This window comes from Mobula birostris, chromosome 14, assembly GCF_030028105.1.
Source record: "Mobula birostris isolate sMobBir1 chromosome 14, sMobBir1.hap1, whole genome shotgun sequence".
Lineage (NCBI taxonomy): Eukaryota > Metazoa > Chordata > Chondrichthyes > Myliobatiformes > Myliobatidae > Mobula > Mobula birostris.
The window spans coordinates 80,568,250-80,629,197 of record NC_092383.1 but is presented as its reverse complement, the minus strand read 5'-3'; the positions used below and the strand labels follow the sequence as shown (position 1 = coordinate 80,629,197).

General features: G+C 43.3%; 1 protein-coding gene across 2 annotated transcripts; it reads right to left on the bottom strand.

The window, feature by feature from the left end:
- Positions 1–241: 241 nt before the first annotated feature.
- elk4 (ETS transcription factor ELK4) lies at positions 242–40,681 on the bottom strand. Of its 2 annotated transcripts, none has more exons than XM_072278739.1 (5): positions 40,146–40,681; positions 9,216–9,440; positions 6,098–6,946; positions 1,326–1,442; positions 242–904 (listed from the first exon to the last, which is right to left on the bottom strand). In XM_072278739.1, the coding sequence occupies exons 2-5, from the start codon at positions 9,420–9,422 to the stop codon at positions 806–808; spliced, it is 1,272 nt and encodes a 423-aa protein (XP_072134840.1). In that variant the 5' UTR covers positions 9,423–9,440; positions 40,146–40,681; the 3' UTR covers positions 242–805. The 2 variants fall into 2 exon arrangements, with proteins under 2 accessions (XP_072134840.1, XP_072134839.1); XM_072278738.1 differs by having other exon boundaries at positions 9,216–9,437.
- Between the last annotated feature and the right edge of the window lie 20,267 nt (positions 40,682–60,948).

The window sequence follows — 60,948 nt, the reverse complement described above, 5'->3', positions numbered from 1 at the left end:
TACCATCAGCCACATACACCACGCAGACTCCAAGACAGGCACCAGTTTGTTAGCTCTAATTCTTAAAGGCATGGGGTCTAAATAATTTTAAAAAATCAAAGAGATCTGCAGAAGGGAGCTGCAGCAATGATGTGTCGCTGGGCGCCTGTCCAGTCCCCTGACTAACTGTGCCCGAGATTGAATTAACAGTGCTTGAGACTTGATCAATGAGAGAGCTGGGGGGGGGGGGGGGGGGGGCGGGGGTCTGATCTAAACTGCTCCTCTTCCAGTCATCCAAGATCCTCTTCCATAACACCAATTAAATCAGTGAATGAGTGGAAATTCAAAGCAGTAACACAGATCTAAACATATGTCACCGGCTCCTTGGACATAAATTCCTCAGACCTACATGCAAGGTCTATACAGGAGGAGCTTTGAAACAAAGTAAAGAAACTTGGCACAGGTATAAAGTCATTGAGGTTTTGATATGCACAAGTGGTCCACCTCTTATCACTTGATAAGCCATCAAACAATGTCACTGTTGTTCGGATAAGTGGAGTAAGTAAAAGAAGCCGATTCCAAATCAAATTCAGAAAGAAGTAACATGGATATTGTTGCTGCCTTAGTTACATCAGCATCCAGTGCTGTTCAGGGTTAAGGCCCGCCTCTCCTGATCACTGTTGCCTGTGAAGAACGCTCAAAGGATTAGGTTGCCAGAGACATCAGTTCACATTGGCAATTGTCACGGCGGGACCCCACAGTCTTTAACATAGCAGATCCTCCTGTAGTGTTGTCAGAGTGGACTGTTGAGTCATGAGTTTCCTGATTAGGCCTTCTGAAGATCTGGAGACAGGGAGGTTGGAGTTGAAGAGCCATCCACATTCGAGAATGGGATCTGCAGTTGGTTGTTGGCTATGTTCGGAAACTGAAAGTACATAAGAAACAATTATGATATGTGCAGTCCAGACATGTTTATCTTCAATTGTACATTTTCAACAGAAACATGCATTTATATGGAACCCTTAACGTGGCAAAACATCACAGGCACATTTCCAAACAAAATACGATATGTGCAAGTAGTGAGATCTGAGATCTATTTTGGATTAATTTTGTGAGGTGAAGGTCACAGGGAGAACATACAACCACTTTACAGACAGTAGTGGGGATTGAATGCCGATCACTGATCGCTGGTGCTGTAAAGCGCTGTGCTAACCAATACACTACCACACCAGGACCAGGCTGGTGTGGACTAGGTGAATCAAGGGGCCTGAGTCTGTGCTGTGGTACTCTATTACTCTAAATATTCACAGTTCAATCAATCAGGAGACTCTACCTCTAATACTTACTTGAAATAAAGTGCTGGTTCCTGTCAACCGGGCTGGACTGAGAGTGGCCACAGGACTTAGAGTACTCCAGAAGTGTATGCTAGAGAGCAGCGGACTGGGAGTCAGCAAGAAGGGAGTCTGAAACAAGTAGAAGGAAGTTAGAACCATCAAAATCTGCCAACCATAGGCCATGGGCTTTATATAGTGATGTCAATCTTCCTGCAACACTGGTCTAAAACTTACTCCCTGAAAAGTTGTGATTATTCTAAAATAAACGAACATTTTCAAGGCTAAATTCACCAACTGTAGTTGCATATGTAACAAAAGGTTGACAAGCCATTCAAAGAAGAAACTAGGGAAACCTCACTGTAAGCCAAGTCAAAGACTGAGGTCCAGCTCAGTAATGGAACATTGTGTTTGCAAGCAAAATGTAGGTAACATTAAAACCAGAATGAAATGGTTAATCTATTCAAAAGGCCCAACTTCAGTGAGTGGATCAAGATTTGGAAGAAATTTGGAACAGTGGAGGGAGTACAGCAAGGATTCACTCAATGTGAGGTATAGGAGGAATAGTGTTTGTTACTTCAGAGGTGAAGTGTAACAAATTAATGGATGTGCAACATTAGGATAGAACAGATAAAAACAGTGCCCATCTTTTTATATTTCCTTAAGACACAGAATGAGGTAATTTGGCTTTCTATTAATGATCAACTTTTATATAAAATACTTTTAATAATAACTTTTAAATAAAATACAGTTTTAAAAATACATGTAAATTGGGAATCATTATTCCCAATTAATATTAATTAGGAATAATTAATTTGTAATTTACATGTATTAGGAATTTGCATTGGTGTGTTAGTGCAACTTGCAACAAAATCAACATTCAACAATTATAAAGAATAATTATATAAAATATAGAGGTTAAGGTACAGATCTGGATTAAAGTATGTATAAATAAATACCAGCATCTATTTACAATGTAAATAGTATTATAAAAGGTGGTTTAAAGTGTTTACAGTGTAATGCAGTGACAGCAACAATCGATAGATGGTGCTGGGGGCGGGGGCTAACTAGAATGGTTGATCAGATTAACTACCTGGGGGGAGAAACTTCGAAGGTGCCATGAACATTTTCTTTTAAGAAACTCCATAATATATTGTTTTAGATTTTTTTTCAAATGCTTACACTTCAGGAGGAATTGGTGGCTTGCATATGCAAAGTATTTTATTATACTTTTGAACTGTTTGTATCTTGGAATGTTAGAGATACTGTGTAGCAATGAATATTTAAAGTTTCATCAGAACTCTTCCCCAGTGCCTGCCAAGGATCTCAAAGCTGAAACTTTTACTCTGTTTCCCTTTCCGCAGGGGCTGCCTGACCTGGAGGGTGTTCCCAAACATTTTCTGCTTTTTATTTCAGATATCCAGCATCTGCAGTTTTTCTTCTGATTTACACTGTTGTTTGAAAAGTTAGTCTTCAATTTCTACCCGTAGTGTGCTTCAAATCTCCTGTGTGGAGGAGAGGATTAGGTGACTCAAAGGCAAGCCTTCTGACCTTGACCAAGGTAAAACCAATGCCAATTTTTCATTGCCATTCAATGTGACTGCCTGCCCCTCTCCCACAGTCACCTCTGTACCACTGTGAACCTCGCATAAGAGCATGCTGACTTCTGCAATAGGTGTTGAGAACTCCCTCGACTGATAGGTCCTGAGGGAGCACATCCCAGGGTCTTAAAAGGACTGAGTAGTGATATGGCTGATGCACTAGTTTTTAATTTTTAATTTTTCTTTAAATTTGGGACGCGTTTCTTTAAATTGGAAATTTTAAAAGACAGGGAGTTAGAGAACTTCAAGACATTTAGCTTAACGTCTGTCCGAGGGAACATGTTAGGTGCAATTATTAAAGGCATTACAGCAGAACATTTACAAACTTTCATGGTGATTAGGCAAAATCAACATGGATTGTGATCAAACTTGATTCTGCCTCCAATTAATCGGAATTCTTTGATGAATAATGTCTGCTGCGAATAAAAGGAAATCGATGGATGTTTAGCGCATTTCAGGCGGCTTTTGAGAAGGTGCCACATGGATATAGAACGTGGAAAAGTACAGCATAGTACAGGCTCTTCAGCCCGCTATGCTGTGCCAACCTCTTACCCTACTCTAATATCGATCTAATCCTTCCCTCCCACATAGTCTCATCCATGTGCCTATCTAAGTGTCCCATAAATATCCTAATCTACCTGCCCCTACCGCAGGCCCCTGGCAGTGCATTCCACACACCTACCATTCTGTATAAAAACTTCTGACATCCTCCTACACTTTAGTCTAAACAAAGGTCACAGTGTGGGGCGGGATAACATGGGTTGGGGTGCAACGGTAGTGTAGCGGTTAGCGCAATGCTCCTGCAATTCAGGGTTTCGGAGTCTGGAGTTCAATTCCAATGACATCTGCAAGGAGTCTGTACGTCCTCCCTGTGGAATGCTTGGCTTTTCTCCAGGTGCTCCAGTTTCCTCCCACAGTCCAAAGGCATACTGGTTAGTAACCTCTCCTTCACGTGTTCTACCAGCCTGTTGCCGCCAGTTCAATCTCCTACGCGGTGGTGTGCTGGGGCAATGGCATCAACACGGGTGATGCCAACAGGCTCAGTAAACTGATTAGAAAGGCTGGTTCTGTTATAGGACTCAAAATGGACACACTGGAGGCTGTGGTAGAACAAAGGACACTACAGAAGATCCTGGCAATTCTGGACAATGTTTCCCACCCTCTGCATGCCACCTTGGCTGAACAGAGGAGCACTTTTAGTAATAGACTAAGACAACTGTGCTGCTCCAAAGAGTGCTATATGAGGTAATTTTTACCCTTGGCCATTAGGTTCTATAATATCAACTTGGAGCCGGGGAAGTGATGACTCCCTGTTAAGACTGTTTGCAGTAAATTCTTTTTTATTCTTTCTACTTCTGTTCTAATATTTATATCTGTGCACTTTAATGCTACTGTGATATATAATTTCCTTTGGGAGCAATAAAGTATCTATCTATCTATCTCTTAATTGGTCATTGTAAATAATCCTATGATTAGGCTAAGGTTGATTCAGGGGTTTCTGCGCAGCGCAGTTCAATAGGCTGGAAGGGCCTATTCTACACAGTATGTCAATCAACCAATAAACATATTGGCATAGACGGAATTTGGGCTGGCTAACAGGAAACACAAAGTGGAAATAAGTGACACTTCTTCTAGTTGTCAAAATGTAAAGTGTGGTGTTCTATCGGGATCAATATTGGATCTCCAAATTTAGAAGGCTGTGCTTCAGGACAATGCTGAAACATTATCTGGATAACCATAAACAGTACTGGTCTCTTTATTAAACAAGGATATTAATGCATTGGAAGCAGCTCAAAGGATTGGGTAGGTTATATAAAAAGAAAGACGGATAAGACTGGGCTTCTACCACCGGGATTCAGAACAGAGAGGACACTTGATTAGAGCATTTAACATTCTCAGGGCTCTTGACATGGTGGAGGTAGAGAGAATGTTTCCTCCCTTTTGGGATTATCTAGAACTAGGGATCATGAACTGAAAATAAAATCTCATTGAAGATATTAAGCATTTTCATTTTCTCTCAAGGGATTAATGGACTTTAGAACTTACTCCTTCTATGTGCAGTGGAACCAGGATCTTAGAATATCTTTAGAATATATCCTTAAGGCAGAGGTAGACAGATTAGCAATAAGCATGGGATGGTGGTGGGGGTAGGAAGGGTGCGAATGAAAGGTAATTGTGCAAAGGTGACGATGTGGAGTTGAAGCTCCAATCAGAGCAGCTAACATTTCATTAATTAAGATGTTCATATTTGATGCAGCAGGTCTGAGGGGCTGAGTGGACTACTTCTGTTCTAATTTGTATATTTGAATGAAGGGCTGGAATGCATCAGAGGCATTATGATTTGAAACTCAGCATGTATGAAAGAATAGCAGTTTTAGTAATTTGCTTTTCATTGTGATTTTTAACTCCAGTGCTCAGAGTAAAAATTCTGGAAGCAGGGTCATAGATTCAAAGGGCCAATTATTTGGGATTAAAATAAAGAGAAATTCCTTAACTCAGATTTTGGGAATTCTTTCCCCTAAAAGGTCATGGATGCTGGGTGTATCCAAACGTAAAAACAACGAATCTTGGAACTCAAAACGGACTCAATAAATGTATCAAAGAAGAAAATTAGCTTAACATCAGGAGATATTTACTGAATATCAAGAGACATTAAAAGGAGGACCAGAGATCTTATAGAAGTATACATTTAAGAGAAGTTTGGATAGTTAGATAAATGAGAGTGATATGGAGGGTTCAGTCCGGGAGTAGGTTGATGGGACTAGGCAGATTGGGTCGACACAGACTAGATGGACTGAAGGGCCTGTTTCGGTGCTGTAGTGCCCGATGACTCTATCACAGGATTATAAGGTTGGTATGAGAGAATGGTGCTGAGATAATAGATCAACCAGGATGTTTTGAATAATGGAGTGGGCTCAATGGACTGCTAGCCTACCATCAGTGGTGCAGTACTATCCGGAGCGTACCAGAGCGCGTCCGGCACATCTTTAAGAAAAAAGCTGAAATAAACATGTTAATTAATTAGGTGCCGCCCAGGGTGATTTGAGTACCTCAGAAACTGCTGGTCTTCTGGGATTTTTATGCACAACAGACTCTGAAGTTTACAAAGAATGATGCCAAAAACAAAAAAAAACATCCAGCGAGTGGATTTAACAAGATGTTTTCGCTCACAGACCAGCCACTGACCTGAGTTAAGTAGGCTGGTGTCAGGGATGCTGCTGGCAGGGGAGGACTCGGTAAGCCCAGTGGGCTCGGGTCACTGCCGGTGATGACCAGGGCAGGGGCGAGTTCCAGCTCCTTGGGCTTCTTTGACCTGCCCTTCTGGTGCTTTGCTTCTGCGTTGTCCTGTGACGGATCCTCCCCGTCGGAGGAGGGCTCCAGCGATTGTGCCAGGTGGTCCGAAGGGCTGGCGGCCAGCTCCGCCTCGATGGGCAAGTCAGCAGGGGGGTCGAAGGAGGAGGCTAAGAGGGGGGAGCCGGGGCTCAGGGGCAGAGGTGCGGAGGGCGAGACAGAGGAGATGGGTGGGGTGGTGGTGAAGGAGGTCACCGCACTTGGCGCAGATGAAGTTTCTTCCGACAGCTCAGGCTTCGGCGTGGCAGCAGATGGCGTGGGGATCACCACTGGTTCTACCGCAGGGAGGGGTGAGGGTCTTTTCGGCGGGTTGGTTACAAACTTAATCACGGTCACCGGTTCCTGGCAAGGTGGCTGCCTCTTCTCCTCTGGCACCTTCTCCGCCGGGTTCTCGATCTTGATGGATTTAAAGATGTTTGGGTTGGCTTGCAGTGAGTTCAAGGTGAAGGATGAGTAGAGGCCCGACCGAATGTAATCATTACGGTTGGAGTTCTTGGAGGAAGATGAAGCTCCCTTCTCCTGGGTATGGTTCTCCTTGTCCTTTTGTGGCCTACTCATATCTGGCAAGCTGGAATCAACACCATTCTCACCCTTACCCACCATGTTGACATCCATCTTTAATATCTCTGGATAGCACACAAACTTGTACACAAACTTCTGCCCATTCACCTTTTTAATAATGTTCTGTAGAACGAATGAGAAAATACAGAATACTTTAATATACGTTATGATCGTCACAGACATCATGGTCTGAAGGGCCTATTCCTGAACTGTACTGTTTGTCCCATGTTACTCAAATTCTATTTGCCTTGGGCAAAAACATGCTTTTAATAAATCTCAGAGTTAAACTGAATAATTTACATGAAAACAAGTATGACATTTACAAAAATGATTCCAAGAAATGTGTGACTTAGAATCTCATACTGTGCAATGCTGAATAGCATTAATTTCAAGAACTGCCTCGTTTTCACATCACTTAAACTCTTGTCCAGCAAAAGTCTACAAACTCAGCTATTAATTGAGTTTACCTGTAATACTTGTGAAGGAGAATTCTTCACCTCTACCACTGTTTATACGCCCACAGGAAAATGAATCTCATATATGTTCTCTGATAATAAACTTTACTCTGAACTTTGAATTTTTTAAGACCATAAGATATAGGAGCAGAATTGTGCCATTTGGCCCATTGGGTCTACTCCGCCATTTCATCATAGCTAATCCATTTCCCTCTCAGCCTCAATCTCCCATCTTCTTCCCGTATCCCTTTGTGCTTTAACAAGTCAAGAATCAAACAACTTCTGCCTTAGATATACCCAATGACTTGGCCTTGACAGCCGCCTGTGACAACAATTTCCACAGATTCACCACTCTCTGGATAAAGAAATTCCTTCTCATCTCCATTCTAAATGGATGTCCCTCTATTCTGAGGCTGTGTTCTTGGTCTTAGACTCCCCACCATAGAAACCATCCTTTCCAAAACTACCCTATCAAGGCCTTTCTAGATTCGAAGGGTTTCAATGAGATCATACTTATTCTTTTGAATTCCCATATGTACAAGCCCAGAGCCATCAAACACTCCTCTTATCACAAGCCTTTCAATCCAAGAATCATTTTTGTGAAGTTCCTTTATGCGAAGAAATGTTTCCCAATATCTCTTGGCATGATGCTGGCTTTAAACTTCCCTGTCTTAGTCTCCCTATTGCTGAAAACCACTAACCTCACCATTCACCTTTGATAATACATCACATAACATAACACTGCACCAATCATTTTGAATAATAGCAGCCAACATCTGTACAAGCCCATTATCCAGATGGAAACAACCAGAGGCCACATCCAGCACAACGGCTTTAAGGACCTTACTGGTGACCCCAAGGTTAGGGGTCTCTAGCTTTGAGCTTGCCCAAAACAGTGGGTGAACTTCACTGGAAAGTCCACAGGTCATGGACAGCATGGCCAGAAATGTAAGGTCCTGCATGACTCAAATTATGATTTGTCCACTAGTACCAATCAAAGAACAAATTGCATAAACCTGTCTATAAGGATCTTTTGTGGGAGGCATTTCTTTTCCCCGACTGGTACCTCAAGATGCTGCTGAATTGATCAAGATACTGGATTATTCAAGTGTGAAAACTTCCATGTGTTACAAAAGAAGCTAAGAAAGGTTTTTCCTTAACTATTGTCGGTTCCTATCAAAATCCTCAATTAAACCTCTCCATTCTTTTCTATATTCCCATTAATACAAACAGTTCTATAACGTTCCCCCTCATAATCTGGCCCTTGGAACTGTACTAACATTCACTAATGGACAGCAGGTAGGGTTGCTATCAAAGAAACTGTTTTATAGACAATCATGTTCAAAATTAGCAGAGCATAAATGAGCTAATTACTACCAAGGAGAGCAGATCTGGTTAGTGACCTTCCTGTTACCTACGGAGACATGACAGACAGCAGATTCTGGAAGCTGGAACAACAAACAAGCTGTTGGAGGAACTTGGTGGGTCAAGCAGCATCTATAGGGACGAGGCAATTGCCAATGTTTTGGTGCCAGTACATGCTTTTAACCCCAAACATTGACCATTCCTTCCCCCCCAAAGAGGTGCTGCTCGATGTGCTGAGTTCCTCTAGCAGATTGCTTCTTGATCCAGATATCCAGACAGCTCTGCTACTTAGCTGACTCAGACACTGATTATAGGTTCTGAGCTTTGGATTTCTGTATATCATAGGGCTGTGGGCATTGACTTTCTGAACACAAGGATATCAAAGCACTTGGGGATAAACCAAGGGGAATTAAGGTTCAAGATTGATTGTGACACTTAATGATACAGCAAGCTTAAGACCCAGCTGATCTGTTGCTGCTTCACTGCCCTCTATTTTCCTGCTTTGACAATAAGGACTACCTTGTCTACCTAGGACATAGGAACAAGTTTGCCAGGAAGAGAATAATCTGTACCTTGTCGTAATAGTAGCGTAGTGCACGGCTCAGCTTATCATAATTCATATTGGGCTTGTTCTTGCGAAAGCCCCAGAGTTTGGCTACGTCCTCGGCTTTGAGAAGCTTGAACTCCCCGTCGTTCGAGGTCCAGCAGATCAGGTGGTCGTTCTTGGGCTCCAGGAGCAGCTGCAGCAAGAACTGCCACAGGGTGATGGTGTTGTCCATGCCTGGAACTGCCTCCTGCTGAACAGGCACAGGAGACAGTTAACAAGTTATACGGATCAATGGCTCCATTTAATATCAGAGAACGTGTACAGTATACAACCTGAAACTCTTACTCTCCACAGACATCCATGAAACAGAAGAAAAACCCCAAAGAATGAATTACAGAAAAACAATAGAACCCCAAGGCTCCACTTGTTCCCATCACTCAAGTTCAAGTTTATTGTCATTCAACTATACTCATAAAACATTGTTCCTCTAGAGCCAAAGTGCAAAACATGGTAAATAGTGTCACATTCAGGACGAGATAAAGGGCCTCGGCCTGAAACATCAATTGCTTATTTCTCTCCATAGATGCTGCCTGATCTGCTGTTCATCCAGCACTTTCCGATTGTTGCACAAAATTGCGGACTGTGCTTTGTTATCAAATGAGAGATAAAGACTGGTATAACTCCCTTGCTCCTATGTAAGATCATGTAACAGGTTATTTTATTTGTACCTGAAGGAGGAGATGCGAACATGACTTTAAAGTCAAACATGAAATGCTGGAAATCCAAAGCAACACATGCACAAAATGCTGGAGGACCTCAGCAGGTCAAGCAGCATCTACGGAAATGAATAAACAGCTGACGTGTCGGGCCGGGACCCTTCATCAGGACTCCAGCATTGCGTGTGTGTTGTGTACAGATTTAATGTATCATTCAAACACAGCAGATCTGACTTCAATCTCAGCATGTCCTCAGTAGTGGCACTGGATTTGGGTTTATCAGGAGGAATGATGCAGTTGTGCCTTGAGATGGCGCCTTGAACCCTAACTAGCAAATTCAGAAGTGATGCCACTCACTAAGCCAAGTTACCTCAATAGCCCAGAAGTTCACCACAGATAAAACTTGCTACTGTCAAGACACTCTAGTTGAAACTGAAATAATTACAACAATACAGGTAAAAGTTCGGTGTCATGGGACAGATCCATAATATATACTAAGAGCAGTTAGCATTTCACATCAAACAGGTTGAGCAATGGTTCATCAGGACGGGAAAGGAAGGGGCAGAAACCAGAATAAGAAGATGAGCGGTGAGGAAGGAGTAAAAAAGGGCAGGTGATAGGGAGATCAGGTTGGGAAATGTAGGTGGGTGGGGAGAAAATGAGAAGCTAGGAGGTGATAGGTGGAAGAGATAAAGGGATGAAGAAGAAGGAATCTGATTGGAGAGGAGAGTGGACCACAGAAAAAGAGAAAGAGGAGAGTGAGGTGATGGGCAGGTGAGGAAAAGAGAGGGGGTAAAATGGGAGCCAGAATGGGGAATGGAAAATGAAAGACAGGGGAGAGGGGAGAATAAGAATAGAAGTGTCAGAAAAGGTGGGTCTGACATGGTGAGTCTGTCCGAAGAATAGAAGCAACTAAAAGATGGGGGTGAGCAAAATAATAGAAATCAGAACAATCAGTAGGGAGTAGGTGAAGTAGAGATATTGATAATGCTGAAAATCCAAAGCAAAATGATAAATCAGTGGGTAAAAAACAGATCAATCAGAATAATGCAGTGAAGGCCAGGTTTTAAGGATGAGACCTTTTTTCTGAATCAGAAAGGTTAACCATCTCTCTCTCTCTCTCCATCTCTCTGCCTCTTCCCCCCCACCCCTCCCTTCCTCCATTTTTCCCCTCTCTCTCTTTCTCCCTCCCTTCCTCTCGCACTCTAATTGATTTTATTTATTGAAGGTGGCAATGCTGCTGTTCAGTCACCAGATGGCACTTGGTAGATAATCAGAATCAGGTTTAATATCACCGGCCTATGTCATGAAAGCTGTTGTTTTGCAACACCAGTGCATTGCACAACATAGTAAGTATAAATTACAATAAGATATATAAATTAAATAAGCAGTGCAAAGAGAGAGGATGTTTTTAATACTGAGGTAGTGTTCATGGGTTCATTGTCCATTCAGAAATCTGGTGGCGGAGGGAAAGAAGCTGTTCCTCAAATGTTGAGTGTGTGTCTTCAGGCTTCTGTACCTCATTCCTGATGGTAGCAATGAGAAGAGGGCATGGCCTGGGCACTGAGGATCTTTGATGATGGACGCTGCTTTTCTAGGGCAATGTTTCATGTAAAAGTGCTCAATGGTTGGGTGGGCTTTACCCGTGATGTACTGGGCTGAATCCACTACATTTTGTAGGATTTTCTGCTCAAAGGCATTGGTGTTCCCATACCAGGCCGTAATGCAGCCCATCAGCATACTTTCCACTACACATGTATATAAGTTTCCCAAGGTTTTTGATGACATGCTGAATCTCCGCAGACTCCTGAGGAAGTAGAGGCACTGTTGTGCTTTCTTTGCAGTTATATTCATATGACAGATCTAAGACAAGTCCTCTGAGATCGTGACATCCAGGAATTTAAAGTTACTGACCCTCTCCACCTCTGATCCTCCGCTGAGTACTGGTTCATGGATCTCTGGTTTCCCTCTCATGAGGTCTACCATCAGTTCCGTGGTCTTATTGACACTGAGTGACAGGTTGTTGTTATTATACCACTCGGCCAAATTTCCAGTCTCCCTCCTGTATGCTGATTCATCATCACCTTTGATACAGCCCACGACAGTGGTGTCATCAGCAAACTTGCATATGGTGTTGGAGCTATACTTGGCCACACAGTCACACATGTAAAGCAAGTAGAACAGTGGCTAAACACGCATCCCTGTGATGCTCCTGTGCTGATGGAGATTGTGGAAGTGGTGGTTTTGCCAGTCCAAGCTAACTGGGGTCTGCAAGTGAGGATATCCAGGATCCAATTGCACAAGGTGGAATTTAGGCCCAGGTCTTAGAGTTTACTGATCAATTCTGAGGGGATGATGGTATTAAATTCTGAGCTGTGATCGATAAAGAGCATCCTGATGTATGCATCGTTGTTGTCCAGCTGTTGCAGGGTTGTGTGAAGAACCAGTGAGATGGCACCCACTGTCGACCTGCTGCTTTGGTAGGCAAACTGGAGCAGATCCAAGTCGCCACTCAGACAGGAGCTGATCTGCTTCATTACCAGGCTCTCAAACAGTTCATCACGTTGGATATAAGTGCCACTGGGCAATAGTTATTGAGACAGGTTACCACACTCTTCTTGGGCACCGGTGTGATTGAAGCCTGGTTGAAGCAGGGAGGTACCACACGCTGCTGGAGCGAGAGGTTAAAGATAAATATAAAACAGAATAAAACAAAATTATTTCCATTAGAGAGAGTATAGCTACAGATACTGGTAACCGCTATAGACAACCTTGTAAAAAGATGGCAACCATATTAAAATGTACAAGTATTTCTGATTCAGAACTCTATAAAGATTATAACAAAGACTAAAATCATCTACTTACTGTCTCAACCCTGTCCCTGCCACATTTTTTAAGGACTCTCTTAAAGTGTTTTCAATTTTGTTATAAAAAGTATTAACACATCCCTTGAAACTGGAGTCTTTCCAGATGCCTTCAAACCTGTGTTTGTCAAACCACTACTTAATAAGCCAAAGCTTGATATTGAGGTATTAGCTAACTATAGACCTGTATCAAAACTTCTCTTCCTTGGCAGGATTCCTCAGAAACTAATTTTCCACCAACTTGACAACTTTCTGAATGAGAACAAATTTTCTAAAAAACGTCTCAGTCAGGTTTTAGAGCAAACCACAGCATGGAGACAGCCCTTACTAAAGGTGTCTGTGATCTTAAGCTCAGCACCGATGCCAATAGAATATCAGTTCTAATTCTTCTAAACGTCAACACAATTGGCCACAACGTTCTCTCAGATCATCTTGAAAACTGGGTTGTGCTCTGTGGTAGCACCCTTAATTGATTTTCTCTGTATATCTTACAGAGAAATTTCTTATCTGTCTTGGAGACCATTTTCAGAGATATGATATACCTTTTAGTGTTGCTCAGGGAAATTATCCTGGTCCCCTACTCTCCTCTTTGTAAATGCTCCCCTTAGGAGATATCATTAGAGGGCATGAAATTGATTACTGCAGTTATGCAGATGACACATAATTGAATTGTTGAGCCTGATGATGATAACACCCTATATTCTCTGACATCTGGTGTGGCTGCAATAAACAAATGGATGAGCAATAATTTCCTAAAACTAAATGAAGATAAACTTGAAATAGTTTTAGTTGGTCTCAAAGCCAAAAGAGTTAAACATAGAACATAGAATAGTACAGCACAGTACAGGCCCTTCGGCCCACAATGTTGTGCCGACCCTCAAACCCTGCCTCCCATATAAGCCCCCACCTTAGATTCCTCCATATACCTGTCTAGTAGTCTCTTAAACTTCACTAGTGTATCTGCCTCCACCACTGACTCAGGCAGTGCATTCCACGCACCAACCACTCCCTGAGTAAAAAATCTTCCTCTAATATCCCCCTTGAACTTCCCACCCCTTACCTTAAAGCCATGTCCTCTTGTATTGAGCAGTGGTGCCCTGGGGAAGAGGCGCTGGCTATCCACTCTATCTATTCCTCTTATTATCTTGTATACCTCTATCATGTCTCCTCTCATCCTCCTTCTCTCCAAAGAGTAAAGCCCTAGCTCCCTTAATCTCTGATCATAATGCATATTTTCTAAACAAGGCAGCATCCTGGTAAATCTCCTCTGTACCCTTTCTAATGCTTCCACATCCTTCCTATAGTGAGGTGACCAGAACTGGACACAGTACTCCAAGTGTGGCCTAACCAGAGTTTTATAGAGCTGCATCGTTACATCACGACTCTTAAACTCTATCCCTCGACTTATGAAAGCTAACACCCCATAAGCTTTCTTAACTACCCTATCCACCTGTGAGACAACTTTCAGGGATCTGTGGACATGTACCCCCAGATCCCTCTGCTCCTCCACACTACCAAGTATCCTGCCATTTACTTTGTACTCTGCCTTGGAGTTTGTCCTTCCAAAGTGTACCACCTCACACTTCTCTGGGTTGAACGCCATCTGACACTTCTCAGCCCACTTCTGCATCCTATCAATGTCTCTCTGCAATCTTTGACAATCCTCTACACTATCTACAACACCACCAACCTTTGTGTCATCTGCAAACTTGCCAACCCACCCTTCTACCCCCACATCCAGGTCGTTAATAAAAATCACGAAAAGTAGAGGTCCCAGAACAGATCCCTGTGGGACACCACTAGTCACAATCCTCCAATCTGAATGTACTCCCTCCACCACCACCCTCTGCCTTCTGCAGGCAAGCCAATTCTGAATCCACCTGGCCAAACTTCCCTGGATCCCATGCCTTCTAACTTTCTGAATAAGCCTACCATGTGGAACGTTGTCAAATGCCTTACTAAAATCTATATAGATCACATCCACTGCACTACCCTCATCTATATGTCTGGTCACCTCCTCAAAGAACTCTATCAGGCTTGTTAGACACGATCTGCCCTTCACAAAGCCATGCTGACTGTCACTGATCAGACCATGATTCTCTAAATGCCTATATATCCTATCTCTAAGAATCTTTTCCAACAGCTTTCCCACCACAGACGTAAGGCTCACTGGTCTATAATTACCCGGACTATCCCTACTACCTTTTTTGAACAAGGGAACAACATTCGCCTCCCTCCAGTCCTCCGGTACCATTCCCGTGGACAACGAGGACATTAAGATCCTAGCCAGAGGCTCAGCAATCTCTTCTCTCGCCTCGTGGAGCAGCCTGGGGAATATTCCGTCAGGCCCCGGGGACTTATCTGTCCTAATGTATTTTAACAACTCCAACACCTCCTCTCCCTTAATATCAACATGCTCCAGAACATCAACCTCACTCATATTGTCCTCACCATCATCAAGTTCCCTCTCATTGGTGAATACCGAAGAGAAGTATTCATTGAGGATCTCGCTCACTTCTACAGCCTCCAGGCACATCGTCCCACCTTTATCTCTAATCAGTCCTACCTTCACTCCTGTCATCCTTTTTTTCTTCACATAATTGAAGAATGCCTTGGGGTTTTCCTTTACCCTACTCACCAAGGCCTTCTCATGCCCCCTTCTTGGTCTTCTCAGCCCCTTCTTAAGCTCCTTTCTTGCTTCCCTATATTCCTCAATAGACCCATCTGATCTTTGCTTCCTAAACCTCATGTATGCTGTCCTCTTCCACCTGACTAGATTTTCCACCTCACTTGTCACCCATGGTTCCTTCACCCTACCATTCTTTATCTTCCTCACCGGGACAAATTTATCCCTTATATCCCGCAAGAGATCTCTAAACATCGACCACATGTCCATAGTACATTTCCCTGCAAAAACATCATCCCAATTCACACCCGCAAGTTCTAGCCTTATAACCTCATAATTTGCCTTTCCCCAATTAAAAATTTTCCTGTCCTCTTTGATTCTATTCTTTTCCATGATAATTATAAAGGCCAGGGAGCGGTGGTCACTGTCCCCCAGATGCTCACCCACTGAGAGATCTGTGACCTGACCCGGTTCATTACCTAGTACTAAATCTAATACGGCATTCCCCCTGGTCGGCCTGTCCACATACTGTGACAGGAATCCATCCTGGACACACTTAACAAATTCTGCCCCATCTAAACACTTGGAACTAATCAGGTGCCAATGAATACTAGGGAAGTTAAAGTCACCCATGATAACAACCCTGTTATTTTTGCACCTTTCCAAAATCTGCATCCCAATCTGCTCCTCTGTATCTCTGCTGCTACCAGGGGGCCTATAGAATACCCCCAATAGAGTAATTGCTCCCTTCCTGTTCCTGACTTCCACCCATATTGACTCAAAAGAGGATCCTGCTACATTACCCACCCTTTCTGTAGCTGTAATAGTATCCCTGACCAGTAATGCCACCCCTCCTCCCCTTTTTCCACCCTCTCTATCCCTTTTAAAGCACTGAAATCCAGGAATATTGAGAATCCATTCCTGCCCTAGTGCCAGCCAAGTCTCTGTAATGGCCACTACATCATAATTCCATGTATGTATCCAAGCTCTGAGTTCATCACCTTTGTTCCTGATGCTTCTTGCATTGAGGTACACACATTTCAGCCCTTCTACCTTACTGTCTTTACACCGTTTATTCTGCTTCTCTTTCTTCAAAGCCTCCCTGTATGTTAGATCTGCTTTACTCCATGCACTTCTTGCACTGCTCTATCTCTCTGATAAACTTCTTGATAAACTTGGGAACCTGGGAATGTTTGGGAACCTGACCCCCATGTAAAATCATAAATAACAAGCCTATTTGTTATCTTTAATTCAGATCTGAATTTTAAATCCCACATAAAGAAAGTGAACAGAGCAGCATTTTTACACATAGAAATATAGCAAAGGGACATCCGTTTCTGTCATGTAATGATGCTGAAAAACTAATTCACGCCTTTACATCAAATAGACTAGATTACTGCAATGCACATTTTACTGACCTTCCAAAGCAAACTTCAACTCTGAAAGAACACCGCTACAAGACTTTTTAACTAAAACCAGGAAAAGGGAGCATATCACTCCGTCCTAACTACTCTGAATTGGCTTTCTGTATTTTTTTAGAATTGATTTTAAAGTTCTCTTACTTGTTTTTAAATCTCTCAATCGTCTGGGACCAGAGTACACCCCAGTATCACTTTCATCTTATAACCCTGCTCAAGCTCTCAGAACCTCTTCCACAGATCTCTTAAATTTAAACAATCTCCCTCAAAAGACAATTGGCAGGTCGGAGTTTCTGAACTATACTCCCGAACTGTGGAACTCAATACCTAAAACCATAAGGTATGCAGACTCAGGTGACACTTTTAAACACCAGCTCTAAACCTACTTATTTAACCTTGCTTTTAATTAATATATTTTTGTCTTTGATTTTCAATTTTGGAAAAATGAAAAATGATAGCTTTTTTACAGCAATCCAGCCAGGAGTTTCATGGTAAGTGTTACCAAGATCAGCTTTTTTGCTGAAATTCCAGATATTACAATTTGAATATAAATTTCTTGACAATCATGATGGGGTTTTAACTCATGACTCTGGATCAATTGTCCAGGACTCTGGCAACTAGTTCAGTAACTTAACCCTTAAACTGGCCTTAAGATAAACTACGGCCATTCTGACTTATTTTTTAACAATTTGGAAGACTTACATTCACTACACTGGGTGTACAGTGTGATTTTGATTCAAGCTGTATCAACTGTTAAAAGTGATTTTTGACTTAGTTCAAAGTTGAACATTACTGCTAAACTCAACTGCTTTGGACGTTGATGCTGAATCTCTGACCACATTGAATTTTACAGCTTTTGATCACCGTTTTAGAATCACGGACAATGGTAACTATTGTCCCCCATCCCTTATTGTTCTTGAGAACAGGGTGAGTCACTTACTTCAACTGGTGTGTGCATGTGTGTCTGTGTGTGCGTGTGTGTTTGTGTGTGTGCGTTTGTGTGTGTGCATTTGTGTGTGTGTGTGTGTGTGTTTGTGTGTGTGTGTGTGTGTGTTTGTGTGTGTGCTTGTGTGTTTGTGTGTGTTTGTGTGTGTGTGTGTGCGTGTGTTTGTGTGTGTGTACATGTGTGTTTGTGTGTGTGCGCGTTGCATTTGTGTGTGTGTATGTGTGTGTGCATGTGTGTTTGTGTGTGCATTTGTGTGTGTATGTGTGTTTGTGTGTGTGCATTGTGTTTGTGTGTGTATATGTGTTTGTGTGTGTGTGCATGTGTTTGTGTGTGTGTGCGTGTGCGTTTGTGTGTGTGTGTTTGTGTGTGTGCCTGTGTTTGTGTGTGTGCATGTGTTTGTGTGTGTGCATGTGCGTTTGTGTGTGTATGCGTGTTTGTGTGTGTGTGTGTGTGTGTGTGTGTGTGTGTGTGTGTGTGTGTGTGTGTGTGTTTGTGTGTGTGTGCGTGTGCGTTTGTGCGTATCTACGTGTCCATCACAAGCAATGAGGGTGACTGCCATGCTTGGGTGGTGACATCCTTGGGTAGGTGTGTTTGTGACGTCGTGACTTGCACGTGAGTTTGATTAAAGTGAGGGAGAGTTGTGCAGGTCGCCAAACTCACTTTCTTCTCCTAGTCTATCTGGATCCAGTGTCAAGACAAGAGTCAAGACGACTGGAGATAGGTCAGGGTGCTGTGGATGACTAGGACGATCTACGTGTCTTGACTTGCTCTTCGCGCTCCACAACACGTGCCGGGAAATGCCTTCAACTGCTACACATCTGATGAAGGTGCTTCCACAACGCAGGAGTGTTTCAGAACCAGCAATGATGAAGGAACAGTCACATTTCTATAAGTCAGCATGTACCTAAGTGATTCAGATTTATTTATCGTGTATGCATCGAGACATATGCATAGTTCGGGTGACTAAGATGTTTGTACAGTACTGTAGCAATTTTATATATTACACTGCACTGCTGCAAAAAGAAACAAATTTCATGACTTATGTGAGTGATGATAAACCTGATTCTTATATGGGTCTCTATTGTGGACTGAGAGTGGAAAATGGGCAGGGAGAGGGGAATCATGGATAGGAAAAGGGGAAGCAAGAGGGGAGGGAGCAGGAAGCACAGATGAGATGTTCTGTAATGGTCAATAAACCAATTGTTTGGAATCAAATAATCTTGCCTGGTGTCTCAGGACTGGGTGTGTCTGCACTTGTGCCAATCCTCGACCCTGGCACTCCTTCTCTCCCACCTGACCCACACTGCACCTGCGGCACACCACCTTCATCATTCCCAACATCCATGTGCAGTCAAGGTGTTTCAATTGAATGTAGTAAAAATACACCTGTATCTGGTAGGTCCTGCTGCTGGTGAGTTAGCATCCTGACAAAAACTGCACCATGAAGAAAAAAGAACACTCCAAGCAACTCTGCGAAAATGTTATTGTAAGGCACGTCAGAAGATGGATACAAGAATACTCATAAGTCACTAAATATCTTCTGGAGTACAGTTAAGTCAATCCTCAAGAAATGGAAAGAATATGGCACAGCTGTAAATCTGCCTGGAGCAGGACGTCCTCAAAAACTGAATGAACATGCAAGAAGGGAACTAGTGAGGGAGGCCACCAAGTGTCCTGTGACAACTCTGGAGGAGCTACAAGCTTCAGTGGCTGAGATGGGAGAGACTGCGTATACAACTGTTGACCACATGTTTCACCAGCTGCAGCTTTATGGGAGAGTGGCAAAGAGAAAGCCGCTGTTGCAAAAAACTCACATGAAATCTCATCTAGATTTTGCCAGAAGGCACGTGGGAGACTCTGAAGTCAGCTGGAAGAAGATTCTATGGTCTGATGAAACCGCATACTCCAGAGATGCTGGAAATCTCAAGCAACACACAGATTAACTCAGTTGGTCAGGCAGCAACCATGGAGGGGAGTGAACAATCAACACTGAGTTGCCCCAGCATTTTGTGTGTGTTGCTCCTGCACTCCTATCCCCATCTCCTTATCACCTGCTTTCTTTCCCCTCTCCCACCAACTTCATCTGCCCATCACCCACACACCCCTCCCACCACCTCCCTTATTTGGTTCCAATCACCTTCCTTTCCTATCATATCCCATCATCTACAGCCTTTTGTTGCCTCCAGCTTTCACCTCCCAGCCTCCCCCATTATCTCCACCCTGGCCTCCCCCACCTTACTCCATCTGCCAATCACTCAGATCCACTTATCTTGCCCAACCCTTCCCTTCACCTCTCAAAACTGGCTATCTCGCCTTTATTATTTCCGACTAGAGGACCCGAAATATTGATTGAACGTTTTCCTCCACAGATGCTGCCTGACTTGTTGAGTTCCTCCAAAAGTATGATTTTGCTCAGGCATCCATCATGTACAGTTAATTATATTTCCTCATTCTTCCTATTGCTTTGCTTCTGATGTCCATCGAAATGGCGTGATAAAAGACAACTGGATTAAATAGATGCCTTGATTAATGTCAAATTACTAACAAGCAACATTAGGGATTTGATTCAGATTCCAATTCATTTATTTATCACGTGTACATCGAAACATACAGTGAAATGTGTCATTTGCGTCAGCAGCCATCACAAACTAAGAATATGCTGGGGGCATATTCAAGTGTCAGCACACTTTCCAGCACCAACACAGCATGAAGGCAATGTTCAACAGAACCGTAGCAAAACAAGGCCCCCTCTCCCTCCCATCCACCCACCATCTCATGACCACATGAGGGGCTTCGAACCCTAGGACAGGCCACCTCCAGGTCTTCAGCCTCCATTGAACTTGCAGACATCAGGCCTCCAATTTCCCCAAAGGACTCACAGACTCGCTGACCTGGTGCTTTGGCCATCGGGCCCTGACTTCTGGACTTCTGATCGACCTCCAGTATCAGCCACAAGTCACTGCTATAACGGGATCCCAAACTCCAGGCTTCGAACCCTGACTCACCGATGACAGGATCCCGAACTCCAGGCCTCGATAATGGAAGAATAACGGGTTGTGATTCAGGTAGTTTTATGCATCAAAACTACCTAAATCCCAACCCATTATTCCTCCTTCTGTTCTGCACAGATACCCTCACATCTGAGAGAACTTTCCAGAGTCCTGGCAAGGTTAATGCCACAGCTGTTTCACACATGCAGATCCATTTCCTTCAAATAACCCTTTATATCAGAGTAAAGGTCCTGGATAAAACAGCGGGAGAACAGACGATATTTAAGGGCTTGGCAGATTCTCAAATATTGCACAGCTCAAGGGCAAATATCTGGCACCCAGTACTAGTGACACTCGAGAAAACATGACCAAACTATATTTAGAATGGGCAAAACAAAAAGCTATGCTGTGGTATGCTGGCAGGAGTATTGTGCCATTTCTCTCTTCCACTGTGTCAGACACCACAGACCTCCTTAAGGTTTCAGCTGATTGGTTAAATGTAATTTTAAAATCAAGGGTTCTCAGCAAAGAATCTCTGAGACTCTGCCTTACAGAATGAACAACTGTAATTCAGGGCCTCCCCCGGGGCTGCCAATCCCCACAGATTCACTCCACAGTGCCCAGGAATTGAACATTAATCTCCAGGGCAGTGGCACCCAAAAATACTCCTGGAGGCAAAGGTGTGCTTTTCATCTTCCTGAAATGTTTAATGTACTGGTAATAAAAATGACATTCAAAACAAAAAAACTAAAGACTTTGACCGGGTGCGGCAGTCGGAGAGGGAGATCACATGGTGAAAATGGAGCCATCCAGCCAGCATTAGGAAGATAATCCTTCTCAAAAAGACAAGAAATTCTGCAGATGCTGGAAATCCAAGCAACACACACAAAATGCTGGGGGAGTTCAGCAGGTCGGGCACTATCTATGGAAATGAGTGCAGTCGACGTTTCGGGCCGAGACCGTTCAGCAGGACTGGAGAAAAAATGTTGAGGCCTCAGAGTTAAAAGGTGGGGGGAGTGAGAAACACAAGGTAATAGGTGAAAGTGAGAGGGGGGAGGGATGTAGTAAAGAGCTGGAAAGTTGATTGGTGAAAGAGATACAGGGCTGTAGAAGTGGGAATCTAATAGGAGAGGACAGAAGGCCATGGAAGAAAGAAAAAGAAGGAGGAATACCAGAGGGAGGCGATGGGCAGGCAAGGATAAGGTGAGAGACGTTAAAGTGAATGGGAAATGGTGGGGGGGGGGGCTATTACCATAAGTTTGAAAAAAAATGTTCAATCAACGTTCATGCCATCAGGTTGGAAGCTACCCAGATGGAGGCTTCTCAACTCTTGCTCTCTTTATAGCAAGGGTTCCCAATCTTTTTTTATGCCATGGAGCCTCACCATTAACCAAGGAGTCCATGAACCCTTACTTTTAAAGTCCTGATTTATTACTTTTTCTTTTCCACCTCACCTCACCTTTGCTCAAGAATGATGCTTGTTTCCTGTAGTAAGTGGGAATCAGTGCCAAGCAATGAAGAATTGATCCCTGTTCCAATTCACCCTCAATGTGCTAGCAACACCTCAAAGCTGGTAATCATCACTCATCTAGTTATTTCAGAAGGACGTGGTAGCATTTTCCCTGAGCCATTACAAATGATTGGAAAACAGAGTGGTTTGACAGCATTTGCAGAACACTAGTTAGGCATCAAACTAATTAGTGTGGGATAGAAAACCCAGTAACAAGATTTATTCCCCTGCAAGATACAGTATTGTGTAGAAGTCTTAAGCACAAATATAGTGTTAAGACATTTGCACAGTACTGTATATTGATTAAAATAGGAAGTTGGCTGAGAAACAGAAATGAGAGTATTAAACTTTTTATTAGCTGAGTAGAATTAAGTGATATTTGGTAACTGGAAAGACATAATATACAGTACTGAGCAAAATTCTTAGGCACCCTAGCTATATATATGTTCTTAAGACTTTTGCACATTAATAAATCTCTTTCAGGGTTTTCCAACAAGAAGGCAGATTCTTGATCACTTTCATAAATTGGTTTTGATTATTGATACAGTGAGTGTAACCATCTTGCCTTGAAATGTAGTGGATTAGCTTTATGAAAACCCTTAACTCTGATGTTTTGGTATGCTGGAGGTCACCTCTGAGTTGAAATTTAAATTGACCAATTATCTTCAAACTGAAATGAAAATTGTAGATCATGAGATGAACATTCTGCAATGAGTGACTTGTTTCTTGTTCCTCCAAAGACTTTCAATTGGTACAGGTATCAATTAACATGGTTTGGAGGCTTGCGTGGAGAACTATGTAGGATGGAGTCAGTGCTTTATGCTTTGGCTCTTGGTAGGGTCACCCATGCTAAGCAGGTCAAAGAGTACAGGACAGATTGAGTGGTCTACTGGTTCTCCAGATTTGGAGGTCCGCTCAGGGCTAACAACCCTGACTGGTAAAACAAAACTGTTAAGGAAACAGCAATGAAGAATCCTTCCACATCTGAGTGTGGTGGTATTCCTGAGTCTCTACCTGGGACTTGCATAACTGACAGCAGTGAAAATCGAGAGGAAGCTACTGACACAATGAAGGAAGGCCAGAGACATAACAGGCAGTAAGTAAGTTACATTGGCAGTGATTACAGTGCCAATTTCCACTCTCACTTCTGTGAACTGAATTAGCATAAATCAACTGGTGAAGTTAGTGAGCCAACAGACAAATTATGGAACATTGACATGAAGATAACTTGAATCCCGTCACAGCGGATGGGAATTTAAACTTGGGTCATTAAACACCTTAATAAAAAAGGTAGTCTTACTAATGGCACATAGTGAAAAAGCCTGACTGACTTACGAATGTACTACAAGGACACAAATTTTCTGTGTCTTACAAGCCTGAAGTAAGTATGGCCCCTGGACCTCAAGTGTGGTTTTCCAACAGGAAGTCATATTCTTGATCACTTTTATAAACCACCACCTTAGTTTCATAAGCCAATGAGGTACAGGAGCAGAATGAGGCCATTTGGTCCATCAAGTCTGTGCTGCCATTTCATCATGGTTGATCCATTTTCCCTCTTAGCCCCAATCTCCTACCTTCTCCCCATGCCCGGACTGATCAACAATCTATCAACCTCTATCTTAAATATACCCAATGACTTGGCCTCCTCAGCTGCTTGCGAAAACGAATTCCACAGGTGCACCACTTTCTGGCTTAAGAGATTCCTCCTCATCTCCATTGCAGATGGACAGCCCTCTATTCTGAAGCTTTGTCCTCTGGTCTTGGACTCCCCCACCATAGGAAAACATCCTCTCCGCATCCACTATATTGAGGCCTTTCAACATCTGATAGGTTTCAATGAATACTGCCAAACATAGGCTAACACTCCCATACAATGCAGAGATATGCTCCATTGTTGCGGAAGCTATCTCTCAGAATAGAAACTTACTAAGTGATCGGCCTTCTTCAATCATTGCAGTCCTTGAGTGAGCAAATGAGTCCATAGCTTCTCAAGGCAATTAGGGATGGGCAGTTAAATGTCTGCTCAGCCAGCGAGGGCAAGATCCTTGAATGTTTAAGTAAAAAGTAGGCATCATCCCCAATGTCCTGGCCAATACTTATCTGCTAACACAACCATAAAAAAAATTGTTTGATGGCATTCTGCTAACAACAAATTGGCTGTTGATCTGTTTCAACTGTAGAAGCAATGCAATGTGAAACATTTTAGATTTCCTGAAAAGATGCAAGAGATGCTACAGAAACGTAAGTCACCAAGACTGGAGGTAGAGGCACGAAGGTCGAATCTGAGGGTCCAGGCCAGAAACTGAGATTAGAGACCTGATATCTGCAAGTTTATGTGTCCAGGCCAGAGACTGGACATTGGAAACCCAAGTTATGTGAGTTTGAATCTCTGGGGCTAAGGACTGGAGACCTGGAGATGGCCTGTCCCTGGGTTTGGAACCCTGTGTAATGAGGGTAGGAAAAAATAGCTTATTTTACTGTTGTCTTGTTTTGATCTGCTGTTGTTGTTGCTTACATCGTTCTGTGTTGTGTTGAACATTATAGGCATGTTACGTCGGAGACGGAGTGTGCGGTGACATCCTTGGATGTGTTGGTTGTTAGCACAAACAACACCTTTCACTGTTTGTTTTGAAGTACATGTAATAAATAAATCTGAATCTGATATCTTGTATCTGGGACTTAACACTTTTGATATGGTAAGTCCTAATATATATAATTCCTTAAGATGTCAGTTGTAAAATTAGTCAGCTCCATCATGGATACTAGCCTCCGTGGTACCCAAGACATCTTCAAGGAGTGGTGCCTCTGAAAAGCAGCTCCATCACCAAGGACCCCACCACCAAGGATAAGCCCTCTTCTCATTGCTACCATCAGGAAGGAGGTACAGAAGCCTGAAGGCACACTCTCAACAATTCAGGGACGGCTTCTCCACCTCTGCATTGAACCCGTGAACACCACCTGATTGTTTTTTTTATTTCTGTCTTTGCACTACTTACCTTCATTTGACTATTTAATATACATATATATACTTAATGTAATTTAGATTTTTTAAAAAATATTGATCATGTATTGCATTGTACTGCTGCCGCAAAGTCAACAGATTTCACGATGTATGCCGATGACATAAACCTGATTCTCATTCTGATACCTTAAACTGAAACGACAGGGAACTTATTTGATGTTTCGTTATAGTCCAGGGCTCTAGTTTACAAGTTTATCCTAGGTGGCATAGATGAGGAAAATCTCAGACTGGTTTACACACTGTCACTTTTACAGTATCAACAATCTTGGCCTCTGGCGGAGCATGTGTATTCTCTATGAGACCCTGTGCATTTCCTTCAGATGCTCTTCTTTCCTCTTATATCCCAACGAACTGCTGACTGGCAGGTTATCTGACCACTGCAGGTTGTCCCTAGTGCGAGGAGTTGAGAAAAGATGCGAGGGAAAATTAGCAGAGTACTGAGATTGTTCGGTGGGTTTATTTAGACACAATGGGCTGAAATCCAGTGTCATTAGCTCTATTTCTCATCCACAGATGCAGCTTCACCTGCTAGGTATTTCCAGCATTTCCTGTTTTTAATTGGGCTGACTAGCCTCTTCTGTGGTGTAAGGAGATATAGAACTTCATCCTTGGGGTTTGCCCCGTTGGCTGGAATAACTCGATATTCTGCTGCTTCCTCGCAGTCACTGGGCTGGGGAAGAGGAAGGGAGAGGCAAGTCACAACCCAATGGTTTCCAGTTGGCAACTAAGCTCCTCAAGTGGCAGGGATGGATCGTGCTGTCCCCTCACTCCTCTCCGCCAGTTCATCAAAAGATGGGCAAATAGCTAAAACAGCTATTAGCAAGACAACTTGGCAGAATATCGAGGTCCAGCCATCAGCCAATTTGGGGTCAATACTGAAGTTTGATCAGAAGTCCAGAAGCTGAAGCTCAAAGGCCAAAGCTTGATGGAAGCCCAGATGCTGGTCCTACGGTTGGAGGACTGTCCGTGTGTGTGTGGAAGGGTGAGAGGGAGAAAAGGGGCTTCTTTTGGTGCTGTTATTTCGTTGCTTGTTGTGTTCTGTATTGGTCTGTCGAGAACTGTGGGTTGCTATGTTGGCGCGAGGATGTGTGGCGGCTCTTGCGCACTGCCCCCAGCGCATTCTTGGGCTGTGTTGGTTGCTAACAATAACAATACATCTCACTGTATTTTCCCATTTACATGTGATAACCAAAATGAATTTCAATCTGAATCAGAAGATGGCAGCTTCAGGACAGAATGCTGCCAGGACTTGAGGAAGAGGTTATGCAAGCTAGAGCTCCGTTTCTTGGAGTATAAGAGATTGAGTGGTGGCAGAGCAGACTCGATGGGCCAAATGGCCTAACTCTGCTCTTACAACTTATGGCCCTTTTATAGGGGTGGTAAAATCATGAGGAGCATAAATATTGCAGTTGTTTTCCCAAGGAAAGGGAACTGAAAACTGGAGGGCACAGAGAGCGGGCTAGATTTAAAATGAATTTGAAGGGCAACTTCTCATGCAGAGGGTAAATGGAATGAGCTGGCAGAGAGACCAAAGGGAAGTAAATGGGCCCAGCTTAGGATGGACACTTTGATCAGCATGGATGAGTTGGGCCGAAGTGCCTGTCTCCATGCTAAATTACTCTATGACCCTCTGTAAGATGAAAGAGAAAATTAACCAGAAGGGTAATTGGTAAGAAGAACCGAAGTGGACAGAAGGAATTGTTAGTTTTAGCCGGTCAGTGTAATGTTCCAGAAAATATTACTAGAAGTGGACTTGGCAGTGAGTTTTCATTAGGAAACTAGAAAATTAGATTAACTTCCATGAGACGGCAACAGCTTGAAGAGCCCTTTCAAAAGGGCTGGCACAGGTATGATGGGCGGAATGTCCCTCTTCTGCACTATGTGATACCCTAAAGGAAAAGCCTTGGCCGAAATGAAGCTGCATTGCACAGGAATCCTGGGAATCCAGTTTTATGGGTTGGAAGTATCACAAAATTGGGTTGAGCAGCACGGTAGCGTAACGCAATTGCAGCACCGACAACCCAGGTTCAATTCCCGCCACTGTCTGTAAGGAGTTTGCATGTTCTCCCCAAGGCCACTTGGGTTTCCTCTGGGTGCTCCGGTTTCCTCCCACATTCCATAGGTTAGTAGGTTAATCGGTCACAGGGGTGTAATTGGGTGACATGGGCTCTTTGACTCAGAAGGGTCAGCAACAGTGCTGTATCTCTAAATAAGATTAAATATAAATCTTTCTAAATTCACGACACACAAGGAAGGGCAGTCAACCCATGCCTACCACTCCCATCTTGCAGCGTCCGAGCCCTTGTCCTGCTGGAGATCAGAGTGTTGATGGTCAAACAAGCTCAGCCCTTCTTGCTGTCCCCGATTTGCCTTTCACTCTAACCCGCTCCTCCCCTTTCCACCAGGGGAAGGCATACTGTGGACGCATGCCAGGATTGCTTCTTACAAAAGAACGTATGACATTTAGACATAAAGCAGGTGGGACTTGCACAGACAAGCCTCAGTATAACCTGGCAGCTTTTCAAAGCAGCGAGAAGGAAATGTGCAGGAACAGGCTTCAGTCTCTGTGTACTGACTCCAGGGCACATTGTTTATGAGACCTAGAAATGAGACAGTAAGACTGATACCCTGGGAAATCCCTGCTCAAAAACCACCATCACTTGCTTCTCCACAACTTACACTCAGTGGTCACTTAATTAGGTATGCCTATACACCCACTCGTTAATGCAAATATCTAATCAGCCAATCATATGGCAGTAACTCAATGCACAAAAGCATGCAGGCATGGTCAAGTGGTTCAGCTGTTGTTCTGAACAAACATCAGAATGGGGAAGAAATGCCATTTACTGTATGAGACTTAACCGTAACTGAGTATCTGAGAAACTGCTGATCTCTTAGGATTTTCACATGCAACATTCTTTAAGTGCTTACATGGAAAGCTGCGAAAAACAAAACACATCAAAGTTGCTGGTGAACGCAGAAGGCCAGGCAGCATCTCTAGGAAGAGGTACAGTCGACGTTTCGGGCCGAGACTCTTCGTCAGGACTAACTGAAAGAAGAGCTAGTAAGAAATTTGAAAGTGGGAGGGGGAGATCCGAAATGATAGGAGAAGATAGGAGGGGGAGGGATGGAGCCAAGAGCTGGATAGTTGATTGGCAAAAGGGATATGAGAGAATCATGGGACAGAAGGCCTAGGGAGAAAGAAAAGGGGGAGGGGGGAAAAAGCCCAGAGGATGGGCAAGGGGTATCATGAGAGGGACAGAGGGAGAAAAAGGAGAGTGAGAAAAAGAATGTGTGTATATAAATAAATAACAGGTGGGATACGAGTGGGAGGGCACTCATCCAGTGAGTGGCAGTTCTCTGGGTGGAAATGTCTTGTTAGTGAGAGAGGTCAGAGGAGAATGGCCAGACTGGTTCAAGCTGACAGGAAGGTGACAATAACTCAAATAACCACGTGTTACAATACAGTTGTGCAGAAGAGCTCTCTGAATGCAGAACATGTTGAACCTTGAAGTGGATGGGCTACAGCAACAGAAAACCTCAAAGGTACACTCAGTGGCCACTTTACTAGGTACCTCCTGTACAGATAATACCTAATAAAGTGGCTACTGAGTGTGGCCACTTAAGATACAAGAGACCACGCTAATTTAGCTACAGAGATATCCTTCACGCATAAACACAACTATCACAAAATTGACACTGATTTGAATGCCAAAGTTTAAAAGTTGATACATCAAATGTAAGCAAAATCAGTTGTAAGTGAATAAGGAAATTACTCTAGGTTCAAACTTTAGAGGGTTGTGGGGAGGGATGGGCAACAGATTGAATCATTTGGAATGGCATCTAAATTGCACAAGTTTGATAAAATCTAGAGAGAGAGAAGTACTGCATTCATAAAACATAAGACATTAAGACCATGAAACATAAGGACAGAACTGGGATATTCCAGTCTACTCTGCCATTCCATCATGGCTGATATATTATCCCTCTCAACCCCATTCTCCTGCCTTCTCCCCAATAACCAAGTATCTGTCAATCTTTGCTTTAAACATTACGCAATGACTTGGGCTCCGCAGCACTCTGTGGCAATGAGTCCCACAGAATCATCACCCCCCCCCCCCCCCCCCCCAGCTGAAGGAATAACTCCTCATCTCTGTTCTAAAGGGATGTTCTTCTCTGGGCTGTGCTCTCTGGTCCTAGACTTCCCTTGCTATGGGAATCATCAAGTCTACTCTATCCAGGCCTTTTAATATTCGATAGATCCCCTCTCCTTCTTCTAAAATCCAGTGAGTACAGACTCAGAGTCATCAAATGCTCCTGTTATGTTAACTCTTCCATTCCCGGGATCATTCACTGACAATCGCCAACTGTGCCAATGTTAATACTGTGTGTTCAGCACCAAAACCCATTCAAGTATCCTTCATTGCCATCTATTTACTGCTTGAATATTGAGTAAATCTATTTTGCCAGGCAGTACAAATACTTTTTATTTGAATTAGTAGACAGCTCCAGATTTATTATGTTATTTTATCATTGACCAGAAGTAGCCATTTCATGCAATATTAGAATCTATTTTCATCTCTGTCATCAGGAAGTTGGCAGTGAGTGGCATTCTCCTGTGGCTGCAGATCAAGTTGTGGAGGATTTTTGTTTTCTTGGATATTGATCCAGAGACAAGGAAAAAGTGATAAATGTCCAAATTAGGACAGTAGAAACCAAGCAACTCATGATGGCTTTGTGAAAGGATGTTTAGTGTTATGGCTTGGCTTGGATGGTGATCAATCCATCTCCAATTCTTGAGTGTCCCAATCTTCTTGACTACAGAGATCCTGCAGAGAGTGAAAACCTTGATTCACACTCACAAAATGCTGGACGAGCTCAGTGGTCTGGCCTGAAGCATTGACTGTTCAATTTCTTCCATAGATGCTAACTGACCTCCTGAGTGGCTCTAGCATTTTATGTGTGTGACTACATATAGGATGGCCTCATCCCAAGCAAGCAGACAGTACTTCAAACTCTTGATTCTCTCTGCTTGTCTTTGGAGGTTCAAGAAGCAAGTGACTCATTGCAGAAAATTCATCTCATGATCTTCAGTTAAAGAAGTCATACAGCTCAGAATCAGGCCCCTCGGCCCATCCAGGCCATGCTGAACTATTATTCTGTTTAGCCCCATCAACCTGCACCTGGACCATAGCCCTGCATAGCTCTCCCATCCGTGTACGTATCCAAACTTAAATGTTGCAATCGAACCCATATCCACCACTTCCTCTGTTCCACACTCCCACTACCCTCTGAGTGAAGTTGGCCCCCTTGGGTTCCTTAAATATTTCATAATTCACTTTTAACCTATGGCCTCCAACCCTAGTCACACCCAACCTCAGCGAAAAAAGCCTGCTTGCATTTACCCTATCTATACCCCTCATAGTGTTACCTCAGTTTGTAGATAATTGATCAATTTTGATTTCTACTCAGTGGTGACCAATACATCAGGGTTAGGGTTTTTAATAATGCTAATCCATTATATTTTAAGGGGACATGGTTAGACTCCTTATTGTCTTTGGAATGCTGATGAAAATGGAATTCAGAGCAAACAGCGTCACTCAACAGAGCTGGATTGTGTAAGCACGAGAGGGCAGATAGATAGATGGGGTAAAATATGAATGTGACTAGTAGGGAAATGGATAATGCATTGAACGTGAGAAAATGGGCAATAATTATGGAGTCATACAGTAGAGAAACAGGCCCTTCAGCCCACTTCAGCCAGGCAGCCTAAATGGGCTACTTGAGCTTTCCACATTTCCCTGCATTTGTCCCAAATCCCTTTAAAGCATTCTGACCTAAGTGGCCCTCAAAATGTCACTTAAACATTGTGGCTGTACCCGCCTCTCCCACTTCCTCTGGCAGCTCATTCCAGCTGCCCACCACCTTGTGTGTGGAGAAAATTGCCCCTCAGGTCCCTTTGAAACTTCCCCTGGCACCTCAACAAGTGAGCACAGAGTGTGTAGGGGGTGAGGAGATGGATGGTGTACTGTGTCTGAGAGGGGAGGGAGGTGAATGGCGTAGAGTGTGTGCAATCAGATGCATGGATTCTAGTGAGTACGAAGCATGTGGAAGTAGTAGAGTTCAAATGCAAAATAGAAATGAAGGAATGTTGTATAACCCACTAACTAAAGGTACAAAGGCTGAGCAGCAACTTGTTCCTACAGGTTAGTTCTTATTTGAATTGCTGGGTTGTAGAAGCTGTGGAACAGCTTTTGTTGGCTTTCCAAGTTACTGAGTGCAGAGCACAGCATCGCTAAGCAGAGAGATAGGAGGTTAAGAGTAACCAAGTCCTTCTAACCAAGAAACTACTTCAGAGGACAAGGAGCAAATACAGACACACCTTGCATCTCGGTTTATTGCAGAACATACTCCTGTCCATAAACATAAGAGATTCTGCAGATGTTGGAAGTCCAGAGTAACACCCAAAATACTGGAGGATCGGAGAGGAATAAAGAGTCAACGTTTCAAGCTGAGACTCTTCATCAGCACTGCGGGACTGCACAGGCCTCGAACGCTGACACATTAATCCTATCCTTAGATGATGCCTGACTGGCTGAGCTCCTGCAGCATTTTGTGTGTGTGTTACTCCAGGCCTCCAATAAGAAAGCAAGGACAAATCACACACTATCCTGACTGAGGTGTGCATTGACCATAGCTTCGTTCATGATCACTGGGTCAATATCTTGGGTGATCCCTTCCTAAAAGCACCTTTGCCACTCCCAACTCCCCACCCGCTTCTCAAGGTTAACCAAGGAAACTTGGTCTCACTCTCTGCAGCCTTCTCTGTAACTGATCGCCTGCTCACATTTCCAGCCACGATGAAGAATCCTTAACCTAAAACATCAGTTATTTCTTTCCCCCCTGACGCTGAGAGATCTGCTGTTTTTAGTTCAGATTTTCAGCTTCTAACGCACTTTACTCCAATAAGCCTCATAATGATGACCTTACTAGCCTCAGTCACAACTTAGAACATAGAATGGTGCAGCACCACAAGAGGTTCTTCAGCCCGTCGTATCTGCACTGAACACAACGGCAAATTAAATTAAATCTCTTCTAGCTGCACCTGATCCATATCCCTCCATTGCCTGTATATTGATCCGTCCACCTAAAGTCACAATCAGAATCCTTCATTATGGCAAAGTATGTGGACACATACAGGGAATTTGATGTCGGTTTCCCTGAGCTCTCGCTGTACAGTATCAAAAAGCAAACAAAACAATAGTGCAAATAATCGTGAACTATATACAATGAAGTATACCTGTGTATGTACAGGTGGACTTGGTTTATAATAGACTAAAATTCAAGTATGCATAAGACTGATGGCATACGGAAAGAAACTGTTCTTGTACCTATTTGTCCTGGCATACAGTGATCTAAAGCGCCTGCCAGAAGGAAGGAGTTGGAACAGGTGATCTCCAGGGTGTGATGGGTCTACAATGATGCTGCTTGCTCGCTTCCTGACTCTAGGTGCGTATAAGTCTTCTTAATCACTACCATTTTATCTGCTTCCACTACTATCCCTGGCATCCCGCTCCTGGCATCTACCTTGTAAAAAAAAACCTGCCCTGCACATCTTTAAACTTCGCTCCTCACACATTAAATCAGGGGTTCCCAACCTTTTTTATGCCATGGACCCCTACCATTAACTGAGCAGTTCTTGGACCCCCAAGGTGGGAACCAGATTTAAAAGCATGTCCTCCTCTATCTGACATTTTTTCACTCTGGGGAAAAAAAAAGATTTTTTCTGTTATCCTACCTATGCCTCTCACAATTTTATAAACTTCTGTCAGAAAAATTTTGCTTTTTGAGAACAAAACAAGCTCGATGTTTCTGTGAAACAAGCTTTGCAATAAAATGAATCACAACTCAACTGGTTTGTTGAAGCACACTTTTTAACCTCAGTTGAAATATGGAGGAAGAGAGTGACAAAGAGTAAGAGTGAGGGTCTAAGGGTGAAGGAGAGAGGAAAAAATGACAGAGAGGGTGATGTCTACACACAGTTAGAGTGGCTGAGAAGGGAAATGAAAAAGATATGCACAGACAGAAAGAGGGAGCAAGAAAGAAGAAAGGCACACAGAGAGGGAGAGTTTGACAGGTAGATATCCAGATGGGTGTTTTAATATTTTATTATACATCCCAAAGCGTTAGCACACGTTTCTCAAGTAAATCAATGTTCACATAAATAGATTTAGTTTTGCAGGCTGGAGTTGCTATTTATACTATTTGCCTGGTGCAGCTGAGGAAAACTCAATGCAATATTTTTCCAGGAATTTGCATTCATGTGGAACACTGCACAGTTAATGAAGACAAGCCAGGCAGCCGCAGTGTGTACTTTATTGTCTAATCCCAAATCGACTGTGTGTTTCTGTGGAGGGGTGGTGAGAGGAGAGAGAAAGAGAGATAGAGAGGCAGAGAAAGAGAAAAATAGGACAGTGTATGGTAGTACCAAGAAATGAAAATTAAAACAACTGGAGAAATCTGAAATCAAAGCAGAAAATATCAGGAACACTCAGCTGGTCAGACAGCATCTGTGGGAAAAGAAACAGTTAATGTTTCAGGTCGAAGACCATTTGTCAGAAGGACATCAAGTTGGCCCAACGTTGAGGTCTCATCCAACCAAGCAGAACTCAAGTGCCACCTAAATGCTTTGCTTGAGTCTCTACACCCTGATTTTTCTCTACAACAGTGAAAAGATCTCAAAAGTATCAAATTGTCTATGAAGCATGAGAATATCAATGAAGAATGCTATATAAATCTGGTCTTGCTCAGTAAGAAGCAACTAAACTGCAGCTGACATAAAACTACCAATGTTGTATTAAGGTCGCACTGACATACATCTGGGTCAGTGTGTTAGAGACTGGTCAGAGCCCAAGAGTTCAAAAAAACGGGTTACCAAATTCTCCCTGCAAACAGAGCCTAGGTGAACATTTGAGAGATCAGAAAACAATTAAGATATTGTGATCAAAGGCAAGGAGTGAAGGTCAAGACATCCGATCATCCCTCCCGGGCGCCAGAGTAACGCAATGCTATTACAGCCAGGGGCGTCAGAGTTCGGATTTCCTTTCTAATGTCACCTGTAAGGAGTTTGTACCCATGGAATGCGTGGGTTTCCTCTGGGTGCTCCGGTTTCATCCCCAGTCGAAAGGTGTACCAGTTAGTGGGTTAGTTGGTTGATTGGTCATTTTAAGTTGTTCTGTGATTTGGCTAGGGTTAATTCGGGGTTACTGGGCAGCAAAGCTCAAAGGGCTAGAAGGGCCTATTCCACACTGTATCCCCTACGTAAAATAACATAAATCAATAAATAAAATAAAAATATTACCGGAATGATCAACCACACCTTGGAGGAACTAATGATTATCAGGAGTTAGCACGGTAAGTCAAATCAGCAACTCATGTTGTCTTAGATTGTGACAGAGTGCCTCATTGTAAGAAACTAAAATAAGTCCTATTGTGCCTACAATTCTCACTGTCCCTTGTCTCTGCAACCACAGGTGTCAAAATTAATCACATTTGACCATTATAAATAAAACAAAAAATCCTGGAAAGAATCACCTTGTCAGGCAGCTTCTATGAAAGGAGAACAATTCATTTCTTTGATATTGATTATTTTCCATCAGAAATAGTTAATAGGATTAGTGCAAATTTGTCTTTAGTAGATGGCATGGACTTGAAGGGCCAAAGGGCTCCCTTGTGTGCTGTTTGACTGCATGAGGCTGGAAATGGGGGGAGCACTTGTAGGTGATTACTGAGTTGGAAGGGTCAACATCATGAAGTAATTTGTGAACGGATGCTGATGTACATCAGCAGGTAACCAATGCAACTTGGTGTGTTAAGATTGTATAGTTGTTAGCATACACTTAACATATTTAATTAATTTCATTTTACTCTTCAAGCGGCGCAATAAAAGTGGCCAGAGACAAGAAGCAAGCAAGGGTGGATGTTCAGAATAAACATTTTTCATTGACCAATTCAGCATTTCGGGCCGAGACCATGACTGATTGCATCACAGCCTGGTAAAAAAACTCCAGTGCGAGAGGTTACAGGGAGTGGTGGACTCAGCCTTTTCCATCAGAGGCCCAGCTTTCCCCACCATCAAGGACACCTACAAGAGCAGGGAGCCCCAACCTTCTTTATGCCATGGACCAACACCATTAAGCAAGGGTTCTGTGGACCCCAGGCTGGAAACCTCTGTATAAGAGGCAATGTTGGAGGAAGGCAACAGGAAGGACCACTGCCACCTGGGCCATTCCGTCTTCTTGATGCTGCTACTGGGCAGGAGTTGCAGGAACCTGAAGAACCCCCACCCCCACCTCAAGATTCAACACCAACCCATTATGCCTATGTTTCAAATTGACTTCTAAAACCTTAATGCCACCTCTTCTCTCAACTCACACTAGCATTATTATGGTTAGTTTGTTGTGTAAGGTATGTATAATTTATGTTAATTTTAACATATGTTTGTTAAGTATTGTGCTGCTGCTGGAAAAAAGTTTATTTTTATGGTATTTACATCCTGGGTATGTATGTCCGTGACAGAGAACTTGAATGAAATTATGATTGGGAGTAGGCTAATGAACCCTTTCAGCCAGCTTGTTTATATAAGAGATACTGCAGATGCTGGAATCTGAAGCAAAAAGCAAACTGCTGGCAAAACTCGGCAGGACAGCCAGGATTTGGATGGATGAGTGGTCAACCCATATCTATGACTGTCTAGTTCCTTCCACCGATGCTACCAGACCTTCTGAATTCCATCAGCAGTTTGTTTTATTTTTTGACCCTCAATTAATAGTCAGCTTGTGAGCTCAATCCTGCCCATGGTAACCTTTCATCCCCGTGCTTATCATGAATCTATCAACACGTGTCTAACTTCAACAAAGGCTTGACCTCCATAGCCCTTTGAAGAAGGAAGTTCCATAGTCATAACCCTCAGGTAGATATCTTTCTTCATTCATCTTAAACGGCAGGCCTCTTATTTGTGAAACACCAGAGGTCCTTTATTATCAGGTTCTCCTACAGGAGGAAGCATCCTCTCCACAGCCATTCACTCAAAGGTTTCTCAGATATTCCAACATGCAGGCACCTCCCAAACTCCACCCAGCTAATAGGATTCACCGGCCACCCGTTCCAGCCTCATCACCTGCAGCCTATTCTCATCCGCAGTCCTTGTACACTCAATGAACCAGCCGCCCTCAACCAGTTGCTTTTAGCCTTCCCGCTCTCACCTTTTTATACTCGAGTGGATACACGCCTAACCTGTCCAACTTCACAGGGCAGTATTACAGCAGAGCTGATTTTAAAAAAAACTTTATTCATAATAAAAAAAATGATTTACAAGAATAAATTATTCAATGCCTTTTCATTCTGTACATTCATAGTCAGTGGTTTCCATGCTGTTCTACTGCATTCACACACGTCAACTGCACTGCTGGTGCTCACGAGGCACTCCAGGGTGGTATTCTGCTACAACTGAGCTGGGCTGTTCCCACACAACTCCAGTGATACGGGTTCAAACCTAACTGCTGCTCCCGTTTGTGTGGAACTTACACATCCTCATTGTGATTGTGTGGACCTTCCCCAGGTACTCCAGTTCCCTCCCACTCGGCCGCTGGAAATCATCTCTAATGTCCAGCAGAGTGGGAGGAGTTGATAAGAATGTGGGGTGAATAAAACAGAAATATAATCTAAATGGGTGATTGGTGGTTGGTGGGAAGGGCCTGTTTACGTCCTGTATAGATCTGTAATCTGTTCCCCTATGCAACTTCATCTGCCAGGAAATACAGAGGAGGTCTGAAGCAAAATCAGAGCAGCAGGGACGGTTCAGCAGTGAACGATAGCTTCAATAATAGACTGCAAAACGATAAGCCACGAGGGGCCACCAACCAAGGCAGAAGAGAAACTAAACACGACGGGGAACCATGTACCACTTTAGGCAGGGAGAGTGAAAGCTCGAGGCCAGCCGGTTCGATGAGTGACTCTGGATGAGAACCGGGATTAAATGTGCTGCAGGTGATGAGTCTGGAGCGAGTGGCAGGTGAATCCTATTACCTGGGTGGAGTCTGGGAGGTGCCTGCATGTGCAGGCTGGGAAGAATCAGCGGGTGCAGCCCTGATATCACATGGGGAGTAGTGGAAAACGCCATTCTCTCCCAAATCAATGAAGCAGGGTAGTGTGGTGGTTAGCTCAACTACTTTAGAGTACAGGTGACCTGGGTTCAATTCCTGCCACTTCCTGTAAGGAGTTTGTATGTTTTCCCCGTGACTGCATATGCTTCCTCAGACAGTCCAAAGACATACTGGTTGGGAGGTTAATTGTCAATTGCAAATTGCTGCATGATTAGGCTCAGACTACATTGGAGGATTGCTGGGTGGTGCCGCTCAAAGGGCTGGAAGGGACTATCCCATGCTGTATATCAATAAAAAAAATTACTGAGATTGCTAGATTTTGCTTTGTTAAAACATTGAGCAATACGGCACAGTCCTGTTGTTCCACAATGCTGTGTCAAGCAACATAAAACTACTCTCCATAATCTTCTTTCCTATACACCCCAGGACCCTCCATTTCTTTTTAACCCTTGTATCTTTTAAATGTCTCTATTGTATGAGCCTCTAGCACCATCCCAGGCAATGTTTTCCAGGCACTCATCGCTGTGTTAAAAAAAACACTACATTTGACATCTCCCCCGAATTTTTCCTCCTCTCACCTTAGATAAAGATACTATGACTTATAGACGAGAACACGTTGAGAAACAGAACAAACATGATTTAATTGGAGAGCCAAGCAGATCCGTTGACTAAATGATCTACCAGAGGCAGAAGCCTGATACACCGAAGTCAGCATGCCCATCGGCAGGGACCCAAAGGAATCACGAGGGCCTGGGTCCCCGGGATCGGAGGTCCGCGCCAGTCGGGAAGTTGCGGTCCGATGATCAAACCCATGACTGGTGCGAAATCCGAAGTTGGAGGCCCAGTGTCTGCGCGTCTGAGAATCCGAGGCAAAGGACTGGAGGCTCAGAGGTGACTGGTCCTGAGATTGGAGGCCTGTTAGTCGGTTGTTTGCTGTTGCTTGTGTTGTTCCTCTGACGCGCTCTGTTGGCGCGAGATTGTGTGGCGACATTTCCAGCACGTCCGTGAGTGTACAGTACAGTGTTGGTGGTTAACACAAAGGACGCATTATGTGTGATTCATAAATCTAAATCCGAATTTGATCAACCAATTTCTTCCCTCTTCAACTCGCTCTCACATCTGGCGTCACCTTATCACGAGCACTAACCAAACACAATTGCTCTACAAACCACTAAATTATTGACAACTTTGCCCTGTCCTAACGAACAAAACAACCCGCGGTTAGAGAATAGGACAGTATGTTTCCTGTACTTGTGTGTGAACGTTTGTTGTTCTTTATTCATTTAAGACGTAGAAGTGTCAGCAGCTACATTGAACCAGGGGAAGCAGATTACCAAGCGCCAGTGGGGCATACGTGGACCCAAGGGATGGTTCTTTTGACTGCCCGTGTCACCAGCAGTCTATCCACGACTTACATTTTATTATCACCAGTGTATAAATAACATGGTGATATATACTGTTAAAAATAATGTGTGTAGGTGTGAAAATAATCGAACCGCCGGCTCTGCTGGCACTGTTTTCTGACATTACTTCTGAACGATTTCCCACCCACCTCATCAAGTTATTCGCGGTAAGTGGCTGGAAGCCTCTACCTCTGGGGCAGCGAAGTGCCAGGTGAGCTGAATGTCACCGCCACTAGATCAAGAGCAAAGCAGCCTTTACAGATCAGTCCGTGACTTAAAATGTAATCCTCCCATCCCCATCCCCGCCCCACATAAAGACAGTAATAAATGCCGAGTTGTCCTTGCCACAGGTGCATCTAAAATGCTGCGCTCCCAGCCTTTTGAAAGGCAATGGTCGTGTCTGTGTCTGAGCTCGTGTGTGTATGTGTGCCTCTGTATGTGTGTGTGTGTGTGTATTTGTGTGTGTGGGTGTTTGTGTGTGTGTGCCTGTATATTATGTGTCTCTCTGTGTGTATGTGCCTGTGTGCGTGTTTGTGTCTGTGAGTATCTGTGTGTGTGTGTATATCTGTGAGTATCTCTGTGTGTGTCTGTGAGTATCCGCGTGGCAGAGTGGCGGGTGACAGGCGTCGGAACTAAAACCCAGTTTCCAGCTTCACCTAGTGCCCACACACGCCCATTATCCAGCAGCAATCTCTGCGTGAGCCACCTCGAGCTGGATGCCAAACTCAGAGTCGCCGGAGCTCCTAAACCAGTTCGTAATCTGATCCCCCTGAGAGAGAACGAGGGAGAGCCTCTCATTTATAGTTGGCGGGTTGGGGAAAGTGAGGGTGTTCGGGAAGTAACCAAGAGACGACAGGATGAAACGCAAACCTGCAGACCCATACTCGGGCCTAAAGAAGGCCCAATCATCGGAGTGGGCGGTTCTCTTTATCAGTTTAGCTCGCCAATTTAAACCGTATAGTATAACCCCATTTATAAATAAAAATCAACCACGTCCTCTTACTTTATTTTATGCTTTCTAGTCAGTCATTTGCCAACGCTTGAATAAACTCCCGACTTCACCACAAGCAAGGAGTCAACAGCTGGGCTCGACCCCGCTACATCCGCCAGCTCGATACATTTTAATCCAATTGTCTCCCCGCTCCCTTCAAAAAGAATTTTGATACACAAGAACCAAGAACAAGAAGGAAAATAAACAATCTTGTAAGACGAACAACTGCAACAGCGGGGTGGGGGTGGGGTGGGGAGAGAACGAGACACACACACACACACACACACACACACACACACACTCACCCCAACTCCGGCGAGTCTCTGCAAATTCTGGGACCGGCAGTTCCAAGGTGATCATGCTATTTACAATGTTGAAAATCAAATCAAAGTATCGTTCACTGCCACAGAGAAAGCCTCTCCGGTCGTTTTGCAGGAGGCTGGGGGTGTGGAGAGGAAGAAGAAGGAGAGACTCTGGGTAAAGGTTGCATTTCCTCTTCGACCTGGAGGCGCGGGTCTCCCAGTTCCCACCGCTCAGTTTCAAGCCAGTCGATGTCTCGCCCCGTCCGCTTGTTAACTTCACCGCGTCTGCTGTCTCCGGGGATTTCCTGGTGTCGGAGCGAAGAAGATAAGGCTGCTGGCGGCGGGTGACTATGCGTGGATCAACACTTTAAGGATTCTCCCACGTTTTTTTTTGTTCTTCTTTGCTTCTCGCCCTCCTCACGCAACGTCAAGAAGAACAAGGGGTCTCCGCAATCGCCCCTATCACTTGCCGACGCGGTAAAACAGCTCTGCCCTGTGTCGATTTCTGTCAGGTTTTCCCGCACCCCGCCCCTTTCTCCCTTCCGATCGATTCCCCCTCGGTTCCTGGGAGCTGTCAGACATCCGTGGGAGTCCGCGCTGTCCTACGCACACGCCTGTTTCACTCTCGGCGTTTCGTATCGCAGCATGGAAACTCGAGACATAAACGCACATCGGCCTAAACAGAAATGGTACTGTGGAGGTCACTGTCATTTGCCGACTCGCGGCCGGTCAGTAGCTTTGGAAGTTATACAAGAACTTAAAGAAGTACACAACACACAGCAAATATTGGAATCTGGAGCAAAAAATAAGGAATCTGCAGGAGGAACTCAACGGATCAGGCAGCATCTTAAATATTGGGACAGATGCAGGATCTCCATTCTAAACGTCGTAAGTTCTTTTGCTCCCACAAATGCTGCTCGATTTGTTGATTTCCTTCAGCAGCTTATACTCATATACTCATACTTATATACTCATCGGACCTTACACTGCTAAATCCCGATGAAGAGTTTCGGCCCGAAACGCCGACATTTTCCTTTTTTCCAAAGATGCTGCCTGGCCTGCTGAGTTCCTCCAGCATTTTGTGTGTCTACCTGATCCATTCCCGGCTCCACTTCCACTTTCCTGCCCAAATTTACCACCTCTTAACCAAAGAGCCATCCGTCCCGAATACAGTTAGTGAGCGGCATTCACAGCCCTCTGTGGGAGTTCCCCAGAAATTTTCAGCTTCTCTAAAATTCCCCTTGCATCTCATTCATCAAATGTTTATCTAGGTGTATTTTTAAATACACCGGTCGTTCTGCCTCCGCCGCCGATTCAGACAGTAGCTTGCAGAGCCCCGTCACACTTTGTGTAATTCCCTCCCTGTCAACTCCTCTCTAAACTTTTTACCAATTAGTTTAACCTGCGCTCCTTAGTAAGTGACTTCAATGTCAACAGAAACGAGGCCTTTCCTGTAAATCCCATCAAGGCCTCTGGAAATTTTATACATCTCAATTAAATGATAATTATCCGTGAAAACACCAGGCCGTCCAAAGTCCAGTTTAAAATAGAGATCAGACATTTTAAAGCATGGGACATTATTAACTGGGAAATTAAAGATAATGAGCTATCTAATAGAACATTCAAAGAAATTGAAAATGCAAGGCCATTGAGAAAGAGCCAGAGTATAGAATTGATGTCCCTAACAAATACCAGACACTGTGCTGTAAATCTGTCGTCACGTAGTTATTGTGGTTAAAAATATCAGGGTCTGCAGACCCTTGTGTTGAGGATGAAATAACAGGCACTGTTCGCTGTTGTTGAAAGAAAGTCTCTGTACTCGGACGTTCGTGTGTTCGTTCTCGTTTTCTTTCTTTCTTTCTCTCTCTCTCTCTCTCTCTCTCTCTCTCCCTCCCCCCCCACCCCCCCCCCACCCCACTAGGGTACTCGAGTTGGATACCCAGGCAAGAGACGCGGTAGATTGTAACATCGAAACAGCGAGTTGCTGGTCTCCCCTCTCTCACTGTTGGAGGGGCGATACCTGTCTCTCCCTTGCTAGTGGGAGACAGCCTATTTGAGGTGTCGAAGTTTGGAATGGACAGTAGAATGGACTCTACATCATAGGCTCTGGGGGGGGGGGAAGCTATGCTATTGCTTACATGGTGGGTGGGGAAGGGTTGATGCTTTAGCTGAACAAAGTGCAGGGAGGACAGGGTTGATGCTTTTGCTGTAGCTTGTGAGTGGGGGGGGATGTCTTTGGAGTTCTAAAGTTTTCTGTCATTCAATTCTTTGTTTTATTTCCTGTTTTGTGGATGCCTGCAAAGAGTAATATTTTCAGGTTGTATATTGTAGTATTCTCTGATATTAAATTCGACCATTGAACCCCACCATGGATGGTCCCAAGTCCAGCTGTGGGTTAGGCAGGGGGCTAGCAACTGCATTCTGTAAAAGGTCCACAGGTCCAGACCCACCCTCTCAATATCCCCTCCCGGATCCAGCAGCACGGTGGGGTCCGAGACGGCTGGGGGAGGTTCTGTTGCAGTGAATGGCCAGACCAAAATTCGATGCAAGGGGTGCCCTTTCCATGCTTCAGGGCACATGTTTGCTAGATGGCCGTTGGCCCTACGAGAGGGTTCATCTACCCTTTGACAGTTCTTGTTTCTCATCCTGCAGAGTGTCGAGCCACCCTCCTCACCGGGCAAGCCTGGTGGGGGAGCCGGTTTAGTCGCCGACCACCCGACCATGCGACAGGCAGTACTGGGTTGCATGGTACCAGTAGCACTCAGATGAGTGACCTGACCCCAGTAGGTGTTATAGGCTTCAGAAGAAGGAGCCCCTTGTATCACCAGCAAATACAACATGCGCTAAATAACCTCTTTCCATGCTCTATTTTGCTCTTTCTACCTACAGGCATTTGAAAATTATGGGTGAAACTTAAGTGTGTCTATAATACATCCAATTAGAAGCTCAGCCAGAGCTTTGTTATTTAGAATCTGAACTCTGGAAAGGATGGAGAACTGGCTATAACAAGGAGCAGTTGAGATCACCAAGTATCAAATCATTTTAAATTAATCTGGATAAGTGTATGAGGGAGAGAGATATGCAAATTGGGTGAGAACAAGTGGGAGGAAAAGTAAATTTATTACCAAGTGCATATATGTCACCATATACAATCCTGAGATTCATTTTCTTGCGGGCATACTCAATAAATCCAATAGCCATAATAGAGTCAATGGGAGACTGCACCAACAGGGTGGCCAGCCAGTGTGCAAAAGACAACAAACTGTGCAAATATAAAAGAAAACAAGAAACAATAATAATGATAATAAATAAGTTAGCAATAAATATCAAGAACATGAGATGAAGAGTCCCAGAAAGTAACTCCATAGGTTATGGGAATAGTTCAGTAATGGGGCAAGTGTAGCTGAGTGAAGTTATCCCCTCTGGTTCAGGAGCCTGGTGGTGTGAGTCCTGAGGCTCCTGTATCTTCTCCCTGATGGCAGCAGCGAGCTGGGTGGTGGGGTCTCGGATGATGTTTGCTGCTTTCCTGTGACAGCACTCCATACAGATATGCTCAGTGGTGGGGAGGCCTCTACCTGTGATTGGCTGGGCCGTACCCACTACTCTTTGTAGATTTTTCCTTTCAAGGGCATTGGTGTTTCCATACCAGGATGTAATGCAGCCAGTCAATATACACTCCACCACACCTCAGTAGAAGTCTGTCAAGATTACAGATGCTACGCCAAAACTTCGCAAACTTTTCAGCCATTAGAGGCGCTGCTGTGCTTTCTTAGTACTTATGTACTGGGCCCGGGACAGGTCCTCTGTAAAGATTTAAAGTTGCTGACCTTCTCCACCACTGAACCCCAATAAGGACTGGCTTATAAACCTCTGATTTCCTCCTCCTGAAGTCAATAATCAGCTCCTTCGTCTTGCTGGTATTGAGTAAGAAGCTGCTGTTATGGCACCACTCAGCTGTATTTTCAATCTCCCTCCTATATGCTGATTCATCACCATCTTTAATTTGGTCCATGACAGTGGCAAACTTAAATATGGCACTGGAAATGCGCTTTGCCACACAGCTATAAGTGTAAAGCAATTAGAGCTGGGGCTAAACACACAGCTTTTTGGGTCACCTGCATGGAGGAAATGTTTTACCAATCCGAACTGACTGGGGTTTGCAAATAAGGAAATTGAGGATCCAATTGCACATGGAGGTATTGAGACCAAGGTCTTGAAGTTTATTGATTAATTTTGAGGGGCTGATAGTATTGAATGCTGGGCTGTAGTCGATAAAGAGCATCCTGATCCATGCATCTTCGATGTCCAGATGTTGCAGGTTCAGTGAAGTGCCAAAGAAATGGCATCTGCTGTGGACCTGCTGTGATGTTCAGTAAATTGGAGCAGATCTGAGTCGGTCCTCCGGCAGGGGTTGATATGTTACATCACCAAGTTCTCAAAACATTTCATCACAGTAGATGAAAATGATACTGGATCACACCCGTTGAGGCAGCTTACCACATACTTCTAAGGCACCGGTTTAACTGAAGCCTGCTTAAAGGTGGGTAGCTCAGACTGCTGAAGTGAGAGGTTAAAGATATTGGTGAACACTTCAGCCAGTCTTCAGTACCTGGCCAGGTACCCCATCTGGGCTGGATGCTTTCTGTGGGTTCACCCTCCTGAATGCTGCTCGCACATCGGCCTCAAAGAGACTGAAATCACAGGATCATTGGATCAACAGAAGCATTGGCCCTCTAGTTTGGACTGCAGGGCAAAGAATTTGTGATGTGAGTTTCGTGTAATTTGGTGGGCTCATTACAGAGAAGATGCAGAGGCTGTGGGGAGGTTCCAGAAAAGGCTTACCAGGATGCTCCCCGGATCAGAGGGCATGTGCTATAAGAGAGTTTGGGCAAACTTGGGTTGCTTTTGCTGGAACATCAGAAGATGACAGGAGACCTCACAGAGCTTTATATAAAGAGGGAAGACGTACAAAACATAGATAGTCAGAATCTTTTTTCCACGAAGTGGAAATATCCAATACTAGAAAGCATGGGTTTAAGGTGAGAGGGGGAAAGTTTGAAGGAAAAGTGTGAGGCAAGTGTATTACACAGGGTGCATGGAATGTGCTGCCAGGGGTGGTGGTATTTAAGACATCATTACATGGGCATGCGATCTGGGCATGTGATCCGGCAATGGAGGGATATGGATCATGTGCAGGCAGGTAGGATTAGTTTAATTTGGTACATGGTTGCCATGGAGATGGTGGGTTTCAGGACCTGCTCCTGTGCTATACAGTCGGTGTTCTGTGTTCTAATTCCAAGTAAATCAGCAAAAGGAAAAGATGATCAAACCGACCTATTAAACCATGGATGCCACGGGCACGATGGAGGCAGCGTGCGTGAACCTCGTGGTGGGTGAGCTGATGTTCGACTCCATTTTGCCGATTAAAGTGACGGGGGGAAACTGTAACATCGAGGCGAATGCAGAAGTTTGGAGATCATTTGGCTGTTCCAGTGCTCAGCAGTCTCCGAGAGGGTTCCGGGAGACAGAGGCAGATTGTGCAGATATCGTGGAGGACAGGCTGCGGGATGGGCTGCAAGCCAATCTTTGACTCCATTTCGCCGATTAAGGCTTCCGCGATGCACCTATTGAAGCGACGAGGGAGATTGAAACATCGAGGCGAACCTGGAAGGTGAACGACAGCTGCTTGTCTTGTGATCACTCTGCTGCCGGAGAGGGGAGCGCCTGTCGCTGTGCCCGGAGACAGTTCCGCAGATTTTCTGCATTTTGGATATGGACTTGGACTATAGATATTATTTCAATCTTATAGTTTTTTAAAAAATATTCTGTGCTTTTTGCCCGATTTTTCTTGTTTTTGTTTATGCTGGGAGGTTGATGTGCCAGTTCCGTTTTTTCCAGCATCTGCAGATTTTCTCTTGTTTCTGTTTTGTTCGTTTTTTTTTATGCGGAAGGAGGGATTTGGGGGATGATGATCGTGCTGCCTTTCTTTTCTTTCTTGGTTTCGTGGCAACCCAGAGAAAAAGAATTTCAGAGTTGTATACTTTGATAAATTAACCTTTGAACCATGAAGGTGCACACTGTTATATTGCAGAAGGAAAGCCGGTTTCCATAGCACTTATGCCCTGTGCATATTTACCTCTGACAATAAACTTGAACTTGCAGAATGGGCCCGTGCCTGAATGCCCTCTTCTCCTTGCTGCCTTCAGGAAGGAGGTACAGGAGACTGGAGGCACACTCAACATTTTACAATAGACAATAGGTGCAGAAGTAGACCATTCGGCCCTTTGAGCCTGCACCGCCATTCAGAGATCATGGCTGATCATCTACTATCAATACCTGGTTCCTGCCTTGTCCCCATAACCCTTGATTCCCCTATCCATAAGATACCTATCTAGCTCCTTCTTGAAAGCATCCAGAGAATTGACCTCCACTGCCTTCTGAGGCAGCACGTTCCACACCTCCACAACTCTCTGGGAGAAGAAGTTCCTCCTCAACTCTGTCCTAAATGACCTACCCCTTATTCTTAAACCATGCCCTCTGGTACTGGACTCTCACAGCATCGGGAATATATTTCCTGCCTCTATCTTGTCCAATCCCTTAATAATCTTATATGTCTCAATCAGATCCTCCCTCAATCTCCTTAATTCCAACGTGTACAAGCCCAGTCTCTCTAACCTGTCTGCGTAAGACAGTCCGGACATCCCAGGAATTAACCTAGTGAACCTAGTGAATTTTAGGAACAGCTTCTTCCATTCTGCCATCAGATTTCTGTATGGACATTGAATCCATGAACACTACCTCACTACTACCTTGTACTCCTTATTTAATTTAACTTAAAAAAATTATATATATATGTACAGTGTATACATCTTACTGTAATTCACAGTCTTTCTTATTTGGTATTGCAATGTACTGATGTTGCATGACAACAAATTTCACGACATATGCCAGTGATATTAAACCTGTTTCAGATTCGACACATATCTAATGGCAAAAATGCAAATGACATGAACCAAGCAAGCGTAAATGGGACAAGCTTAGATAGGTATCTTGGTCAGCATGGATAAATTGGGCCAAAAGGCCTATGCCCTGCTGTACGGCTCTATATATCACTTCTAATGTAGAGATATTAAAAATAACCCGAGCTTTCATAGAGATTTACAAAAATGTGTCTTGGTTGCACTTCTTTTCTTTCCACTCTGCCATTTTAGGGTTAATAGTTTTAATGAAAAATGTCAGAGGGAGGTATTTCAGCAGAATATTTTAAGCACCACTGCATTAACATTGCTGCGTCTCATTTCAAAGCAGTTCTGTAACTAAGAAAAGGTTTACAGGAAAAAAAAGTTGGCGGGAACTTTAATTAGTCTGGCAGGATATCAATGGGAACAGATTTGCCAATCTTTTCTTTATTTCAAAACTAGAATTTATTCATAATAAAAATATATTGAAAGGAAGAATCTGTGCAAAAAAAATTTAAGCTCATAGTCATTACAGTCCAGTCTTTAAGAAAACACAAACAAAGCACCATAGCCACTCATGTAGCTCTCTGCGGTGTTGCACCCTTTCATTGTTTGAGGGGCTTCCCCACCCATTTCTGCCCCTTTGGGTGCTCTGTTGGAAGGAGCCTCTACTGTGGTCCTTCCCCACAGAGACTTAGCATTGGCTGTACCTAACTTCAGTGTGTCCCTCAGCATGTACATCCACAGCTTGGACCGTGCCAGACTGCAATATTCCCTTACAGGCATCTTGCTGTGCTGGAAAACCAACAAGTTTTGGGTAAATCAAAAGGCGTCTTTTGCTGAGTTGAGGACCGTCCAGCAGCACTGCCTTCTCGTTGCCTCAGTGAAACAGCCAGCATAATAAAAAAAACCCACCCCCCCACCACCAACTCCCGACCCTGAACTTTGTCTCATCTCTCCTCTCCCATCAAGCAGAAGGTACAAAACAACACATACAAAATGCTGCAGGAACTCAGCAGGTCAGGCAGTGTCTACGGAAATGTTTCAGGCTAACACCCTTCTTCAGGAATAAGAAGGAAGGGGGAAGGTGCCAGGATAAAAAGGTGGTGGGAGGGGGGGAGGAGAAAGAGGTCAGCTGGAAGGTGATAGGTGAAGCCAGGTGGGTGCGAAAGGTCAAGGGCTGGAGGAGAAGGAATCTGATAGGAGAGGAGAGTGAAAGAAAGGAGAACAGGACCCAGGGGGAAGTGAAAGGTAAAAGGGCAGAGTAGGAAATAGAGGAAGAGGGGAGGGGAGAAAACATATTTTTACCAGAAGGAGAAATCAATATTCATGCCATCGGGCTGGATGGTACCTAGACAATATAAGGTGTTGCTCCTCCACCCTGAGGACGGGTTCATTGTGGCACCACATACAGTGCGAGGATGATGCACAGATTTGCATCTTTATCTATTCCTGTCAGTAGCAGGAGCTGGTGGCCAGCCTCCTGTTGGCACTGCTCAGTGCTTCCAGTTGGGTGGCAACTAGTCTAATCTCCTTAGTCCAAACGAATCCAGTTTCGCTTGTTTGCTGACCAATCCTATTTGTTTCTAACCCAGCAGGTCAACTTAACACAAGAGATTCTACAGGTGCTGGAAACCCAGAGGAGCAAACACAAAACTCAGAATGAACTCAGCCGGTCAGGCAGCATCTACAGAGAGGGAAAAACAATCAACATTTTGGGTTGGAATCCTTCTTTATTTTGATTCTGGGGCACACTTCAGTCCCTATGTGAATAGTGTTTACCCATCCTAGTAAGGCCCAAGAGAATGAAACTATTTTTAAATATCAATCCCTTAATGACCCAATATTTCCATCAACAGTGAGTTGTGACAGAATTATGTGGGAAGCAAATTTTCTCATCTGCTCTTTGATAATTTGCCTCAATTCTAACTCAAATGTAGCTTGTTCCAATCCAGACAGTGCCAGCAACTCAGGTTCAATTCCCACTGCTGTTTGTAAGCCGTTGAATTTTCTCCCTTGGCTTTCTTCCAGGTGCTCTGGTTTCCTCCCACATTTCAAAGATGCAGGGGTTGATAGGCTAATTAGTCACATGGGTGTCATTAGGCAGCGCGGGCTCTTTGGGCCAGAAGGTCCTGTTACTGTTCTGTATCTCTAAACTCTATGAAACCCTCAGAGGCCTTGTTATTTAGAAAGGGAGGTGAGGTAGGGCAAATGAAGAAAACAAGTTTAACATCGGTTGTGGGGAAAGTGCTGCAATCAATTATCAAGGGCAATGTAAATAAACTTTCGGAAAGTCAATGCGCTGCGAAAGTTAAGTCACGTTTATTTAGCAAGGAAGTTTTCCTAATTGGTTTTGCTATTCACTGATGGAACCTGAAAGTTGTGGGCAAAGCCAGTACTAATTGTCACTTAACTGGCTAGCTTATGGTCATTTTGGAGATTGACTAAGGGCCAATCGTGTTGCTGGGGCTCTACAGTCACATACAGGCTGGTGGTAACAAACAGGTGCAGCCACACAAGCTGCTCCACCATTCAGTACAATTATAGCTGATAGGTAAATTTACTCAATATATTTAGTTTTGCTTCATATCCCTTGATATCTTTGTTTAGCAGCATTCCGTCAACTTCAACGTTTGCATGTTATACAGCATCAATTGCTATTTGCAGAGGAGAATCGACCTAACCGTGTGCTGTACTGTCTTGTGACACAGAAGGCTATTCAGCCTATCAGTCTATGCCAGCTCTCAGAAGAACCCAATCAATCCCATTCTCCAACGAGAGAAAACCTGCAGATGCTGGAAATCCGAGTAACACACACAAAATGCTGGAGGAACTCAGCAGGCCAGGCAGCCTCTATAGAAAAAAGTACTGTCAGCGGAGTCCCATTCTCCCCCTATTCCCCTGCAACCTAATTATTAGCAGTGGCCAATACTGGAGAACATCTGTTCAAGGGGAGTGAAGAAAATTTTTCAATGCAGAAAGAGGTGGGTGCCTTGAATGCTGGGAGGTGTTGGTTGAGGCTGATACAGGAGGTAAGAAACTCCTGGATAGGCATATGGATGTTAAAACAATGGAGGTGGGCTGTGAAGGAGGGAAGGTTTAAATTGATCATTGTATAGGTCAACACAACATCACGGGCTGAAGGGCCCAAACTGTCCCAAGTTCAAATCGTATTCATGTGCCCATCGTCTTCCTTGATATGCCTGCCAATTACCAACACTGAGGGTAATATAGAGCAGAAGGTCACCCTTACCAACCCGCACATTTTTGAGATATGGGAGTGCCCAGAAGAAACCCATGCAGAAACAGGGAGAACATGCAAACTCCACACAGACTGCTCCACTACAGTTTAGCAACACTGTGACCACTTTGGTCACTTTCCACTAAAACAGTTCATTTTTGTTTTAATTATGTTCATTCGTGTAGGGATTGTGTATAACTTAGTTTATGTTTTTTTCACATAAATTCTGGCTGTGCTCTGCTCAGAGCCTGTGATGCTGCTGCGAATAAGGTTTCTCATTGCACCTGTGCATACATGTACTTGCGCACATGATAATAAACTTGACTTTGACTTTGACCAGATGTCAGGGTTGAACCTGGGTCACTGGAGCTTTCAGGCAACAACAACACCACTTTACCTTCTAAAGCTAAATTTCTCATACCTGCTCCATGTATAAATGTTTCATAACTTCACTCCTGCAATTGCCGAGGAGCCATCGTGAGCACACACATTTAAAAGAATATAATAAAGAAGCCCATGCCAGCCAGTGGTGTAGAGGCATCAGCACCGGACTTCGAGGCAAATGATCCTGGGTTCAAATCTGGCTGGCTTTCCATCTGTGCTGGGTTGAGCTAGCAAAAACAGACAATTGCTATAGAATTGGCAAGGTTGCCGCCCGATGTGCCGCAAGGCACAGAAGGGAACAACAACAACAATTAAACCTCTTGTTAGAGATTTAAAGTTAACATGGTAAGGTATTTGCTCAGAAGTAGCAGGGCAATAGTGTCAGGGGACTGGGAATGAATGTATTCCTCAGGTTTTCTTTGTCGAGCTACCATCTATCCATATCACTTACTCTCTTGCTCTGTCTGTCTCTCTCTTTTTCTCCCTCCCCCTTCCCTTCTCGGTCTCTTTTTCTCTCTCATTGTTTAGCGCCAGCAAGTTTAGACACAAAGTACAGTCGCTCAGCTTTGCACACCCTGTCTTGGCAGGATTATTGTGAGCTGGAAGAGCAATGAATAGAAAATTACCCAATTCATCCAGTGATACACAAATATGTTTTTCAGAAAAGGGCATGTGGACTTACAGAATCTTTTCTGTTTGGTTTTAGTTATGAGTAACCAGAAACTTCTGTTTTCAGTTGAATGCATGAAGATATAAATTCTAAGGTTTAAGAGTTGAGCATATGTTCCGATAGCTACCAAACAGTAAACAGCTAATCATAAACGCAAGAGCTGCTGAAAATCTTGAACAAAACACAGAAAATGCTGGAGGAACTCAGCAAACCAGGCTGTCTTCTTTTTTTTTACCCTAATGTCCTCTTTCAATTCATTGTATATACTCACCTACACTCAGTTGCTACTTTATTAGGTACACCTGCCTATTAATGCAAATATCTAATCAGCCAATTATGTAGCAGCAACTCAATGCATAAAAGCATGTAAACGTGGTCAAGGGGTTCAGTTGTTGTTCAGACCAAACATCAGAATGGAAGAAGAAATGTGATCCAAGTGACTTCAACCTTGGAATGATTGTTAGTGCCAGATAGGGCGGTGTGAGTATCTCAGAAACTTCTAGTCTCCTGGGATTTTCATGTGCAACAGTTTCTGAACTTCGCAGCAAATGGTGCAAAAAACAAATAAACAAAATAAAAAAAATCCACTGAGTGCCTGTTCTGTGGGCAAAAATGCCTTGTTAATGAGAGAGTTCAGAGGAGAATGGCCAAACTGGTTCAAGCTGACAGGAAGGCAACAGTATCTCAAATAACCAAGTGTTACAACAGTGGCGTGCAGAAGAGCCTCTCTGAATGCACAACACGTCAATCCTTGAAGTGGATGGGCTGCAGCAGCCGAAGGTATAGGAGGTAACTGATGAAGTGGCCACTGAGTTTTCATGACTCAAGATATATATTTCTGAATACAACAGTGACATATAAATGTTGTAGTTGTTGCAATGCAGGGAATATAACAATCAATTTGCACATTATTAACATCTGCAAATAGCAATGAAATGAGTGTCTGGATGACTTCTTTAATAAAGTCAGGGTTGAAGGATGAGCATTGGACACAAGCCCTCTATTCTTCTTTATAATCATCATGTATGAATGTATACATCCCATTCATAAAGCAATTGGATCATCAGTATAACCTCATCAACCTCGACATCCAATTCCCTCGATGAACTTGATGTATACATTAGAACGCTCTAAGTGGGATATCACTGGGGCAACAGGGTAGCAGAGTGGTTAGCACAACACTTTACAGCACTGGCTGTGAGATCGGAGTTCAATTCCTGCTGACGCCTGCAAGGAGTTTGTGTATCTCCCCATGACCATGTGGGTTTCCAGCAGGAATGGAACCGCAACCTTCTGAAATCCGACATGGTAAAATGCTACACTAACCACTACACCACAGTGCTGCTCTAAGGACATCAAAAGGAACCTTTTCCTCTGAAGTTGAGACAAAGATCGGGTTAAGGTCTAACATAACTAAACAGTGTAAATGACATCAGAAGGTAATGCTGGTGTAACTGGAGAAGGGTGGGTCACCAAATTGGACGGAATTGCTTTTGATTGCTATTAGACCACAGGTCTGTTGCTAAATCAAAACAGGCTATACCCATGTTGGTAATATGAAATGCCTTCCTCTTCATCCTCTGCCCAAGTCCAATAATAACCTTTTGAGCTCATTGATCCGCCTGGGATCCCAGTGGCCTGGGTGCAGTACAAGTTGCAAGTTGGAAGTTTGAACAGGCAGGACTGGACAGTCATGGGGCAGATCACCCAATTTCCCTCGGGATCAATAAAGTACGTCTATCTATCTCTCTGTCTATCCATTTGCCCTGCCATTTAGAATTCCAGGAAAAGGTAAGCAGGTTATAAACACAAGAGTTTCTGTAGATGCTAGTAACTCCTGGGGGCACACAAAAGTTACTAGCACACAAAAGTTACTAGCAAAACTCCTGGCAGAGCTCAGCAAGTCAGGCAGCATCTACAGAGAGGAATGAACAGTCGATGCTTTGAGCTGAGACCCTTCATCAGCATGTTTCAGAGCTCTATGTGACCCTCTCCAATCTGCTCAGCTTTTCCTGATCACCTATTATTATTATGGTCTCACCGGGGCCTTGTAATGTTGTATCCAAAGTCTTACCCTGCCTTTCAAGAAAGGCTATCATTCTATCCATGTTCTTGTAGCCTCTACCTTCTAGGATCCATCTCCCAGGTCAGAATTGGCTGTTGGAAATATCTGGCAGTTCAGATTCCCTCAGGATGACAAAAGCCATGTTTGCTTCCCAGAAGCTTGGCATTCTCCACAAGGAAATTGTTCTTGTGATTCACAACCACCTGAAAATTGCAGGGATTGAAACTTTTCCCGTTCATGACATGCTTATAAAATGAAGCTATTATGGGCACATAAATGATAAACAGATAATGCTGGAAATATGCAGCAGACCAGGCAGCATCTGCGGAGAGAGAAACAGAGTGAACATTCCAGATCAACGATAGTCTGATTGGAATGTCCTTTTGTGAGAAAGAAGCCTCCTCGACTTCTCGTTGCTTCGATGTGGAGGATAGTAGTTACCCTTAAACTTGGTTGTGAGAATACACTGTAGCTCTCAGGGGATTATTCTGGCAAATGGTTATGGGAAAAAGATTTGGTAGAAGAAACCTATTGCTGTTGCATGAAAAATAGAGTTGGAAGTACAAAAGACAAAGAAAAATCCTATAATGCATTTCTTGCTGGTTAACAGGTTGTGAAATCCTCCATCAGAATTTTGAATGGAAATTTTAATATTTATTCATTAACGATAACCCAGTTGTAATTGATATTCTAGATTCTTACTGTACAATATTATTTTCCTGCTTTTAACTTTCTCTCTTGAGAGTAACTAGAGCCCCCAAGGGTTGATATTCAAGACAGATGTGGCATCAAGAAATAACAACAGCAAGAGCAATTCTGAACTAATCAGATAACACCATAATCATGACAAACTAATATTACAGCTATTAGTAGCACATTTACCACACAGCTGTGGCAGACATCACCATCATCCTCATAACTATTAATAATGGATATCACTAGTACAACTAATGCTAGGATTAATGTTAATCATATCGCCACTTAACATGAATACAAATGCCACTTCCAGATACCTATTAACAATATAATTTATATTAGTACAGTAATTGCACATAATCCCAACTGAAATAATTACCACTGATTCAAAGTATATTTATAATCAAAGTGTGTATGCAGTATACAACCCAAGATTTGCCTTCCCCACTGACAACCACAAAACAAAGAAAACCTTGGACCTGTTCAAAGACAAACATCAACCCCGCACAAAAAATAACTAATCCGGCAAATGGCTACAAAAAACTGAGCAAAAAACACAGAATATAAAAGACTAAATCAAAAGAGTCCAGGCATACTCAGTTCAGCTCAGTGTTCATTATCTGTATGCTGCCCAATTTCAAAATCGCCCAAAATAGCATGTTTGAATCTTGAATTCATGAACCAATACCAATCTCTTCTCCTGCATCAACATTGCCAAAACTGAGACTGTAGTTAAATTCACTTGGCTAATTGAGCAGGCCACCTTGTACATTACAATGAAACTGATAATTTCATTAATAACAGCATTGCATATCCCAGCATTTTTAATTAATTTGGAATCTGAAACTGTCCAGAGTGTCTCTTTAATCCGTGCACTCTCCCTATTTTTATTAATATTCACCTTTGCCAAATTTCTTGGGGAAACATTTCAATCAGTTCTACATCCATGTCCTCTAATGTTGATGTTCCACATACACGCTACCATTAATTGTGAAGGAATTTCTCTTCTGATTTAAATTGTTTGGAATCTCAAAGTGGACCTTCTTGTTATTCATTTGGTGGACGTGGAGTGTTGCTAAGAAGGTCAATATTACTGCCTATACATAAGTGGTCTTGATAAGGTAGTGAGGAGTGAAAGTAAATTACTCACCAAAATGATTGTATCACTAAGGTTGCCAATGTAACCCCTGTTACTGATTGTGCCAAATACATTTTTATTCATCTCTATAGTTGCTGCTTGACTTGCTGAGCATTTTAAGTGGGGTCCTTACCAATGTGCTCTTCTTGCCCTCACCATCTAACCTTTACCTTAGGTCCAAATTCAATTCTCACCCAAGCCCTCAGCTTTTAAGCAGAAACAGCTGGCCTGTGACCCGTGATCCTGATCTTTTCAATGTGCTAATGGACTGTAGAAAGGTTAAGTAGAGCTGTGCTTTATTTATTTCACTTCACCTTGATGTTTGTTAATTATTTGCCAATGATTTAATGTACATTTAATTACATTTTAAATTTCTTTTTAGGATCATTTAGACATCTCTGACTATTTCTCTACTACCCAATCCCATTCTCAAATGGATTGGGGATTACATTTTTTTCAATTTTCACCTGGTTGAGAGGAATTTCAAATTGAATGCTTATTAAAGCTAATTTTGAGTCAATGAGAATTTAAATGATGTTACCTTTCATTCTCGGAATTATTCCTTTTTTTCCCATTTAGTGAATTCAAACTTCGTTAAAATATAAAAATACCGTACAATGCCACTTTCCTTGTTGGGCAATTTCAAGGACTGAGAGCTAAGGGTTAAGTTTTCAGTAAACTTTAATTGATAAACCGGTGTTGTACTCTAGCAAATGTTTGGTTTGGAGCCTCGGGACTTATTGGCTGATGCAATAATTTGGCTGATGTTCATGTATATTTCTACATACTTGTTTCAGCACCGTCATAAATTAAACAATAACTCAAAAAGCAGTGTGAAGGCAAGAAATCTGGAACAGATGTAAGAAAACCATAAGACCATAAGTATAGGAGCAGAATTAGGGCATTCAGCCCATCGAGTCTGCTCTGCCCATTTGATCATAACTAATTTATTATCCCTCCTAACCCCATTCTCCTGCCTTTTCCCCGTAACCTTTGATGCCCTGACTAATCAAGAACCTGTAAAACCTTCACTTTAGATATTCACAGCTGTCTGTGGCAATGAATTCCACAGATTCACCAACCTCCTTGTACTCTGAGTCTGTGCTTTCTGGTCATAGGCTCCCCCACTATAGGAAAAATCCTGTCCACATCCACTTTATCTAGGCGTTTCAATATTTGATAGGTTTCATTGAGCTCTCCCCTCATTTTTCTAAACTCCAGCAAGTGCAGGCCCAGAACCATCAAACGTTCCTCATAGCCCTTTAATTCTCAGGAACATTCCTGTGAACCTCCTCTGGATCCTCAACAATGACAGCCCATCCTTCTTTAGATAAGGAGCCTAAAACTGCTCACAATAAGATCTCTATCATCCTTAAACCTTTTGTGAGATGGTGCAATCATTTGCAAGGTTAATTTTTAGGCCAGAGGCTTTGTCAACTTTCAAGACAGAATTCCTAATTCAAAAGAAACTAAGCATGTAAGAGAAATTGGGAAGTGTATGAGTAAATGTGTTTGGAGGATAAACGCCAAAGCAGCCAGTTTGTGTCAAGGGTTTAGTTACGTAAAACTTATATTTACATAATTGATGTCTTGGGCTGAGGCCCTTTGTCGGACTGGATGAAGGGTCTCGGCCCAAAATGTCGACTGTTTACTCTTTTTCATAGATGCTGCCTATCCTGCTGAATTCCTCCAGCATCTTGTGTGTATTCATCCTTGTAAAGTGTGTTCATTACTGTTCAAACCAAACCTTACATTTTTAATAACACTGACTTATCACCCAGTAATCTCCTCCATCATAACATAAACAGCTCTGCTATTTTTTTTGCCTGTGTCGATTTTAACATTTTTTACATACCAGGAAGTGAGGTAATGAAACATTGCTTTCATTCCTTTATCGCCTCGCCATCCGGCAAATAATTCAGCTTTGCACACACCTTGAACTGTCTCTTTCCGGATCTGAACTGCAAAGTTCGAAGCAGCTTAAATGTGGTCAGGATATTTACTGATGTGGTTGACTTGCAGAAACAATCAATGGTATAGAAGTTTTGTCAGTTTCCAAGACTCAGTTTTCAGCTGAGCAGAAAAAGAGAGTCAGAGGAAATTTGTAAACACAGAAGTTTTTATATCTCATAGAGGTTTTTGGAGGAAGTTGCCAGGAAAGTTGATGAAGGAAAAGCAGTGGATATTGTCTACATAGACTTTACTAAGGAACTTGACAAGGTCCAGCATCAAAGGTTGGTCAAGAAGGTTCGGTTGCCCGGCATTCAGGATGAGGTAGTACATTGGATTAGGCATTGACCTTGTGGGAGAAGCTAGAGAGTGGCAGTAGGTGGTTGGCTCTCTGATTGGAGGCCGGTGACTAGTGGAGTGCTGCAGGGCTTGGTGCTGGGTCCATTGCTGTTTGTCATCTATATCAATGATCAGCATGATAATGTGGTTAACTGGATTGGCAAATTTGTAGATGACACCAAGATTGGGGATGTAGTGGACAGCAAGGAAGGCTATCCTGGTTTGCAGCAGGATCTGGACCAGCTGGAAAAGTGGGCTGAAAAATGGCAGATGAAATTTGATGCAGACAAGTGCAAGGTGTTGCACTTCACTAGGACCAGCCAGGGTAGGTCTTACATAGTGAATGGTAGGATAATGAGGAATATGGTGGAACAAAGAAATCTGGGCATACAGGTCCATAATTCATTGAAAGTTGTGTCTCAAGTAGTCAAGGACATAACGAAAGATTTTGGCACATTGACCTTCATAAATATGGCATGGATAAACTGATTCGCAGGAGGCAAAGAATGGGAATAAAGGGAGCTTTTTTCTGGTTCGCTGCCAGTGACTAGTGACATTCCACAGGGGTCTATGTTGGAACAGCTTCTTTTTACGTTATATATCAATGACCTGGATAGTTTGTTGCAAAGTTTGTGGATGATAAGAAGATAGGTGGAGGAGCAGGTAGTTTTGAGGAAGTAGAGAGGCTACAGAAAAACTTAGACAGATAAGGAGAATCGGCACAAAGGAATACATTGTCAGGACGTGTATGGTCAATGCCCTATGGTAGAAGAAACAAAAGTGTAGACTATTTTCTAAATTGAGAGAAAGTTCAAAAATCTGAGGTGCAAAGGGACTTGAGGGTCCTTGTGAAGGATTCTCTAAAGGCTTATTTGCATGTTGAGTCTGTGGTGAGGAAGGCAAATGTGATGTTAGCATTCATTTCAAGAGGACTAGAATATAAAAGCAAGATCTAATGTTGAGGGTTTATAAAGGCCTTATAATGTTGAAGCCTCACTTGGAGTATTGTGAGCAAATTTGCTTCCCTTGTCTTAGAAAGGATGCGCTGACACCGGAGAGGGTTCAAAGGAGGTTCACGAACATGATTCTGGAATTGAACAGCTTGTCATATGAAGTGCATTTGATGGCTCTGGGCCTGTATTCACTAGAACTTAGAAGAATGAGGGACGACCAATTGAAACCTTTAGAATGTTGAAAGGCCTTGATAGAGTGGATGTGCAGATGATGTTTCCTATAGAGTCTGGGACCAGAGGACTCAGCCTCAGAATTGAGGGGCATTCTTTTAGAACAGAGATGAGGGAGGAGGGATTTCTTTAGCCAGAGAGTGATGAATTTATGAAATTCGTTGCCACAGGTGGCTGTCGAGGCCAAGTCTTTACGTATATTTCAGGAAGAGGTTGATAGATTCTTGATTAGACAGGGCATGAAGTGATATGAGAAGAAGGCAAGAGATTAGGGCTGAAAGGAAAAATGGATCAGCCATGATGAAATGACAGAGCAGGCTCAATGGGCCAAATGGCCTAATTTTGCTCCTATATCTTAAGGTCTTAGGGTCTTATGGTCTTAGAAGTCAAAGTACTGAATACAGGCAATGGGATGTCATGTTGAAGTTGTATAATACATTGGTGAGGCCTAATTTGGAGTATAGTGTGCAGTTTTCGTCACCTACCTATAGGAAATATGTAAATAAGTTTGAAAGAGTACAGAGAAAAATTTACAAGGACGTTGCCAAGTTTGGAGGATCTAAGTTACATAGAAAGATTGAATAGGTTAGGACTTTATTCCTTGGAACGCAGAAGACTGAGAGGAGATATGATAGAGATATACAAAATTATGAGGGGTATAGGATGGGTAAATGTAAGCAAGCTTTTTTCACTGAGGTTGGGTGGGACTACAACCAGAGGTCATGGGTTAAGGGTGAAAGGAGAAAAGTTTAAAGGGAACATGCAGGGACACTTCTTCACTCAGAGGGTCGTGAGGATGTGGAACAAGCTGCCAGTACAAGTGATGCATGTGAGCTTGATTTCAACATTTAGGAGAAGTTTGGATAGATACATGGATGGTAGGGGTATGGGGAGCTATGGTCTCAGTGCAGGTCAATGGATGTAAGCCACTTAAATCGTTCAGCATGGACTAGTTGGGCTGAAAGGCCTGTTTCTCTGCTGTACCTGTCTATGACTCTGAGAGATTCTGTGGACGCTGGAAAACCAGAGCAGCACACACAAAATGCTGGAAGATCTCAGCAGGTCAGGCAGCATCTATGGAGAGGAATAGAGAGTTGACATTTCAGGCCGAAACCCCTCATCAGGACTCATATGTTTAATCCTCTCCATTGATGCTGTTTAACCTGCAGAGATCCCCCAGCATTTTAGGTGTGTTATAAGTAATCCTAATAAATAAGGGTTTTTACCATTGTTTGAGCAGCAGTCTCATATCACTTTGTGGAAGTAACAGTTTTTCCTGGTCTCAGATTAAAGTCTCACCATAAATCATATCATAAGGAAAGGACTGAAATCTCTCTTTTTTAAATACAAAACACATTGAGGTTGTGGATGTGTAACCGAAGTTAATGATTAAAGCAGCAATTTATGGGACAGATCAGTGGTTCAAGTGGTTGGTTATTTGGGACTGGGATTAAAGCTTGTGTGAGGGATAATGAACTGGTTGGGCAAAGCCAGTTTATTTCACATTGCAATGTGCATGTAATTTTGTAACCACCATCTGAACCTGACCTGTGATTACTGCCTTGTAATCTGTCTGATGTCTCCTTCCATGTTTATGTTCTGTCCAGATGCTCAATGGGTTTAGATCTGCTTTGGATTCATTGGCTCCTCTAGTTCATTCAATTTTCATGTCTTTCCAGCTCTACTTTTGTGCCTATTTTTCTTGCAATTGCCCCAACTAGAGACAACACAAGTTATTTCAGCAACTAAAAGAAGCTAAGTGAGAATATTGACAGCATGATGGAATGGCAAAACATTGACAGAAGGAATATGTTGTGACTGAACCTGTAACTGGGAAATATAAAAGTCTTTATTCACACAAAAAACCTTCAGGAGAGAGTCCAAGTGAATCCAAGAGAGTTTTACTCTCCTAACGCGACGTTTTATATTTCTTCAATATAAAGTTAACAATACGAGTAACTGCAGTTTCAATTGCTGTAATCACCAACTTAACCTTTGGAATATAGTCAGATAAGTGATTTGAAGTTCAAAGTAGTCTTATTATCAAAGTAGGCATATGTCACCAAATTCTACCCTGAGATTCATTTTCTCAAATTTGCAGGATCATATATTTAGAATGGCAGCATATCCCAACTAGCAGAACGCCTTTGAACATTCAGTACTGTTCTTTGTTCCAAAAG

What these genes read in the sequence shown, in the direction of transcription:
- elk4 (XM_072278739.1), bottom strand. Translation starts at nt 9,422, where the DNA reads ATGGACAACACCATCACCCTGTGGCAGTTCTTGCTGCAGCTGCTCCTG. An exon ending in TACGCTACTATTACGACAAG is followed by an intron (nt 6,947 to 9,215) that starts GTACAGATTATT and finishes TTCGTTCTACAG; the next exon opens with AACATTATTAAAAAGGTGAA. An exon ending in CACCAGCCTACTTAACTCAG is followed by an intron (nt 1,443 to 6,097) that starts GTCAGTGGCTGG and finishes TACTTGTTTCAG; the next exon opens with ACTCCCTTCTTGCTGACTCC.